Here is a 72,089-nt window from a genome sequence, read left to right on the forward strand (position 1 = left end):
GATTAAGTGACAATAATGAAAAGTTAATTTGGAGGTTCTTTGAGGAAAGCGAGTATGTCCAGATCGGACGCCTCCTATTCGACCACCTTGAAGAAGAAGTTCTAAAGGTCGCGCTAGTCATGGGTTAAGATCCTGTTGGGAGGCCCACAAGGAGAGTCACACTAAAGAAATCTGACGGCTCGTGTTTTGTCTAGGTCGGGTACATAGTTGGATAGTGTCAAGTCTTCATCCAGTGACTAATTCTCTTGCTTTTCGGACAAATTAGGGACATATCCAAGGGATCACGCTCCTTCGGAGTTTGAAAAGTCACACTTTTTCAAGATATGTGCCCCTAAAAACGCAAAAAATGTGCCCCTAATGCATGTGTCTAGTTGATTCATATATATAGGACCCAAGTCAACTTAAGAAATTCATTCCATTCAGTCTCTCGTGCACATCCAAATACATTAAGTCTAAAAAATGATATCAAAACACATTCTTTTCATCATTATAAAGGAGAATTGATGAGAAAGAATTATTCATCCTCTCAGCCGGGAGAGTGATTAAATAACCTTTTCAAACCATATCCTGTTAGATTAGAGAGAGAGCTCAGAGAGAAAGAGAGAGAATCCTTTCAGATCTGAAGGAGAGAGATCAGAGAGAGAAAGAATACTTTCTGATACAGGAGTACCTTTAGTATCCGAAACGACCAAACCAATCTGATCCAGACAGATTTGGGCGGTTTGGGGACCGTTCCAATGGTTATCCGGATTTGTTTGACGGATAACCGATCAAACAAATCCGGATAACCGATCCAAATATCTTTTTATATATTATATGTAAGCATATATGATTGGTCATGGATGGTGGAGATTCAATTGTTTATCATTTTTTTATCTTCCTCGAATGTTGATAAACTATGTCGTATTAACGCGTACATGTAGACTTAGGTTTGTGAGATAATACTAATTTTTAACACGTTCTAAGTATAATTGTAGTAGGTTTTAACGTAAAAAACTCAAAATTTTGTTCACCTTTGGTTCGATTACCCAACCGAACCGAACATTCATGCATAGTTTGGGTCCGTAACCGAACCATGAACGGATTGGTTCGGATTGAGATTGACAATAATCGTCTTTTGGATCGAACTATCGATAGGCTCAACATGTCGGTTATCCATCTGATGTGCACCCTACTCACTGATCGAAAAAAGAGAGACGAGAGAGTGAGAGGGAGAGTGAGAGGAAGAGTGAGAGCGACAAAGAGATAGAAAGAGAGAGAGAGAGGTTTTAGAAGTGGTCATTTTAAGAGAGAATTAAAGAATAATAATAGTAGTTTGAAGAAAAGAAAATTATTAATATAGTTAAGCAATTTTGTTTGGTGTTATACTTATTGGACATTGTGGCAATCTAGGATTTACTCAAATCTTAAAGAGTAATGGATCTCTACTTTTCTTATTTCCTATTTATCAACCATAGTGTTAGTGAAGAATTGCAATCCAAGATTGATTCTGAGATTTTGAAAAGTTAACTAATCTCCTATTAATTTAGGGAGAACGTGTTGTTTAACCCATTAATATCACCATAGTGGAAGTTTACAAGGCTAACTCAAATAATAATGGAATGGTAAGGGGTGAGTGTATAAGTGTAGGAAAACCTTATTTCTTGAACTAACTTTTGAAGTGAGAGAAACTCAAAACCAACCTACACTTTCCTTCATCAAAAAAAAAAAAAACCTACACTAATATCAGACCTCAATAAGAAGTCTCAAACCAATAACCATTCAGTTAAAATTCCTTTCCTATTGATATGGCATATGGAGTCTTAATGAAGTATAAAGGGGCATCCATCACGCGTTAGCGCATACCCTTTCAACCTGTAAGGGGGAAATTGCTAGGATAATCTTACATAGTAGTGGAAGGGACAAGGGATGAGTTTGTAAGTGTGGAAAAAGGGTTGAACTATGGAAAAAGGGTTAGCTACTTTGGAGTTGTAAAGTGTAAAGGGCCCAAAATCACCCACCACATTTTTAATGAAAAATACTTAAAAAATGTTATCATCTTTCCTATTGAAATTTCTTTTGAATTTTTTTTTTTTGGAAGATAAGGAGACTCATGTACCAGATACTTTATCAAACAAATTTCAATGTGCTACCAAATTTTGTTCTTTCCTTAATTTACAACAATCTTAATTTTGTCTTTATTAACACCTTTTTCAGTTGCTTTTTTTTTTTGTTGACAAACCTTTTTCTATACTAATAAATGTTCTCTGCTATTTCATTTGTGAGACTCCCAAGTGCCTGCTTTTAATTGCTTAAATTTTTTCCTTTGGAAGTGTAACTATGTCTGCTTATTCAACTACTAGATTTATTTCATCAAAAAAAAAAACTACTAGATTTGTTTGTCGGATTCAAACAGTAGATTTGTTTGTCGGATTCTAATTTGTTTGTCGGATTCTAATTGGACTTGTTGAGTATTGTGATGAACAATATCTCTTTTAGATTTAAATATAAGAAAGTAAAGTGGTGCATTAAAATAGGAAGAGACATAATTAAAACACTACCCAAGGTTGATAATTAACTTGGGTCTATAGGTCTCCATTGTCAGATATTATTATTGGTTCCCCTTGGTATGTTTAACCTAGACTCTAGTACTTTAGTTTGGGTGGTTGGAGATATTTCTATCACTATATAATCATTGATCATTTATATTGGAAAACTCTCTAGAATTTTAGGGCATTTGGGCAGTTGTGAATAGATGGCAATATTGTTGTTGGGAGTTGGGACGTATGCATGTATTATTTTTGGTTTATAGTTTTGCCCAAACAACCTCTCTAGTAATATCCCTTTAACAAAAAAAAAAAAGGTTAATTCTATTTTGGCCCCCTAAAGATGACCAACTGACCAAAATGGCCCCCTAAAGATGACCAGCTTCCAATAAAGCCCCCTTTTTCATCTTTCCGTCATTTTCACCGTTAGGGTTTGGTGCGCTGGCATTTTACTTCCCGCAATACCCTGCCCGTATCTACCCCCTTGGTCCACGCGCAGATTTATGTTTCCCAAACCTGTCCAAAATATTCTTTTTTTTATAAAGCATGTCACATCAATTCAGTGAATGACTATCACCATTAACACACTTCACCTTCCCACCATAAATACCCCCCAAAACAGAATCCATTCTTCATCTCCACCACTTCATTCTTCATCTCCATTGCTTCCTAACCGAAATTCATTCTTCATCTCCATGAAACCTGCTTTGGGACATTCTTCATCTCCACCACTTCACCGGTGTCAAATGTGTGACGACTTAGATCATACGGCCATTGATTGCCCTTGGATCTACAGTCCTTGCAAAAACCCCAAATGTATAGGGATTAGATTTTTGTCTTCAGCTAAGAACAAAGAAGGTAAATCAAGAAAGTATCTAAGTTGCCAATTTTTGTCATGCCCAGGGTTCCAGTGGCTTGATGAGGCCAAAGATTTACGCGAAGTTGATGCCACGAAGAAACCCCAACTTTGTAGCTCGGGAACTAAGGATTCATGTTTCCATTGCGGCCTTCATGATCATTTTGCTAAAGACTGTCCATGGGTGGATACGCCTTGCCCTAGGCCTAAATGCATAGGAAGGAGGAAGATCCGAACATCAATGACAGATCAAAATTACCAAAGAAAGTTCTTGTCTTGTGTTGTTTGCAACAAATTTAATTGGGTTTCAGATTTAGTGGACAATAAAGTAGGTAAAGAAAAGGGGAAGGCAGTCATTGAGGTTCCTTCTGATGAGTTTTGCAGTGAGTTTGTGAAGAAAAATGTTCTGTAAGGTTATTTTTCATTTAGGGGGGTAAAAACGAAATTAGGGGCCAATTTGGAAAATTAGGGGCCAATGTTTTGTAAGGTTATGTTTGTTTCCCTTTTAAATCAATTAAGTTTGTCAAGAAAAATGATTTGTGACGAATATCCAAAAACTAACATTAACATTCAAAGAACTAACAAAAAAGACAAACCATTTCAGAGACCTCCAAAAGTATCATAAACCATTCAAAGTTACGATCAAAATAGACCAATTGTTCAAAACTCCAAAAGTATCAAAACCAACCAATACACCAATAGTTTCTCCAAAAGAACTAACAAAAAAGACCACCAAACGTATCAAAACCAACCATTTCAGAGACCACCAAAAGTATCATAAACCATTTCAGAGACCACCAGCATCTCCCCCCCTGTTCGATTGATTAGATGACCCAGCACCACGATTTCGAAACTGTCGAGTAAATCTCGAGACATTCGGCCTTTCTGGTATTACTACACGGGGCCTAACCGGTGGAGCTTCACTTTGTTGATTGCTGGAGGATGATTGACTTTGTTGTTGTTGTCTTCCACCAGTTCCCCTTGTTGCTGCTGATGGTGCGGGTCCCCTGCATCCCCTTTTGTTGTGGCCGTGAGTATGGCAAGTGCTGCAAAAATAGCCACGACTCTTATTTCCCGCTTGCTCGGACTTATCCCTCCTTCTCTGTGTTCTAGGCCTGCCTGCTGCTCTAGATAGCCTTGGGGGTTTCACAACATACCTTGGCTACGAAAGGTCGAGAAAGGGTATAAGGAATTGGTATGCCAGATGAAAAAAACCAATGAAATTTTACAATATTACCTCCGCCCAAGTCGATTCATCTGGGATTGGTGTAACCCTGTGTTTATACGTCTCCCTGTATGCTTTGACAGTGTAGAAATAGCTACAGTACCTAAAAGGGGTCAAAATAGAAATAGGGGGTCAAAATAGAAAAAGAACAGTGGAATGGACTTACTTCGTGAAATTTTCTCTTCTTGGGGTAATTACAGCAACAGCGTGAACACAAGGCAATCCTGAAACCTGCCAGACGCGACATGTGCATGTTTGATCTTGCAAATTAAATTGCCAGCGAACTCCACTCCTTACACTCACATTCCAATGAATGTCGTCAGAAGGTTGAACCTCGTAGTATCGAACCCTTTTCTTAAGCTTCTCCAATGCACGTTCAATCTTAGGAACCAAACCATCATCAGACCATGCTTTTGCTTCGGACCTTCGCTTATGAAAGGAACCCATACACATCAGCCAATATTTCTCTATCATTTTGCACAAAGGTTTATCTCTCATCTTCAGAATCATACTATTAAAGCTTTCAGAAAAGTTGTTGGTTATGTAATCACACTTGGAAGTGTGGTCGAAGTGTGCTCGAGTCCACGTCGAGAGAGCCTCTCGTTCCAACCATCTTTTTGCCTCAGGACTAACACTTTGCAGCACAGACATCCATTTATTAAAGTCTGCTTCTGTGTATGACCTGGCTGCATTCCACACCAACTCCTCCAAATGTAGACCAGCATGTACTCGCTTGAAGTTCTTGTACATATGTCGGAAGCAGAACCGATGTCTTCCACTGCCAAACACAGTATCTACAGCATCTATCAAACCCTTCTGTCTATCAGACATAATCGTCAATGGTTGTTGATGCAATGTCAGTTTAGGACCCACGGCTGAAAGAAAGTTCAACCATGTCTCTTTGCACTCATTCCGACACACATAAATAGCAATGGGAAAAATCCCATTAGTAGCATCAAGGGCAAGGATAGAAAGACATACACCTCCATATTTTCCCTTCAGGAAACACCCATCTAATCCCAGTATAGGTCTACAACCTTTCAAAAAACCTTCAATGGAAGCTTTGAAACACACACACATACCTAATGGTCAAAATAGACAAAGGGGGTCAAAATAGACAAAGGGGGTCAAAATAGACAAAGGGGGTCAAAATAGAAAAAGGTTCCAAACTGGAAAGATTGAACATACCTGTGAATGTTTCGGTTGCATCATGCCTAGAGACTGTAGCTATACTACCTCGATTGGATAACAAGATTTGTCGAGCCATCTCAGGTGTTTTTCGGTAACCCTCTTCAAAATTCCCATGCACCTTCTCCATCATGAGGTTTCTAGCACTCCAAGCTGTTTTGTAACGAATGTTGACACCCTTATTAGTCTTCACCCATGCTTGAATGTTATCCGGTGTGAGGGCTGGGTTTTCAACAAACAGATCCATGAACACTCCCGAAACCCATTTCGCATTAGCCATCGGATTTTTATCTTCAGCATCAGCTTGACAGGTATGAACTAAGTTACTCTTACCCAACTTATAAGTGAATTTATCACTGAGTCTAGAAATGTAGACATTCCATTTGCATCCGTCAGCCTTGCACTTATACTTCAATCTCTGGTTCTCATTCCTAATTTGCTGATAGGCAAACCGATTAGCAATTGCATGAGTTCTAATTGCTGCTCTTGCTTGCCCAATTGTGGCCCATGTCTGTCTAATTTCAAGCACATTTCTATTTTGACCCACTTCCTCTTCATTATCTTCATCATCTTCAGAGGACGCATCCTCATTCTGATAAAAATCAGCAAACTCTTCAAATCTGGGGTCATACTGATCTATACCTCCTCCTTCATCTGAATAATAGTCACCTTCATCTTCATCTGAATCATCATTTGAGTGGTATCTATCTTCTGGGTTGACATCACCTCCTAAATCTAAACCACCTTCATTGTCAACTTGATGATCAACTGTGGCTTCTGTTACTACTGAAACTTGAGTACCAACTAACTCATCACTAACCCCAACCATTCTTCTCAGTATGTCTCTCCAATTATCTTCTTCAGATCCTGTCATGAATCTATCCCAGTCAAATGTGGACCAATCTATTCCAGTTTGGCCCCCTAATCCAGTTTGGCCCCCTATTCCAGTTTCGCCCCCTATTCCAGTTTCTCCTAGTTCGGCTGATACTCCCACAGACCCATGTTGGTCACTGACTCCTTCATCAACTACCATCTCAGATACCCCTTCATCCACTGCCACTGTTACTTCTCGATCAACTTCCATTTCTGAAACCCCTTTGTCAACTTCCATGGGATCAACATTACCCTCAACGTTTTCTTCCTGACTAGAGGGATGCATTTTCTTTCTTGAAACATGTCTTTTAGGTTGACGACTAACCCCTTTTGACCTGCGACGACAAGTAGCCTTTTGCTTTGTTCTTGGTGTCTTCTTCCAACACAGGTAAAAGTCAGGAGGGAATGGGGGAATTTCAGGGAAATCGGCATAAACAAAAAAGTGTAGAAAACCACCACCATAACTTGGTACACATGCCATAAAGCTGGTCTCCAGATCTGTATCATTCTTAACAAATCCTATATGCTTCTCCACTTGTATAATAGTCCACAAATCAAGAACAGTTCCTGCAGGGATCCCCATTTCATGGCAAATGTAGTCCAGAAATCTATCATATGTCATATGATCTTCAAGTGGATAACGAACGTCTTCGATTAGTAAGGTTTCTCCTCCAATATATTCTGAATGATGAACATCATTCCATTCCGTTTCTGGAACCCATTCACCACCATAATGCACCTGAACATCAACCATTGAAGGTGGATCGAACCGGATTTCATCATCATCCATGTTTGAACTACTACTCATGTTGGTAGGATTTAGGGCAAGGAGAGAGAGATTTTTGAAGAACAGAGCGAAGAAGAAAATGACAGAGAGAGAGAAATAGAGAGAGGGAGACGCGTTTTGTAAACTAAAGAAAGACGTGTTAGTTAAGGATTGACTGAGGGAGACGTTTCACGAAACCGCCGCTTCATATTCTGCTGGGTAGGTGTGGGCGTTTTAATGGTGAGTAGTCATTCACCCACTGAATCGATGGGAAAGGTCTGGGGAGGGTAAATCTTCGCGTGGACCAAGGGGGTAGATACGGGCAGGGGTATTGCGGGAAGTAAAATGCCAGCGCACCAAACCCTAACGGTGAAAATGACGGAAAGATGAAAAAGGGGGCCTTATTGGAAGCTGGTCATTTTTAGGGGGCCATTTTGGTCAGTTGGTCATCTTTAGGGGGCCAAAATAGAATTAACCCAAAAAAAAAACCTCTCTAGTAATATTCTCATCCTCTCTAGTAATAATAAGGGCATCTAGTTGGAGAAGGTTTCCTCTTACAACGTAGAGCCTTACACTCTTACTACTAGTTTTAGTGGGGAAGTAATGTGACAACTTGTATAACAACATATTTCATCAATTGTTTTAAGAAATTTTGAGTAACTTAAATAAAAAAAATATTTGTTGTGCAACCAATATACTGAGTAAGAGTCTAATAAAAACGGTAAGTGATTGTAACAGTAATTATCTAGAATCAACCCCTACCTTAAGTATTTCGTGTATAAGACGGACCTTTGTAGAAGAACAAGTTTCATTTCCAAAGCAACACATTGATTCACCCCCAAGGGAGCAAACGAGCATCACTTGCATCATTTCCTTCTAGGTAACGTAAGTGTTCTACCGTGACTCATTTTGTTTAGAGGGTTTCGCTCCCAAAAATTTCTTTTTCGACACCAAACGATGAAATTCTACAACATATTAGCAAATGTTTTTCGTTGTGTTTTCATCTAATATTCTATACACATTTGATTTTTATAGTTTAGATCTTATGTAATTGTGGTCATGTGCAAACCTTCGGGTCCATATGTATCAATCATTTTCCTTCGTTTTGGAAGCTCATAGGGAGACTTCCCGCCAAACTTCCTTGTACACCGCCATGATGACGTGTACAAGGGACAATTAAAAAAGATTGAAGAAGAAGACAAAATTAAGGAGAAGAAATCTATAGTTAGTTAGCTAAGAGAGGACAAAACGGGAATTCCCTCTAAATCCGTGGGTACTATGTGAATTGCCTTTAATTCGCAATTCAACGTAGAACTAGGGGTGTGAATTTTGTTCGAGGCCCGAAAATCCGATCCGGAACGCCCGAGTCCGACACAAAAACGTTAAGCCCGAATCCCGACATAGGTAGTGCCCGCTCAACCTGCTAAATTTTGGTGGACGGGCTTGGGCTCCTCTTGAAAAACCTTCACCCAAGTCATAAACCCGATTCACAAACTCCGACCATCTAACCCGACTTCGAGTCATCAGATTATGAGATTCTGACTCAGTTGTTGGATTAAAAAAGCCAGTTTTACGGTTCCTTATAAAAGCTTTACAGTGTTCATTTCTCTCTTTCAATTCTCTTTGCCGACAAAGAACGAGAGATATGGATCGAAAGGAAAAAGCAATGAAAGAGATGATAATATTGGGTACTACAACTTACAGTGACAACAATGGCTTTGTCTTCAGTAACAAAAATGGCTTTGTCTTGAACCCTAAATAATCTGGATTTCGTAAGTAAAATTGTGATTTTGGTAGGTAACAACTGCATAAGATATATTGCAAGAGATGAATCGAAGATCAACGAACAAGTCATATTTTCTAAAAGAAAAGTTCTTTTTGAAGTAGATCTAAAGAAGAATATATTCTTTCTTTCTTCATCTTCTATTTTCTGTAAATATTTTCTTTCATATAGATCTGTAGAAAGATTTCATGTAGATCTATAGAAGATGTAATCACTAACTCTTTTTTTTCTTATGATGTAGGTTAGATCTATAACTTTTTTCTTCTTATTTTGTCATATGTATTAGATCTGCACAATTTTAGTTTTAAAATCTATTTTGAAGATCAAGCTTGATTTGAATGTTGAATGTTTTGGATTAGGGATTTTAATCAGTAATCTTTGATTATTTTTTTCAAACTTCTTTTCTCATTTTTTGATGAGTGTATCTGAAGCCTGGCCCGCCCAAAACTCATTAAACCCTTCGCGTGCTAGTACCCATGGTGGACTCTGTGCATCAAATTCTAATTTCTACTCGGCATGAGGCCGCCCATTAAGTTAACTGGTTTGAGCCCGACCCGAACCCGAATCCGAATCGTGTTATAGCCACTGACTAGGTTTAAAACGAAAAACTTTGAAATTACAAAAAAACTGTCTCATTCTTCTTTATTTTTTATTATAGTCGTTAAGTTTGAATGACCAAGATTGAATCTCGAACTTCAGCTCAATGTACCCTAATTTCACCAACATTTCTTCCCCTATACTCTCGTTTCTTCATTCAAAAACTCTTTTTTCCTTCAAAAACAACCACCCTTCTAGTTTTTCTTCTTTCTCCAACATTTTAAGTCATCTTGTTGAGATTTTTTCCGCAAGGTAAGCTAAGGTTAATAGATAAACCATTCGATATTTATAATTGATTTTCATGCTATCTAAGCTCAAATTTTATGACATATTAGCTCTCAACATTTCATGATATTTTGGTAAAATTTCATGTCATTTCTTGTCTCTCCAACATTTCCATCCCATCTTAGCTCAAATATCATGCCATGTTAGCCCAAATTTCAGGATATTTTAGTCAGAACTTTTTGGGTTTGTTGTAACCTAGTTTTTCATAAGATTTGGTTTGAAAGATTTTATAATTTTACTTTATAAGTTAGATAACATACATGGAGGATGTGCGTCAAAAATCGATACTCGTGGAAGAGTCAGACGATGATTTAGAGGTAGTAGAGATATCGATTTTGGTGGAAATGGAAAAGATGTGGATAGTTCAAAGATTAGTTCATAAGATTTACTAGTGTCACTCCAAATTGGAACACAATAAGTTGATCACGATGAGTCGTACGAAAATATCAGAAAATATGGGGCTATAACACGAATTTCAATGTGGAAGCAAAGTAGTAAAAGAGATGCTAATGGAGTTTTTACATACATTGCTTTCGCTTGTGTCCGAGAAGGAAGAAGACCTTTCGATTCCCAAGTCCAATTCAGAAGCCGTCATGAACTTAATAAAAAAATATTCTCTTTAATTTCCATGAAAATGAATTTATGGGGACCGTAGATAACTTTGGACAATCGGAGAACAGCCAGACTAATATCAATAGTTTTTTAACTTTGAAACCATAAAACTCCACTTTTGACAATTTTTGTTTCAGTCGGGAGAAGATACTCCCCTTCCACGGTAGCTGAATATAGGGGTGGGCAGCGGTCGGTTACCGTCCGTTTAAGGTCAACCCGAAGCCGAACCAATGAATAACGGTTGGACTAAATCATCGGCCGAAGCCGAGCCGGTCAAATCGTTAACCGACTTCATTCGACCCGGTTCAGTTCGACTCGACTGAATTCGGTTAGTCAGTCCGGCCGAACTCACATAACCAAATAAAGCATGAGAAAAAAGTAAACTTAAGCAAGAAGAATGAAAGTTCAAATTCAATGCCACTCTTTAAACTATTAACGATTTGAACACCTAAAAGTCTATTTCTTAGTTTACGATCCATATTAAGTAATGGTAATTCATTTATAGTATTATATAATGTATATATAATTAGATATAGATCAATTATATATTTATATATACATATATGTATAGTTCGGACGGTTCGAAAACTCAAGCCGAAGTCAAACCAAACAATGATCGGTTGATCGTTTTTTCAGCCGATTCGAGCCAAATATTGTTCGATTCAACATAAAAATCATTCGGTTCTGTTTGACCGAGTTCGGTTTGGTCGGGTTGGCCGACCGATGCTCACTTCTAGCCGGAACTATATCATCAATAGTGATAGCGGCGAACTGTTGAAAGAAATGAGCGTCGTGTGCTTCCATCGATAAACAATACAAGAAGATATAACAGAATAAAGCAGATACAAAAGAGACTGAATCCAGTTGAAAAGAACTTTTTTCATATCAGAAATTCATATTTTGCTTTTTTTTTTTGAGAAATCGACTACGATCTACGTTAATCTTTACAAGGCATTGATACATCACGAAGATGTGATGAGCACAATGATGAGTTCGCTAGAACTCATTTATTTATCGTCAATGTACATTCGTTAGTCCTTAATTTTGGTGAAACTAATGAAGTTAATTAGTTCTTCAGGAATAACACATAAATGTGAAGAAGTCAACAATCGTGGAAATCGATGCATTATTTCGTACTCGAGAGATGAGTTTGGTGCAATTAAATATGTTGGGGGGTTGTTTAACAACGAAGGCGTTTTCAAGGGGTCATTTTACATGGCCTTAAAATGAAAAATAAGAAAATTCAAAGAAGCCACGTGAATACTTGCCTGTTTGCAAAAGTGGGATGTAGGAATTAAAGGTAAAGTAGGTTGTTTGGAAAGTGGGTCCTACCAAATCATGAAGTCTTTATCTTTTTTTTTTTTTTTTGTTGAAATAGATATTATATTAATTAGAAATAAGCGTTCTATTACAATACATCTAACATAGAAAATAAGGAACATGTTTCCAAACCTTCGATCTGTTTTTCTTTCTTGCCCATTTTGCCACTTTGTCCGCTGCTTGATTGAATTTCCTGCTTATGTAAGTGAATTTCACTATTTCTAGTCTCTTTTTTATATCTTTGATTTTCTTTATATGTGCAAGGGATTGCCACTGAATGTTGTTCTTTCCTTTCTGAAGGTAATTGATGATATTCAGGTTGTCACTTTCAATAATGATTCTTTTGTATTCTTGAGATTCTGCCCATTGTATTCCTTTGAGGATGGCAATAGCCTCACCCTCCTCAGCAATTCTACATCTTGCCGTGTAAGCTATTGTTTCCATCAGTTTAGATTCATGATCATGTATCATGATGCTGATCCCAGTGATACCCTGGGTGTTAATAAAAGACGCATCTACATTTATTTTTAAGAAGGATATTTCAGGGGGGGTCCATTTTTCCTGTTTTGGTTTGGATTTTGTTTCGTTCACTGAGTTGATTTGTGGGAAAGACCTGATCATGGATATCATCGTGTCGATTTTATTGATTTCATACTGAAAGCAGTGGTCGCATCTAATTTTCCAAATGTTCCACATTATAGTAGCATAATGGATTTTGTCAATAGTGTATTGATTCTGATCCTCCTTCTCCCAAGAGAATATCCAATCACGTGTGGATGGGATGTTTTCCGAAATGATGTTAAAATAAAACCATATATTTTTAGCAATGGGGCAGTGCAAGATAGCATGTTCTATAGATTCTATTTCATTGCAATTCGGGCATATTTTGTTGTTATCAATGTATTTTCCGATCCTCGCCCTGACCGGGAGAGCTTGGGTGCAGATTTTCCAAAGGAACATTTTGACCCTGGGAACTACCGAGAGTGACCAGAGAAAGTTCCAATTAGGGGACTGGGGTTGGGGAGAATTTCTACTCAGATTTAGGTGTTGGTACATCGACTTCACGCTAAATTTTCTACTCATATTAGATTTCTTCAAATATGGCCGTAATTCAAAATGGGGACGATTGGGATTAAAAACCCTAAATACTACCGCCACCTATAAAAAGACAGTAGCCGCATTCTTTTGAGGGGGAGAAAAACAGGAAGCCATTTGAGCCATTTGACAGTAGCGGAGTTGGAATATCAAAGGGGACAGCAACTATAATTGGACGAAGATCCACATCGAAGCATCATATGGGTGACATCTTTTTCTTTCTTTTTTATTCAACTACTTTGATTATTGTAATGGATTGCTAGACTCTTCACCTAGAGTGAAAGATGAAACCATGAATACAAATAAATAATATTTTATTATAATGATTCTCTTAAGTATGTGCTTTATTGTTTGAAAATATTAAACTCTGTTATTCTTCACATGATACATTCTTCATTATTTATTCTTCTGGTTTGATTTATCATATTTAGATTTTAATCTTTAATGGTTCATACTTATTAGTTGATAAATAATAGTTGAGTTGTTATTGTTTATTTTTAAAAGGGTTTAATTCTTAGGTGACTATATGCTTTAAAGAAAGATATATATTTTCCGATATTTGGATGCAAGCGGTATACCAATTATTGAGTTGTAGATAGAGAAATATTAATGGTTAAATATCTTTTTATGAGTGTTCGTGGTGGATTCTAAACTCTAGGATTTTTTTTTCTCATATTAGTCTCTCTTTCCTATTGAAATATTAGTCTCACTTTATTATTTTATTTTTTCATCAAAAACGAATCTCGAAGTTTCTTATTCACTAGTTTAGGATTAAAATATAGTTTCAACTTGTCTTCGTGGGATCGACCCGTACTTGCTAGGTCTACACTACATAGACCCGTGCACTTGCGGATTTTATTAGAAAGTACGGATTTATTTTAGCCTATTATTTAGGTTAGTTTAAATACGCATCACACAATAACTGCCTAATTTAAACTACAATGAATGAGGCCTAAAGCCCGACAACATGAAAGAGACCTAAAGCCCGACAACATGAAAGAGTCCTAAAGCCCGACAAATTTATTACAATATTTACTTTATATATTGCCTAAATTACATGGGATAAATCTTGATGGCAAACTGCTTCCATGGAGACTCGATCCCACGACCTCATGGGCTTAATAGGGGTCCAAGGATCTTATGGTGGACGAAACTCATATTTTGGTGGTTGATAGGGGTCCAAGGATCTTATGGTAATTACTAAAGGCAGCGGGAACTATTGTTGTTAGCGCCTTTTGACCTTAAAGGGGGCGCCGATGGCAGTAACATCGGGCGCTTTTAGAACAACTCAAAATAAGACCTTCTCTAACCTCATCCTATTTCTCTGATTCTACCTTCAATAGAGGGGGATCGATTTAGATCTAAAGAGATGGAGATTGAGATCTACAACGAGAACCATTGCAGATTGATGGTAACGAACCAAGATAGATTGATGATGTTCATTCAAAATTTGAAATCTACAGCAAGAACCATGATGGATTAATGGTGCTCACTCAAAAATTGAGATCTAAGCTTCTTCTTAGTCTCTCAAGAGTGGAAACTTCAATTAGGGTGAGGAACTTAAATAAGTTTTAGCAATTTTCATATGGTCGTTCATTAAAAGTTTTAGGAATCTCCAACTAAGGTTTAGGTTAATGAACTTTCATACTGTTTTAATCCCATTTTCAGAGCAATTTTGATTTAACAATTTTCAGAGATTGGCTTAGCAATTTTTAAGACAAATTTTCATTCTTTGTTTTGGGGAGAAGTTAAGTGTTAGAGAGAGAGATAAAACTGGAGAAGAGACAGAGCGTGTTTTTCCAAAGCGTGGGAAATCTGTTTTTGTTTTCCCGTGATGTTAGTGGGGAAAGTTGTAGACCTCTTCTCTAATGGTGTGTTTGGTTGCAGGATTCCTAAGAAGGATTCCTAAGAAGGATTCCTATCAAAAGTGGGATTTGGTAGGAATCATGAATCCTTAGCCTGTTTGGCTACCAAGAATCCTAGGACTCTTGAATCATAAGGATTCCTTATTCCAAAATTTGTATTGGACCAAAATCCCACCATACCCCCTAGGATTTGCTAGGATTTCGGATTAATAAATCTAAATTTCAAACTTAAAATCAAAGAAAAAATATTTCCATCTACAAAATAATTATTTTAAATTTCAAAAATATTTTTATTTTTCAAAGATTATATTTTTTTTTCAAAAATCATTTTTTTTCCGAAAATTATTTTTTCCCCAAAAATCATTTTTTTCTTCAAAAAACCGTTTTTTTTCCAAAATCTGATTTTTTTCGACAACTATTTTTCCCCCGAATCGATTCTTCCCCAAATAAGTTTTTATCGTATATCCATTTTTTTTTTCAGAAAACAGATTTTCCCTTCAAAACTGTTTTTCCTCCAAATCCGTTTTTTTTATCGAAAAATTATTTTTATCTCGAAAAATATTTTTCCGAAAACTGAAATTATATAAAAGCTTGTTTGCTTGATAGAGACCGTGTTTTCCCAAAAGAAAAAACGGTGCTCGAAAAAAAGGTTTCCGTAAAAAAAAAAGATTTTCGTGAAAAAATACTTAAATAGTAATAAATCATAGGATTCTTATCAGTTGCCAAACAAACCAAAAAGGCCTCCCCTCAATGATAATTTAGCAAGTAAAATGCTTCATGGGGAGGCCTTTTAACAAAATTGGGGAGGCCTTATAAAACTTCCCAACCAAAAAATATTAGGATTTTTGAGTTTAAGGTCCAAAAATAGGGGGGGTAATTAGTCATATATCCACTCCTAAATCAATAAATAAAATAAAACCAAAATAAATCGAAAATGTAAAATAAGTCCAAAAATTCACTATTTGGTGGGCCCCGTGCATCAATCCTTTAATTTTCTCTCAATTTTGCCCTTTCATAAATATTTTTTAACCATTGGTAAACCAAAGGTTTATAATGGTTGAGTTAATACAATTATTCTTTCTATAAATTTTATGAAAGAATATTTATGGTGGATATTTAATGTTAATCTTTATTTCCAAAACTTATATTTTTCTAAACTAACCTACCAAATCAATGGATATTTACCTAAAACTAGTTTCTCTCTCCCAAACACGAGTTTCTCTTTCTGTAACTATATGTTCTTTGAATCCAAGAAAATATATATTTTCAAAACTGATATTTGTCTAAATTAACCTACCAATTCAATGAATATTTACCTAAAACGAGATGCTCTCTCCCAAAAACGATTTTCTCTCTCTGTAACTCTATGTTTTTTGAACTTCAAGAAAGTGTGAATTTGTGATTTGTTTTTTATCTCTACCTCGATCCAATTAAACATCTACGAATTCTTTCCTGAGGTTAAAAAGCAAACTATTTTGCTAGCATCTTACTGATTATACTAGCATATTTTACATTCTACTAGCATCTGATGAATGAATTGGACAAAGTAGTTTAAAAAGCAAATACTATTTAGCTAGTATCTTATTGATTCTAATAGCAATTTTTACATTCTATTAGCATCGGTTGAATAAATTTGAATACAGTAGTTTAAAAAGCAAGAATATTTTGCTAGCATCTTATGAATTTGTTACAATAGGTTAACAAATACTTTTTAGTAATTTTATGAAAGAATATATATGGTGGATATTTAATGTTAATCTTTATTTTCAAAACTTATATTTTTCTAAAGTAACCTACCAAATCAATGGATATTTACCTAAAACTAGTTCTCTCTCTCCCAAACACGAGTTTCTCTTTCTGTAACTATATGTTCTTTGAATTCAAGAAAATATATTATTTCCAAAACTGATATTTGTCTAAATTAACCTACCAATTCAACCAATATTTACCTAAAATGAGATGCTCTCTCCCAAAAACGATTTTCTCTCTTTGTAACTATATGTTCTTTGAACTTCAAGAAAGTATGAATTTGTGATTTGCTTTTTATCTCTACCTCGATCCAATTAAACATCTACAAATTCTTTTGTAAGCTTAAAAAGCAAACTATTTTGCTAGCATCTTACTGATTCTACTAGCGTATTTTATATTCTTCTAGCATCTGATGAATGAATTTGATAAAGTAGTTTAAAAAGCAAATACTATTTAGCTAGCATCTTATTGATTCTAATAGCAACTTTTACATTCTATTAGCATCGGTTGAATAAATTTGAATACAGTAGTTTACAAAGCAAGAATATTTTGCTAGCATCTTATGAACTTGTTACAATAGGTTAACAAATACTTTTTAGTAATTAAAATATATTATGTGAAATTGTTTTTGTTACATTTTCAGTATTTTACTAGCATTTTCTTGATTCTGTTACCATCTGATATGAATTTGTTACAATAGGTTGATTCTAATAAAATTTTATGCTGGTAGAATCTTATCGAGTCTAACAACATTTTTAACATTTTATTTTAACGTTTGTTTTTTCTTACTCTTCACTACTGTAGATGATGAATGAAACCATCAATCGATTCTCTCTCTCTCCCACTCGATGCTTTCAACTTTTTCACTCGGTTTAATTTGGGCGTCGATGATGAATGAAATCAAAACCTAGTTCATATATTAGAAAGTGACGATGCTCTCTCTCTCTCTTCGGTTTGCTTTTGGCCAATTCTAATAGAAATATAAAAGAAAGTATTCTGCTAAACGGTAAAGGCAACTATTTTTTCGGAAGGAAAGTTTGTTTTTGAGGAAATCATTTAATGAATCTCTAAATATTATGGTATATATTATTTTAGGTTATTTTTTTTAACTTAGGATAGGTTAGGCAGTAAAAGAGAATGAGAGGATAGACATGTAATTTACTTTGAGTGGATTTATTTTCTATTTCAGATTATCTTTGGTCTCTAGACTCATTGATCATGCGATTTTGGACTTAAAACACATCCCCCGAAAATATTATTTAGATTCATGGATCCGTGGAATCATGAATCTCAAGGACTCATGAATCCGCCCAAACACACCATTAATATTTTTTTTAGTACGGGAAATCAACTTTCTCCCTAGTAGGCCTTGCCTAATGGAAAAAATCGATTTTTCTACGAAAATTAATTTTCTCAGCTGGTTGTTCCACGTAATAAACAAGCCTGTGATAAGGATATAAGTCATTTGAGGCATATCATTTTTGTACTCTCATAATAGTTTTTTTTTATCAAACACTTATTGTAACAAAAAACTGATCTTTAGAAAAAACAAAAAAGTATTTTTGTGTTTTTATATAATCTAAATAGTAATATTTAAATCATTCACTTTCAGAGTTTGAGGCGATGTCATGTTTACTCTTTTAAATTATTGTTTTAGAAGTGATTGGACACCAATATAGAATTGTTTTTGTTAGGATATTTTTTTTTATCAGAAAGGTTTTTGTTAGGATAGGAAATATGAACATTAATATAGAAGTGTAATATGAAATGAGTAATACCACGACTAAAATGAGTATCCAATATTACATAATGATGTAGGAGACTTGTTAAGCCAAAGCACTAGAGACTTGGAGCAATAGATGAAGTACATATAGAAAAACCTGTCGAACTTGGTGCGTTTCCTTTGAACTTTTGCAAATATTAAGATTCCCATTTATACCGTGAAGATGATGGTTAATGTATTTATTTTTTTTTTGGAAAAGATGATCGTTAATGTTGTTGGAAATATAGGGTAGATTAATGGAACTGTCGGGTAGAAAAGAACTTATTCACTGTGTCGTGGTATGGAGGCCACTGCCTTGAAAGTGATTTTGGAGTAACCGGGGTGCTAATTACTTGATTCCGATCACTCCCCAAGGATTGACCACAGCTTACTTCCTCTGTCTGCACTAACAGAGATAGTAATGGAGATAACAGAACTCGAAAACTTAAACAGTCAGAAAGAGGAAGATAGCAGAAATTGAGTTGTGTATATTCTCTCTTGATTTCGACCAGTATATATAGCCTCTGAGAAAATCCTAACCGCCTAGGAAACGTGGTAGAGAAGTTAAGGGAGTGGGAGATAAACTCGGAAACTAATTTGATTAACCCTACGAGATCAGTTAGAGATATACTCAAATACTGATTAGGTTAATTCCACCGACTTAGTCAAAATCCGAGTTTAAGTAAAACTACTCTTCGTGGCAAAAGTCTTTTCACTATAAGCTCCCGAGCACCCGAGCACACGGGCTCACGGCCGACGGCCCAAAGGCCCATAAGCCCATAAGCCCAAATAGTCCAAATTGGTTAAAAGCCCAAATGCCTCACATGTGTGCGCGCTCGTGTGGTAGCCTTCTCTACACCACCATGTGCTTTACAATGAGTTGTCAAGCAACTTATTATAAGACACCATTAGTTTCACTAGTTGAGAGATGTGGGACATTAATTGTTTAGAGAAAGAAAGCTTTGAATGCCATCTTCCTTCTAGAGTTGGAGCCTACCCATGTCTAACTAGAAGACAAATAGTCTTGACTAGTAGTGAGTGGGTGAGGCTCACTCTCAATTAATTATTAGATGGTAATGGGCCCAACCATGAATCACCCAAATGGGCCCAACCATTGTATAAACCCAACAATCCCCCACAAGATGGCTATCAAAGACTTCTGACTGCTAAGCTGGAAGTGGGACATGTACTTAAGTGTTCAATATCTTTCGATTTGAATTGACACATAGTAGAGTGAGGCAACAACCAAAAATAAAGCAACCAAGTGAAATTACTCTTGAACTTGGAAATTTCTGGCTGAGACCCCCACAACACATACGATACCCGGTGAGTTCTACTTCTCCGCGATTCGTTCATGTTCATTAAGTAGGCCCTAAATTTACCTTGGGACTGGTGAGGTTTTAAGAAGACTGCTGTCTGTCTTCTATAGAGGGCGGCCTTACACCCTCGGGCTTACGTAGGTGATCTCTTTGAGTCTACCTCATCGTAGGCTCTGACTCCTTACTCGGGTCTGAAATCATTAAGAACTTTGGGGAGTTCATCCTCATCATCATCAACATAAACACCATATAGTCCGTCTCAATAGGACCAACCATTACGGTAATGGATATATTAGCTATCGGTGTATTCATCATGTCTGTTTCATTAGAACCACCACAAAGGGCTATGAATACATTAAGAGCCTTAGGCTAATCCTTAGGTCAAACTCTGACCCCTCAATGGAGCTCTGCTAGTTTTACTCTAGCTGACTCCGCTCCACGTCACAAGAATGGAAAATCAGCACAGAGGCTTCAACCCCATTCCCTTAGACGTCTCGAGAACTAGTCTCCTCGTTAAGCCTTTAGTAAGTGGGTCTGCCAGATCTGTTCTGACCTCACATAATCAGAGGCTACTACACCATTTTTCAGCATATGCTTAACTGCAGCATGTCTTATCCTTATGTGTCTCTTCTTGCCATTGAACACATTATTCTTTGCAACTGCAATGGCAGCCTGTGAGTCACAATGAAGGGAAATTGGTGCAGTTTGCCTTCCCCATTGTGGTATGTCTCCCAAGAGACCCCTCAACCACTCTGCTTCCTGACTTGCCAGTTCAAGAGCGATAAACTCAGACTCCATTGTGGAACGTGCTATGCATGTCTGTTTGGAAGACTTCCATGATACATCACCTCCACCCAACACAAAAACATAACCACTAATTGAACTGACTTCATCATTGTCAGTGACCCAGTTAGCATCACAGTAGCCTTCCAGCACTGCTGAGAACTTTCCATAATGCAGGCCTAGATCAATTTTGCCTCTTAAATACTTAAGCAGGCGATGAAGTGCTCTCCAGTGTTCCTCACTAGGGTTATGTGTGTATCTACTGAGTCTATTTACTGCGAACGCAATGTCAGGTCTGGTATGATTCATCAGAAACATCACACTTCCTATGATCTTAGCATACTCAGATTGTGAGAAACCTGGTCCTTCATTCTCCACCAGAGTTGTGCTTGGGTCATAGGGGGTTCTCACAGGATTCACATCATAGGAGTTGAACTTTCTCAGTATCTGTTCAACATAATGAGGTTGACTTAGAGAGATGCCATCTCGGGTTCTCATGATTTTGACCCCTAGTATGACATCTGCCTCTCCTAAGTCCTTCATCTCAAACTTAGATGACAGAAAGGTTTTTACCTCATTCACATCATCTTCATTGGCACCAAAGATGAGCATGTCATCAACATACAGACATATGATGACATATCTAGATGTACACTGTTTAGAATATACACATGAGTCTGAGTTATTCACAGTGAAGTCATGGCTCAACATGGTATCATCGAATTTCTCATACCATTTCTTGGGTGCCTGTTTTAGACCATAGAGGGACTTCTTCAGTCTCCATACCTTGCTCTCCTAACCAGGGATTACGAATCCCTCTGGTTGAGACATATAAATCTCCTCATCTAGATCTCCATTCAGGAAGGACGTTTTAACATCCATTTGATGTATTACCAGGTCATGCATGGCAGCCAACGCGATAAGTGACCTAATTGTGGTGATTTTAGTCACTGGGAGTAGGTGTCAAAGTAGTCAAATCCCTCTCTCTGTGTAAAGCCTCTGATCACCAGTCTGGCTTTATACTTATCTATGGTCCCATCAGGCCTAATCTTTTTCTTAAAGATCAACTTACTGCTAATGGGTTTACACCCTTTAGGTAAGTCAGCCAGCTCCCACGTATTATTGAACAGGATGAGTCTAGCTCACTTTTTATGGCCTCTTTCCATAAGCTTGCATCTACTGAAGTTATGGCTTCATGATAAGTCTTTGGATCAGTCTCAATTAAGAAACTAGATACAAATTGATCGTTAAGCCACTCTACACCTTCAGATAGAAAAGCAGTAATGAAATCGGGACCAATAGTTTTCTCTATCCTACGTCTCTTACTTTTCCTAAGTTCTGTTCCATCTTCTACACTATCAGTGGTAGAGCTAGATGGGAGCATACTGTTAGGCACTTCTTCATGTGTGGGTAAGTTAGTGACGAATCATTCATGGGAATATTTTCAACAGGTAGTTTCAAAGGAAACTCATGTTCAAAGAATTCAGTATCTCTTGATTCTGTTATTGTTTCATCTTCCAATAACATGAATCTATATGCTGCACTATTTTGAGCATAACCAATAAATACAGAATCAGCTGTCTTTGGTCCGACACTGACTTTCCTAAAGTCAGGTATACCCACTTTGGCCAGACACCCCCACACTCTTAGAAATTTCAGATTAGGTGCATAACCTTTCCATAATTCGTAAGGTGTTTTGTCTAGCCCTATGTGAGGTACTCTGTTGAGTATATGGCAGGCAGATAAGATCGCCTCCCCCCACAGTTCATTGGGTAAGCCTGAGCTTAGAAGCATGGCGTTCATCATGTTTTTGAGTGTCCTATTTTTCCTCTCAGCAACACCATTCTGTTGTGGCGTATAAGGAGCACTAAATTCATGGATGATTCCATGTTTTTCACAGAAGGATTTAAGGGTGTTAGAGTTATGCTCTCCTCCTCTGTCAGACCTAAACCTATTTATTTTTCTGTCTAGTTGGTTTTTTATTTCAGCCTTATAATTCAGAATAGCTTCTTCAGCTTCATCCTTAAACCTCAGGAGGTAAACTTTCGACCTAGAGTAGTCATCTATGAAGGTAATGTAGTATCTCATACCTCCTCTGCTAGCTAGGTTTCTGAAGTCAGCTAAGTCTGAGTGTACTAGTTCTAAAAGTTATGTCGTTCTAATTGTGACATTCTTAAAGGACAGTTTCGCATGTTTAGCTTCTACACATATGGGACATCTGGTGTGATCATCAAGATCGTCTGCACTAATGATTCCATTCTCTTTAAGTTTCTTAATAGAAGCGTAATTAACGTGTTCTAATCTACCATGCCGTAAATTAGAAGACTCAACGATATAAGCAGAACTAGAAGTATTATTAATTTCTGAATTGACGTTCACTACAAAAAGCCCCCCACTCAGATATCCCTTCCCAACAAAGACCCCACTCTTAGAAATTACAATTTTATCAGACTCAAAAACTAATTTTAAACCAGCTTTGTTGAGAAGAGATCCCGAGATCAGATTCCTCCTTAGGGTGGGCACGTAGAGAACATCGTTCAGAGACAGATTCTTTCCAGAGGTGAGTTTCAGAAGAACCTTTCCTTTGCCCCATGATTCCAGCTTTTGCAGAGTTGCCCATGTAGACGCTGGATCCATCGTTCATCTCCTGGAAGGTCTGAAACATCTCTCTGTTTGCACACATATGCCTGGAAGCTCCTGTGTCTAGCACCCATTCATGTTTGCTTTCCACCAAACAAGTCTCGGCTACTGCAGCAATGATCTCTTCAGGTTCAGCAACATTCAGTACAACAACGTCTGAGCGTTGGTCCTTCCTCTAGTTGCACTGGTATGCCTTATGTCCTGATTTTCCACAGACATAGCAGAGACCTTTCGATTTCTGGATCTTCGAGTTGGACTTGACTCCTCCAGTCTTACTCTTTCCGGACTTCTTCTTCTTCTTATTAGGTTTTGACCTGTCTTTGTTTCCAGAGGGAACAGATTCAACCAAGTTAGTAGTAGAGGAATTCAAAGAGAGGTTAGCAAACTTATCCTTGAGGCGATTTGCCTCTTCAGTCCTCATGTGACTGATCAGCTCCTGAAGGGACATGTCCTTCTTCTTGTGCTTCAGATGGTTTCCGTAGTCACTCCATGATTGAGGAAACTTTTCCAGCAGAACATTGGCTTGAAGGATTTCACACATCTACATGCCTTCAGCAAGTATTTCAGCAACCAGGTTCTCATAGACATGAACCTGCTCCATGATTGAAGAGTCATCGTTGATTTGGAACTGTAACCACTTTCCCACGATGTACTTCTTCCTTCCAGAATCGTCAGCTTCATATTTCTTTTGAAGGGCATCCCAGATATCCTTAGCAGATTTGTAGTTGACAAACAAGTCGAATAACTTGTTGTCCATATGATTCAACAGATGTCCTCGAACGTTTTTTTTTGTTTGACAACATCACCAATCGAAGTAGACGACCTATCCTTAATAGGGGTAATATCGATGTCGATCGAAGAACCAGTGGATAAATCTTCGAACAGAATATAATCAACTTCGAGTTGTTCGAAGAAGATAAGCAGCTTCTGTGACCACCTCTTGTAGTTAGTTCCATCAAGAGGGATCATCTTTGACATATCAGGTAGGGTTTCGAGATTAACAGCAGCCATTGATCAGAAAATCACTTTCAAATTGGTTGAAACATGGGGTAGATCAATGGAACTGTCGGGTAGAAAAGAACTTATTCACTATGTCGTGGTATGGAGGCCACTGCCTTGAAAGTGATTTCGGAGTAACCGGGGTGCTAATTACTTGATTCCGATCGCTCCCCAAGGATTGACCACAACTTACTTCCTCTGTCTGCACTAACAGAGATAGTAATGGAGATAACAGAACTCGAAAACTTAAACAGTCAGAAAGAGAAAGATAGCCGAAATTGAGTTGTGTATATTCTCTCTTGATTTCGGCCAGTATATATAACCTCTGAGAAAACCCTATTCGCCTAGGAAACGTGGTAGAGAAGTTAAGGGAGTGGGAGATAAACTCGGAAACAAATTTGATTAACCCTACGAGATCAGTTAGAGATATACTCAAATGCTGATTAGGTTAATCCCACCGACTTAGTCAAAATCCGAATTTAAGTAAAACTACTCTTCGTGGCAAAAGAGTCTTTTCACTATAAGCTCCCAAGCTCCCGAGCACCCGAGCACCCAAGCACACGGGCTCACGGGCTCACGGGCCACGGCCCAAAGGCCTATAAGCCCAAATAGCCCAAATAGTCCTAATTGGTTAAAAGCCCAAATGCCTCACATGTGTGCGCGTGCGTGTGGGAGTCTTCTCTACACCACCATGTGCTTTACAATGAGTTGTCAAACAACTTATTATAAGATACCTTTAGTTTCACTAGTTGAGAGATGTGGGACATTAATTGTCTAGAGAAAGAAAGCTTTGAATGCCATCTTCCTTCTAGAGGTGGACCCCACCCATGTGCTAACTAGAAGACAAATAGTCTTGACTAGTAGTGAGTGGGTGAGGCTCACGCTCAATTAATTATTAGATGGCAATGGGCCCAACCATGGAATCACCCAAATGGGCCCAACCATTGTATAAACCCAACAAACGTATTAGTTTACTGGCAGCATGAATTTCAAAAGTGGAAGTTCTTGTAATTTAGACACTTCTATGAGTATTTATACAACACTAGTAATTGAAAATTTGAGAGTGAAGTGCGAAACTTTAACGGGTGCCCCTAGTACGTTAACATAAAGTTGAAAATGTACTTCACGTATCAATGAATAAAAATACAAAATTATTCAATAATATAGAAAACATTAAATTGTTGACGAAACCGAACTCGTTGTATGAAGTTTCTAAATGATCATTTCAATTATTTTCCATTTAAAGTTTCTTTGATACGCAAGTAATATAGCAACTAAGTAATTAGACTCTTAGATGATCAAAGAAAACATAAAGAATGTTAGAGATGATAATCGAAACATGCAGAACTAAGATTTCACGTCAAAGTAGGCTAACATAAATTTGAAATGTTGTAAATTAAATTTTATCTCGCGAATTAACGCTCTTAAGAAACCATCTCAAGACAACTTGCAGATTGGAATCATCTAATAATATATTTGTTTTCTTCTTTTAATCCCCAATGAGACTGTTAGAAAGTTACAATTTAGAAATTAATTCTTAACGTTATAAAAATTATTACAGAATTACTAATGCTGATATTTTTCTTATCTTGAATCATAAGAGTACAACTCTTTACTTTATCCCAAAGTTTGTGGCCATCTAACTCAAAACCAATTGGCAATGAGTGGAGAGGGCATATACTTTATATTCTTGGTTGCTAGTTACCCATTCTCCCATGTGGGACTGTTCTCACACGCCCCCCTCACGTATGGCGTTCTTTGAGCCTAACACGTGTGTTTTTTTTCTTTACGGGTGACGTGGAGCACGTGTGGCTTTTAAGCCTATCACGTGTGGGCCTAACTCTGATACCTTGTTAAGTTTGTGGCCATTTAACTCAAAACCAATTTGCAATGAGTGGAGAGGGCCTATACTTTATATTCTTGGTTGCTAGTTACCCATTCTCCCATGTGGGACTATTTTCACAATCAATGTTACTTCAAACAAGAATAGCTCAAACAGGAATGATTTGAAAATTCAGTAAATATTAAATTAAATTATTATGGTATAAAACTAAAAATCATATAAATACTTCGGTACAAAAAGTTTCATTTGACGCAATCTCACATAGGCTTTACATATCCTGCAAAACAATATACCTTGTAACCTTCAAATAATTGCGACCGAAGAGGGTTCTTTAAGGACAATTTATCAAAGACAAGTTTCAAGTCTCAGATCTCCCTATCCCTCTTTATTCCATTTCGAAAGAAAATTTTCTAACAATATATGCATGATATTGTTTAGGTGCATGAACCTGTAAAATAATTAACACTCATTAGGGTTTGTATACTAAAAACTTTTTTTCGTGAACTCTTGATATGAAAAGTCGGTTGTGGTCACTTTCACTTTTCACATGATCCTATCATCAATTCTTAACTTTGCCTCAGGTTTTTTTTTTTTGATGAATGATAATATATTAACTGAGTGCTTAGGAAGCACGAAAAAAGAACTACAAAAGCAATGGAGGATGGGAGACTTTACATATTAGAAACTATAGTCTCCCAAGAATTTAACAAAAAACCCACAGATAAATTCCCAAAGAACCTAGTCGGCAAGCCCTAGTTGAAAATGGTGGCCTTGATCGACATAATAACTCTATCAGTGGAGTGAGCAACATCACGGAAAAGACGATTATTCCTCTCTAACCATATACACCACCAAATGGCAAAGGGAGTAATCTGCTGAAGGAATCCTTTCATCGTATCTGACTTCTCAAACTTCCAAAACCTAAAGAAAGTATCCAAAGTGGATGGCATTGGAGACGGACAATTGATCACCGGGAGGAAGTATCTCCATATGGTTTCAGTAAAGCTGCAGGAGATGAGCAAGTGAGAGGCATTCTCTTCAGCCGATCTGCATAACAGGCACATGTTTGGGTATTGAAATCCCCTCCTTTGAAGCATGTCCATAGTGGGGGCTGAATTGAGGATACAAGCCCATAAAAGGAAGGAGACCTTAGTGGGTACCTATTCCATCCAAACTTTCTTCACCGGAAATTGGGTTGGACTATGTTCTTGATTGGAAGCAATGTCATACAAAGATTTTACACTAAAAATTCCATCCTTGGACGATTTCCATTTCCTATTATCCGACTCTTGATTGAGAGTTGGAGGTTCTCCAATGTACTCGAGAAAGCTAGCAATGTCTTCCAAAGTCGAGTCTCTAGATGTGCTCCTTAGTCCCAGGTTCCATGCCTTGAGACTACCAACACCTATAATACAATCCGCTAAACAACAATTCTTTTTATTTGAGTTTCTCCATAGAGCGGGGAACTTGTTCTTTAGAGTTTCATTATCTATCCATTGGTCCTCCCAAAATCTAACTGATTTTCCATTGTGAATTACAATTGACGTGTGAGCCGCCACCATATTCAAATTCTTTGAAATGCTCTTCCAACTACCTACACCGTGAGATAAACCAATTAGATTAGGAAACCAAACATGATCTAGTCCACCATATTTTGTTTGGATAACCTTTCTCCACATGCTATCCTTTTCCTCACCATATCTCCAAACCCACTTCCCTAATAAATCCGTGCTAATATTCTTAATCTTTCTAATACCCAAACCACCAAATTTTTTCTTTCTGCAAACTTTATCCCAACCAACCCAATACATCTTTTTCTTTGAGCTGCTATCTCCCCACAAGAACTTCTTAATGATTTTCTCCATCTTAAGAATTACTGAACAAGGTGGCAACAATATAGAGAGAAGGTAAGTGGATATATTATTAAGAGTGGATTTGATCAAAATCAACCTTCCACCCTTTGAGACAAATCTTTTTTTCCAAGGAGCCATTTTCTTTTCCATCTTTTCTAGAATGGTATCCCAAATGTTGATGTTCTTGATCTTGGAACCAAGAGGGATGCCCAAATAAGACAACGGCAGCGAACCAATACCGCAACCTAAAAGATTAGCACATTCAACAATATTACTCGTATCACCAATAGGGATCAAAGAACTTTTTGAAAGGTTAATCCTTAAACCTGTGATAGCTTCGAAATAGACCAAAATATCTTTTAATTTGCTTATTTGGATCTGATCCGCATCGAGAAATAAAATAGTATCATCCGCAAATTGAATGTGAGTGAATTTTGATAAAATTTTGAAGTAATTGTGATAAAACTTCTACGACAAGAATGAATATGTATGGAAGAAAGGGAGTCACCTTGACGAAGACCGCTTGAGCTTTTGAAGAAACCAGAAGCCTTTCCATTAACCAGTACCGAAAATCTTGGAGAAGATACACACCATTTTAACCATCTACGCCAGCGCCAACCAAACCCCATTTTAACCAACAACTTGTTGACAACATTCCAGTTGACGTGATCGAAAGCTTTCTCCATGTCGATTTTACAATTGAAGCCCGACATATTAGAGCGAATTCTTGAATCTATACATTCTCTGGCTATAAGAACATTATCAAGGATTTGACGACCTTCAACATAGGCACCTTGATTGAAAGAAACTAACTTCTACATGATTGGCTTTATTCTAGTTGCCAAAATCTTGGAAAATATCTTGTAGACACAACCAGTTAAGCTAATGGGCCTGAAATTCTTCAACTCTGTAGCACCAGCTATCTTAGGTATAAGTGCAATGAAGTTGCAATTTAATCTCCAATTTAGTTTTCCTTCTGAACAGAACTCGTGAACAACTTTCATAAAATCATCCTTTATGATTGACCAACATGATGATAGGAATTCCGTTGTCATTCCATCTGGGCCTGGAGATTTATTATTGCCACATATGGCCAACGCATGAAGTACTTCTCCTTCTGTAATTGGCTTTTTTAGATTTTCTTTATCAATGATCGAAATTGAACCAAAGTCCATGTTATCTATGTCGGGTCTCCAATCTTCTTCTTCACTGTACAATCTCTCATAAAAAGCCACTGTTTCAGCCCGAATTTCCTCTTTGCTAGTAATTTCCTCGTCGTCTCGAAGCAATTTTTGAATCTTGTTATTAGTATATCGAGTGTTTGCAACCTGATGATAGAATTTTGTATTCTTTTCTCCATCTTTGATCCATTTGGTTTTACTACGTTGCAACCACTTAGTTTCAATGTTAGAAGAATTCATTTCGTGTTCGGTTCTCGACGTAATTCTGTGTTGGAATTCATTCTCTTCTAAAGGGTTAGTTTCCTCTAATTTATCAAGATTCATAATCAGTTCTTCAACAGTTTTAAGTCTTGTTTCTTGTTCTTTGAAAGTTGATTTACTCCATTCTGATATTATGCCTTTAATAACTTGAAGTTTCTTAGCTAAAATATAACTAGGCCACCCCGTAACATCAATTCTTGACCACCAAAATGCCATCACTTCTTTGAAAGATGGATGCTCAATCCAATAATTTTCAAACCGAAAGGGAGGCTTACCTGTTACTGCAGTTCCAAATTCCAAGGTAATAGGGGCGTGATCGGAGCCTGTACGGATCAGAATTTGTTGATTCCCTTCGACTCTCTCGTGACACCAATCCTTAGAATACAAAAATCTGTCAAGTCTTGAAAGTAAAGGAGCACCTTGTCCATTAGTCCATGTGAATCTCCCACCAACTAAAGGGGGGTCTATCAGTTCCCATCTATCTAGAAAATTGTTCACTTGGACATATTAATGTGTCTTCTGCATCTCTTGTTTCCTTCGATTGGAGTTTTAATGGCATTTAAATCACAACCTATGCACCAAGGATAATCCCAGAGAGCTCTCACATTATCTAATTCATCCCATAAGAATCTCTTATTAGCTTCGTCTGCCGGACCGTAAACTGCTGTCAAAAGCCACTTTTGATCTCGACCTATTACGTTCCCTACAACGGATATAGAATAAGCGCCGAGCAAACTATCTTCAACTGAGATTGTACTTTCCTTCCACACCAATAATATACCCCCAGAACGACCCTCGGGTGGTAAATGAATCCAGCTACAGTTTGAGGAACCTCACAACTTATGAACCAAAGATTTGAAATGTCATGAGTTAGTGTCTGTTGAATCATCGCCACATCAATATTTTTTCCAACTATAATTCTTCTTAGTGCTGGGATTCTGCCTCTTGCTTTGATCCCCCACACATTCCAAGTGACGAACTTAAGATCCATTGATTACCCTCCAACACCTTTTTGATATTTCCTCTTTGACCCTGGTAGAACCCGATCCTCTTTGAAAGACCAAGCTAATTGCGCCGATTCCCTTTCTAATTTGCTGGTTGAAGTTGTAAGGGGGGGAGCATGAAGGATATATTGCCTCGGTCTGAAGAAATGGTATCCTTCCGAAGGAGTGTCCTTCGACCAAGGTTGCAATGCGTACAATTTGGCGAATAGGATCTTAATGACCTTACTCGGAAGATCATTAATCCGGTCCAATTAGGGGTCGTAATGCTTAGCTAGAAGCCAACTACGATCGTCGGATAACTTCGGTAATCCGCGGCTAACATAGACCGGATCCTACAAGGGTTACACATCAGAGTAATGATTTGAACGGAGAGAATCGACTAGAAGGATAATGGCAAATAAGTGGATTGGATTCATTATTGATAAGTCCATTAATTCGGAGAAGTCCGAAGAGATACAAACATGTCCGGGCCCGAAAGGGAGGCCCGGAAAGGCTTTAGGTGGGCCGGCCATGTGATGGCCGACCTAGGCAAGGGGTCGGCCATAACATGGCCGGTTAGGTCCTAAGTGGGCCGTCCAAGGAAGCCCATAAAGGGCTATGTTGGCCGGCCACTTCAAGTAACCCTAAAAGGGTGATTTTGGAAGTTGCCTTGTAATTAGGTTTTAGGAATCCTAGTTTGGGTCTAATACCTTTTCTAGGGATTTCTATATATACCTAATTATACAACCTAAAGAGAGAGGCAGAAAGTAGAGGCAACTCTCACAGAGAAACTGTCATCTGAAAGAGTTTCAGAATATACATCTCAGAGAGAGAGAGAGAAAAGGAGTTTTCTCAAATATCTAGTCAAGAAGAAGGAGTTCTTCATCTCAACCTTCAAGAAGGTTCTAGCGGACTGAAAGGAGGGAGTTCAAGTCATTACTCGGTGTCTCAAGTAGAGGAGCTACACTTGGAGCTCTTATCTTCCGAATACTGGTCGAGATTTAGTTCGTGAGAAAGCGATTAAGAGGTAATCTTCTTTCCAATCTAGTTCATTGGTATGTTCATGTATAGATCCTGGAAACTAGTGTTAAACATAGAGATGTTTGAGATTCCGCTACCAACACTAGACAATTAGGTGTATGAGATACCCTATGAAAACCCTTCAGAGCAATGATTGGTTGATTCCTTATGGTTACGCGCAACAAAAGAGTCGGAAATAGCCACATTGTTGTTGTTCTCTTCTGAGTTGAGTACAACTTCTTCTTCTTCTTCTTCTTCTTCTAGAACTTAATTAATATCATCATCGTTGAATTGTATCTTGGGCTCATCTAATAGCAGGTTATCTCTAGCTAACAAGGGATATGAGTTATTCTGAATTCCATCATCTATGTTAGGTGAGTCTGGGATCCTTTCATCTATGGGCTCGAGGGAAAGAAGCACTGGTTCATCGAGAAATTCCCTGTCCTTGGATGAGATTGAAATCGGAATATCTGACTTCTCATATCTGGAAACAATTTTATGAAGTAAATCATAAAACTCATTTTCTCTACCCATAAAACAGATGTTTAGAGATAGACACCCATTCATTAATGCCTCAACTTTTTGATGACAGGTAACATCCTTCTCGTAGGAGGCTCTATTTACTAAAATAGGATTAACGACAGCATCAACTGATATAATGTCTTGATCAGATTCAACAACAACTATGGACAGTGATTTTGATAAAGAAGCAATAACAAGGGATAAGGTTAGATCTGAATCTACCACTCCAAATGATGAAGTAGGTTGAGCCTTATCTCCTAGATTATTGGTCAATGCCACCTCTCCAGCATAGGCAGAAATAAATGGTAACTTGTTGTCATTCTGCTCCGACCCAACGCATAAAGCAAGATTAAAATTTGGTTCTGTAGTATACTGCATTTCTTTATATGAAGCTGAACCCTTAGAATTTTTATTCTTCTTCATCCATTTCTTCGTGACGGATTTTCTTCCAAATTGCCAAACGAGCTTAGGTCCATACTGCTTAAAAGCCTTTTTATGGCGTTGTTTACATAACAATCCATTAAAGATTTGTCAATTTGGGGGCACCTACTAGTCTTGGGCTTCCTAATAATTTGGCCCCCCATGATATCTTCCTGAGAAACACTTGGTCTATGGTGATGGCCCATAGAAATGGGATGACCCACTTGATTAACAAAACCCCTAGAGGATGTATGGTCATCCGCCAGGTGGCCTTTTTCTGAGAAAGTTTTGGATGGGATGTCACCATTGACTAAAAGTACTTCGTCATTAATGTCTTTTACAGCCAAAGAGTCAAATCGATTTTCAACCGGTATAAAAGTAGTAGGCTCCACTAACGAGGTTCCTGCTTCATTGTCTACGAAAAAGACCCCCTGTTGATCCCAAGAAAATGATTTCCTTTTATATGATTAACTCCCTGGTTTATTTCGTCTACCGCTGACATAATTTCTTTTCCGGGTCTACAAATGTATGCAGTGTCAGGGACGTCCTTATTTGTCGGTTTCGAGACGCTGTGGAAAGCTGCCGCTACAGTATCAGTCATTCCATTCTTTAGAAAATTGGTAGAGTGAACATCAACGCCTACTGTAACGACTGCATTCCCAGTGAGAGTTTCACCATGATTGACTGTGACACCTCTATTCTGGATATTCAAACTATCTTTGGAGACCTCCGGTCAGGTTCCCGGAGCTATCCTTCTCCGGAAGGTAAAGAGTTCGATAACCACCTTGAGGTCATGGCGGACTTCATACAGGTCCAAAGCCAGCGGTATAACATTACAAGGCCCTCTAACTAGAATGATTGCATATGACATTATACCAAAATTGATTGTTGCGTTATCAACTCCCAAGAATCCTCCACACAGATTTCCAATCTTCTTGAGCATTTCCAAATTCCAAAGATCATGAAGGAGACCTCTTACCTTTATCCAAATTCCTTTTGAGCAATCAATAATATCTTCTATGTTGTTACAAGTGGGTAGCCATGGTTTAAAAGATATAGTGACTCCATAAGCTCTAAAAGCAGGCTTCTTGATAATGAAATCTAGCTTTGATTGACTGTGGACCAAGAAAATACATTTGCTCCTAGAAAAAGATTTAAGATCAACTGTCCTTCTCCATTTAAGCTCCTTCCTGATAGCTATGGCCACCTTATCCCAACCGGGATTACCTGGAGTGACTTCACATACCACCCATGTGGAGTGTATAGATTTCCTTGCTCCATAGCCGAAGTTTGGTCTCCATTTAGGAGAAGATCCTCCTTCACCATGAATACCCCTTTGGCTACCAATAAATCTGCTAGTTTGACCCCATACCGGTGGATTAACTTTGGAGTTAGATTTCGCCAAAAGTGGGAAGTGAACATGCCAGCTATATTTTCCTTGATCAAAGAGAGGACCGCCATGGACTACAAGTTCAAGGACATCAGCAAAAAGTTTCCATCCTTGTCTGTTGTTCCTTGTCGGAAAACAAAATGGCTTGAATCTGGAGTTCTGATGTACCCTTGATGGTATGAATTTCGACCCTCGCATAAACTCACCCGAGTCATTTTTGAGCCTCTCTCAGTGCCACACAAATCCTTATCAGCAATCCTCTTAATGTTGTAGCCTTTCTCTCTCTTCGCTTCCGACCGGATAAATTGAATGATGTCGTAGGCGTGTTCAGAAGACAGCCAATCAACATGATTTAAATGATGCCCTCTTTCTGTAATCCTGACTCCAATGGCGGAATCATAGTGAGGGTCAAAAGTTTTGTTATCTATGAAAAATAACTTGTTTCTACAGACAGCCATGGAAAGAGAAAATAAACTTTGGAGAGAAAGAGAAAGAGAAAGGAGAAGATAGAAAGAGACTGAGAGAAAGAAAAAGAGAGAAATAAGAGGAAGAGAGATAATGAAAACCGGATGAAAACCCTGAATACTAAATTTCAAACAACAACATGATTTTGTTTAACAGAAACAAGATGAAAACCCTAGCGAATTGGTTGAACAAAAACATGAATGTTAACCTCTCTCTAGAATTCTTTAACAAAAACAACTCGAAAACCCTAAAAAGTTTATCTCAAACAACAACTAAGGACATTCAACAATCCTAAACCTCTAATCACTTGATGATTTGATAAAAGTATTGTCCGGGCCAACTACTATCGAGAGTACCCATAAAAAGTCTGCGCCATTGAGCTCACGCATTGACCAAATTTACAAATCAAGTAACAAATGGGCTTACCCCCTCACCTCTAGGCACTCGGAATAACCAGAGAATACTTGTGGTTGCACTTGCGCATATTGGATAAAGAGGTCAGACGTTTTAGCGGGAGGACCGTCCCCCATGATGTTGTCCAAGATCATCTCCTGCCAATATATCCGCCTAAAGAAGTGGTACCGTCATTCAAGGTGACAACTAACAGGGGGATAACACCTTATCCATTGAATATGAGTTACAATCATTCGAAATGATAGCTGACTGAACATTACTAATATCCAAAATGACAAGCTATAAGGACACAATAAAAAGACGAGCAGTCCACCACCCTTTGGTGTAACGGTTGGACACCCCTCTTAAGACCATGAGGTCGTGGGATCGAGTCTCGGTGGAAGCAGTTGCCCTCAAGATTTATCCTATGTAATTTAGGCTATGAATAATGTAATAATTTGTCGGATTTAGCCCTCTTCGAAGTCAGGCTTCAGATCTCTTTCATTCTCAGTTTAAATTAGGCGGTTATCGTGTAGACCGTAGTCGTATTCTCAAAAAAAAAAAAGACGAGCAATCAACATACAAGCCGTTGGATTCTTCACTGAACAACTGACAAATCCCTTACTTTCTATCTCATACATATGTTGAATGACTGCCCTACTTTCTCGGAGCATAAACATTTCATCTTCTATCTCATACAAGGGATCTCATTCTCCACAAAAAGAATGATGGTTTAAGAACGAGTGTCTTACTTTTTCTACTCATCCACGTTGATCCTCTCATACAACATACAATATGACGATTCATTTTTTAGGCATGCAATCCACTTCCTCTCTTCTACATATCTAAGGATGACCTTACCTTACGTAGTTAAGGACAAATAACTATTTTTCTCTTTTATACACACTCACTATTAAGAAGTGATAGGCAAACAACCATAATTTTTCTTTCCTGGTGTATGGTTGTCATTGTCTCTCTTTAGGCAAGGCAGGAATCGTTTGAGCAGTCATTCTAGTTATTTCTTTCTCTTGGTAAATCAATGAGTAAGACAAGCTTTTATCCTAAATCAAACCTAACCTGTAGAGATCAAGCTCCGACCATTCCACGAGTGGCGCTATACTCTGACCATTCCTCTTCGATGGTGATATCTCAGACATTGCTTTTGTATTTGTTATTTCTCATATAAGCTTACTGACATGATCGTCAGAGTCTCTTTGATCAACACCACCCTGGTATTTCACGTGTGTTTCATTTCTTGTGAGACAGGTTAAGGCCCAAGAACATTGTCAATACCCATAAAATAATTACGAGTAACAGTCTGACTTTCGGTTAATGACCCAATTCCTTCGACTTCTTTGACCGGCGATTTCAGTCCCTCACAAATATCGTAAAAATTCAGCTCAACAAAGTCGAACTCATCATCCCCCTCTCTCTCTCTCAGTTGTTGTCGAGTTTTCCAAGCTCCCAAATTTATTTTTTGAGGGTTAGAAGGAATTTCGCTTCAAAATAGGGGTAATATATTCATTAAAAAAATAGATAAATAAAAAATTGGACTTAAAGACTCAGTGCAAAACTCTAATTCAAGATTCTGTGCAAGACTCAGTCTTATAATGGTGTTGTGTCACTTAAGATTTTAAGACTGAGTCTTGCACTGGAGATGCTCTAAGCCTTGGAAGACTTAAAAATTTCAACACCATTATAGAAAAGCTAATAATAATAAACAACATTAATCCATCATGGTGGTGGGCAAGGAATCGTGTTGACAACACAACCGGGGGGATTGGTCCAGCCTTCCACTACACCACATCTTATATGGGTCATGGCATGGTTGAGAGGCTGAGATTTAGCTCCACTTTTAACACGAATCATTCTACATAAGGGCACACATCTCAATGGCATATACCATGAATATAAAAAAGAATGGCATATACCATGACATGGCACGACTTGTGACACAAGAACAACCTGTGTTGCACCAATTCGTCACACAATTGCCTACAAATGAATTTGAGATCAAATTTATGTCAATCATGTCTCACCATACTTTTGAACTATGATACTAAAATTTTCTTTGGTAACTAATTGCATGGCACCTTACTTTGCTCTTTGGTTTGTCTTTTGCTCAAATATGTGGGGGCTGGGGTTTTATAGCCCCAACAACAAGTATCACTACGAAACTTTGTCCATGTGAGACTAAAACTATGTGCAAAGCAAAGCTTTCTCTTTGTTTTAGCACTTAGTTTGGAACCCTTAGATCACGTGAATTGTTCTTCTAACCTTTCTTTGTGTTGGTTCATGCAAGACGTACCTGATGGTGATGGAGGTAAGGTGGCGGTAGCGGTGGCATGTGTCCTGGTGGTGGTGACAGACGTATGCGGTGGTGGTTGAGATATTGCGGTGGAATCATGATGGTGATGATTATTCTAGGAGTATCATTTTCGCAGGACCACAACCATCTCGTGTCCCTGGGTCGTGTCCAACCCATGTTAGATTTTGTCTCTAGGCACAACCCCCTGAAGTAACGCGCTTGGTGGGTTAGTTTGCACTTTAAGATTACTTCCGTGGGGATACAATTCGAAGTTTAAAATTTCAAGAAACTTATAGTGTGTTTGGTTGCAGGATTCCTAAGTAAGATTCTTATCAAAAGTGGAATTTGGTAGGAATCATGAATCCTTGGTCTGTTTGGCTACCAAGAATCCTAAGACTCTTGAATCCTAAGGATTCCTAATTCCAAAATTTGTATTGGACCAAAATCCCACCCTACCCCCTAGGATTTGTTAGGATTTTGGATTAATGAATCTAAATTTCAAACTTAAAATCAACAAAAAAATATTTCCTTCTACAAAATCATTATTTTTTTTCAAAAATCATATTTTTTCTAAAGACGTTTAAAATAATCAAATAATAATAAATCATAGGATTCTTAGTTGCCAAACAAGCCAAAAAATATTACTTGGATTCATGAATCCGTGGAATCATGAATCCCAATGACTCATGAATCCGCGGATTCATGATTCCGCCATCCAAACGCACCATTACTTTATTTTTATGAAGGATTCAATAGTTCTTAAGCTAGCTATATCCTAAGGTAGTATCAACGATCTCCACAAAAGGAGGTGAAATGATGTCTTGAGTAGTTACGAATCTAGGACACTTAGCATCTCCAATGCAACACTCAAATTGAAAAACTGAATGCCAGCTAGGATTTTTTGAGTTTTTTGTAAAAAAAACTCTCTCCAATGCAACAGTCATTTTGGATTTCAAAATGACTTGGCATCATTTAATGTTGAGATATCTCAAGAAGAAACTCAATATTTGAGATTTCTTTTGAGGATCTCAATTGACCAATCAATATTAAAAACAAATCTAACTAAGGAAATGACACCTAAGTTATTTTTAAGCTTTTAGAGTGTGGCAATGGAGATGTCTTTTGAATTCAGGATCTCAACATTGACATCTAGGAAAGAGAAACTCAATTGAGCCTTGACACATAGGACCATTCGAGTGTTTTTTTTTTTTTGGGTTTTGCATTAGAGATGGTCTTACGCAAAATGGATGGGTGGCCACAATAGGAGATGGTGTGAGGGGCAAAAGGTGATTTAATCAAAATGGGGGTCAAATTGGGATTAAACCAAAGCAGATAGCCAAGCAATGGAGGCGGAAAAGTAAGAAAAGCAAAACAGGATCATGACGGGAGAACAAGCAGCAGGGTCGAAGGTCGTCAGATTAGTCGCTTTCTTAGGTGCCGGAGGTACCCTAATTTTTTCCTCCCTTCTTTGTTTTCCAATTCACTCATCCTACCTTAATTTGTTAATTTCTCAGTGGTTTTTGTTTGTTTGATCTATAAACTTAATTTCTATTCTTTTTCTTATCACAGTCATCTGTACTACTGCCATTAATCTCTGGCGTGATTTTGAACGCAAGAAGTTAACCCAACAGACTGCAAAAGACATCACTGGGAATCATCAGCTGAGCAATATGGTAAAAAAAGCAATTGAATGAATTCTTATTAGGGTTTCAATATTTGAAGTTTATGCTGTAATTAGATTGCACTATAATAAGGGTTTTCTTTTGTCTCATATTTGTTACTGTTGTTGATCTTTTGTTAGTTCAACAAGATTCTTGTAGTTTAACTTGAAATGATTAGATAAGTACCAACTTGACTCTGAATTGCCTAATTTATCTTGAAATTGATCCATTATTTTTTGCAACCACGGTTGTTGGTTAGCAACAACTTGAGAGTCTGAATGGAATTCTTATTCAATTTTCCTAACTTTCCAAGCAGTTTGGGAGGGAATCGGCTCGGGATCAATAAGGGCTGATCCTCCAACCCCTTTCATCAAAGCCGAGATGTAGCCTAGTATTTACACTACAATGACACACACACACATACACGTCTATGTATATATTACACACAAACACGTACATATATGATATATGTTTTTATACAGAGGCCACAAGCTCTAATGATTCAAATTAAATTCCAAAAATTCAAAGTTTCAAACTCAGTAATTAAGTAACTTACAAGAGTGGTTTGGCCGCCTGATATTAATCATGTCTATATTTGAATCCTCAAATGGATACACCTTAGAGCAAGAGAACATATGGAAACTCATGTCCTAAAGTGCTAAAATTGAATCTATGCTTTGTAGAGTTCTTTTTCATTATTAACTCAAATTACTAAAAACAAAATGAATCGATACTGAATTGATGCTTGTTGCTCTACCAAAGATATTTGTGGGAGAACTTTGATGCATCGAACAATGTTTTTGCAGTCACATATTCATCATAATTTTTAAGTTTGCATGTAGAAAAAGTTGTTGTTCTATCAAATAGCTATAGAACGTTATTTGAGTTATATCTTCTTCTGTATTTATTTAAAACCTTTGAAATTTAGATGTATAAAGATGCATGTAAAATATCAGAATAAAAAGAGACTAGTCGGAACAAATAAAAAAACGGCACGGTTTAGTTAAATTACCTATTCACATACTGCAAACCCTTTCTCTTTACTGTCTTGCAGTGCATGTAACTTAAGTTCTTTGTAATTCTAAAGTATGACAGTTGATTGAAGCTCTGGTAATCTTGGAATATCTGATATCAATTCTTCTTCGTATTTGAAGTATCTTCTTAGTACTGTAATCTTCAATAATGATATTTGTTAGTCTCATAGTAGCTTGTTCTTTGTCTGGGTGAAGATTGTTTTGGTAATCATATTATATGTGAAACATCAAAACTGACCATTCGTTTTTTATCAGAACTTAGGTTATTACAAAGTTAGGAAAATGTAGATAGGGCGCAGGGCAGAAAACATTAACAATGGATACCCGTCAATTATAAATAGGTGTAGGATAGCATTGAGTGACTTCACATACAAAAAAACATCAACAAACATAAAAACCAGAAAAAAATATTCAAACTATACAGGTTATGCTAATTGCTGCTGCTCGTTATCTTGCCAACCCCAACTCATGTCTTTGAGAGAAGGTCTCAAATCCTGGTTATAGAATTTTTCGTATTCTAATGTATCTCCAGCCATTTTCTTCACCTGTACCACGTGAAGTGAAGGTGTAACCTCGAAGATCTCTGCATCTATGGCAAGTTGACCCTTTCTGCCTTCTTTGCATCCTTGCAACATTACTAACCCTTCTTTCTTCTTCATCTTAAAACTCTCCGTCTTTGCAAGTTTCTCCAACTTCGATACAATGGTGGATGCTGTCTGTGGTGTTGTAAACCTGGTAACTTCCTTTTTATCTTTCTCTCTTTCAAAAAGACCTGATAGATCGAATCCCCGAGATTGAGATATGATATCGAATGCATTCAGGGAAATAGGTTTGATGGAGCTTGCTGTCTCGGCTAATTTGTTCTCTGGACTTGACAAAAAGGCTACATGGATGTCTTCAAACCTGGCTTCTCTTTCTATCTGTTCCTGATCCAGTTTTTCAACGGGTTTCAGTCCTTTCAAAAACCATGGACTCTCCATGATTTTCTCAACCGAAATTCTTGAATTTGGATTTGTATCAAGAATCCTAAGAAGAAGCTTTCGTACCCCAAATGAGAACCATATTGGGCACTTAAAGTCCCCCTTTCGAATCTTTCGGTACATCTCCATGAGATTTCTGTGAGGGAAAGGTAGATAACCTGCAATGAGAACGTAGAGAATGATTCCGCATGACCATAAATCTGCCTTTGCCCCGTCGTAGCCTCTCTTGCTGATAACTTCTGGTGCAACATAGGCAGGGGTTCCGCACATTGTATGTAGAAGACCATCTTGCCTCTGTGATTCGCATAAGGCACTTAAACCAAAATCCGAAATCTTAAGATTCCCATTCTCATCGAGAAGGAGATTCTCTGGTTTGAGATCTCGGTGGTATACTCCTCGACTATGGCAGAAATCAATCGCACCGATAAGTTGTTGGAAATATTTTCTAGCGACATCTTCTTTCAGTTTCCCTTTAGCAACTTTATTGAAAAGCTCTCCACCTTTCACATATTCCATGACAAAATAGATCTTGGTCTTGGTAGCCATGACTTCATAGAGCTCAACGACATTGGGATGTCTGATTCGTCTCATCACTGATATCTCTCGTTTGATCTGATCAGTCATACCGATTCTTAAAACCTTCTCCTTATTGATCATCTTAATTGCGACATTTTGGCCAGTTTTCAGGTTTCGAGCATGGTAGACTTTCGCGAAGGTCCCTTGGCCGAGCAAACGAGTAAGTTCATACTTCTGCAGAACTATGGCTCCTTTCTTCTCCATTGATCCTCCTCCTTGTTTGAAGCAGACACAGGCAGAATAAACCCGCGTTATCTGACTGGTTCTGCAACATTTTCCTGACATCTTCTCATCGTCGACTTCATTTAATATGAGACAAAACCTAAGGAAGGAGGAGGATAGATTCAAAAGGAAAAAAATGAAGAATTTAAAGCTTGCCCGTATTGGCAGTTGTAATGTAGAGATAGTTTCTGAGATTAGATTTAAAGGTAGTTTTTTTCATGCCAAAGAATATCCATGGATTCCAACTAACAGAAAACCAAAGAAGTTCGGTAAATATAGAAATAAGTTGGTGATTATGTTGAAGAAATGTATCTGTTTATTTCAGCTATTTTTAGTTAAACATGAACTGAAATTCATTCCTGGCTCTTTGTTAGCTCCATGATCATGAAACGATAATGGCAAAGAAAAAACTAACACAAATTTCTTTGCAGAAGAAGATAGAGAGTTTGGAATGAACTCTGAATGTTGAAGAACTGTGAGCTTCCTATATTTATGGAGGGAAGATGAAGAAAGTTTCTTCATCTGTGTAGAAGAAATTTGTTTTGGATAATTATCCGGATAATGGAACAAACTATTATTTGTTTAATATATGAAATATTTACATGGATTTTTAGTTTTTTTTCTCTAGATCTTTACATTGTTTATGTGGCTCCACTGCATTGACTTAAATAACATCTTTTTTTAGCAGAGTAATGCTAGAGAACAAGAAAAACTAGGTAGATTTTGGATAGAAATCCTATGTGGCTAGCCATGATTCGAGGTTTAGTGGGTCAGAATCGTCGGAAGAACGAATCACAACAAACCACGTAAGATTCTATTCTTACCATTTAGTTTGTGCCAGTGAGTGTCTACACATGTGTAAACAAGGTGTAAGATTAACTTTTCTTTTACAGAAAAGTGGAAAGACAGATCAGTCTTTTATTTGACATTTCCTCTGCTTTGTGATATCATCTATCTATGAAATGGGTGTTGTAAAATCTAAAACGTGAGGGGATTGGCATGCACGTTGCTCCTTTCTAACTTCTTTTATCGTACCAGACTGTCACAATTTGTAGTTTGTTTATTGCTTCCAAAGTATTTGTTCCAAACTATGAGAAACTGTGTGGATAAGGTCATAAAGATGTTGAGAGTTTCAAAGTCATCCACCCCTAAAATCCTTCCGAGACCGAGATACTAAAAAAAAATCAACAAGGCTAGGCGAACCGCCTAAAGATTGAACCCGCCTGAGAGAGATGTTTCTCTCTCCTCACGAGTGAAGTCACGTCAGGTGGTTTGGACGGTTCACTCTTTAGGCGGTTCACTTAGAGTTTTTGAAAAAAAATCTGTCTGGACTGAACAGAGGAGTGATGGAGGAGAGTGACAAAGGCTGCCCAAGACAGAGAGAGAAGAGAGACAGAAAGAGAAGAGAGGTAGGTGATGGGCTAAAAAATCATAAAAAAATTGCACACTACTCTCATATTAGTTGTGAGATTAGTTCCATGGAGAAAAAACTATCTAGCAAGCAAGAATATGATGTATAGCTCCGTGTGGTGCTGTTTATAAGATATGATGCACCTTTTCTTAGGTATATGTTTTAAGCGTAAAGTTTTGAAGTTATGAAGTGCTGAAACAGACAAATAGTGCTCGGCCTTCCAGACCACAATCCAATAAAATTGAGGAGATCAATTTAATTTTGAGTCCTCAAAGAAGCATCTCCTAACACAACAAAGTTTATTTGATCCAAATAAATTTACAAACATGTAGACAAATATTTAATCCACGTAAAAGTTATGCAGTCTGTAAAGACCGAAGCTTGCGTGTAACCATCACATAATCAGATAGAATGTGTTCGACAATTCGAGTAAGGGTGACAAAACAGTCTTGAAACCCCATTAATGAATGTTTTAGTTTTGAAAAAGAAACTTTCAAAATTATTCACAATATACACTCTTAATTCCTTTTTACACCAACAAATGCTATACACCATATCATATAAGTCTGAACCGTGTTGTTCCAAATTTAATTATACTTACACATCAAGAGAAAGTACTATCCATGACGTTTTTTCTCTCTTATGGTCCAGCAGTTGATTCTCCTTCCAAGAACCAAGTTGAGTGGGGTAGCATGATTATGTAGAATTTTATCAATGATATTTGTATCGTCTTTGTAATGTAAATCCATTATATTTGCAAGAAGTGGATGTGAAAGGAGATAAAATCGAACAACAAAGAAAAATCAAAGGAAAGAGAGGATTGGACCCAAAGCAAAACTATTCCGAAGTTTTAAAGACGCATCTCAATTGTTTTATTGACACCCACCATATTCTAGAAAATAGTTAGAAGCGTCTTCTTCCAAAATAGACACTCTCCTTTTTGTCAAACTCAAAATCATTTCAAAAGTGGCTCAAGTCCACTGATTCCAAATTCTAGGCTCTCGAACTGATGTTGTGGTTAAACACTGCCGTAAGTATTGAATACAACTCAAGATGGAGGACTCCGAGTCCATCGATTTTAAAGTGCCTCTAAATAAACAGTAAAAGTCAAAAGAGGTCCAGGGCGCCAATAACACTATTAGGAAGTGCCTTCAGAATTCCCAAAAGTGAGCAGAGAAAATATTTAACATCCTATAGAATAAAACAAATAATTTTTGGGCTTAGGGTCCAAATATCTACCCTTAAACACACTTTTAATCCTCTCCAATCCTAAAATGGATTTATAAACCAGAATCTATTATATAAAACAGAAGGGAAAACGATGACTGGGACAAACATCCTTTTTTAATAAAGGATATTGTCTAGAAGCCCTTATCAAAATTTAAAATATAGTCCTTCGTAGAAATAAAGTTACCTATTTAAAAAAACAATTATCTTATCCTTCTTCGAAATAAAAACTCTAATGTAAGAAAAATAGAAACAAAATAAATTTCAAGGGTTAAAAAAAGAAATAAAAATCTCTCTCTCTCTCAATAAAATAATAACTAATTTAAGAGAAAATAAACAAAAAAATAATAACTAATAAAAATCTCTCTCTTTCAATAAAATAATAACTAATTAAAATTTCTCTCAAGTGTCCGTGCCCTAGGGCGCGGGATATACCTTAGTCTATATAATAAAACAGAAGGGAAAACGCTGACTGTGACAAACACCCTTTTTTAATAATCGATATTGTTTAGAAGTCCTTCTCAAAATTTAAAATATAGTCCTTCGTAGAGATAAAGTTACCTATTTAAAAAATAATAATCGTATCTTTCTTAGAAATAAAATAACCAATTTAAGAAAAAAAATTCAAGAGTTAAAAAAAGAAATTAAAATCTCTCTCTCTCAATAAAATAATAACTAATTTAAGGAAAAGGAAAAAAAAAATAATACAAAAAATGAGAGTATCTAGAATATAACAATAAAAATTTCGTCACATTTGATTGATACAATTGTCCGTGGCCTAGGGCACGGGATATACCCTAGTATTAAAAAAAATAGAAATCTAGTCCATTTGTATCCATCTCTAAAGAAAACATAAATCCCTAGATTTCATATTAAATCATAATACCTAAAGTAACATTCTATATAAACAAAAACTCCTTTTCCATCAAAATCCCCAAATATCAGGCTTCCATTTTTATCTCCGACCTTCTCTCTCCAATCACGATCCTATTAACAGAAACCATTATCTTCTTTATTCTTCAAAACGGAGACCATTACTTTTCTCTCTCTAAAACCGAAAACTCTACTCAATCTGGATTTGATGAAGTTCGAAATCTCCTTCCAATCTGTTACACTAGCTGAAACCTCCATCGGTTATTTCTATTTCCATCATCAAAGATTCAGTTTGTTTTATTTTTAAGATCAAATGTTGCTTCTGAGGTTAAAGTAACGAGTTTAATCTTTCTATTTAATGTTTTCATCATCATCTGTAAAGATATTTACGATTTTCATTATAATCAGTTTCATCTCTGTATCATCTTTTCAAATATTCATCATTATTCATGATTTTCTCTCTCTAAGATCTTCATAACCGATTTATAATGTTAATGTTAAATCATTGTTTACTAATTCATTATCTTCGATTATGTTACGTTTGTATCCATGTATTATTTTATTTTTCATTAGATTTAGGTTACAGATTTTGATGTTTAGAACATTTCTTGATATCAGATCCCGGTAACTGTACCATTTCTGAACTAGAGAAGATACCGCACGTCTTTTTTGTAACAGAATGTAAACAATGTGTAATTCAAAAGAAATTATGTGTAATTTATTGAACATGAAACATTTGAACCAAAGAAGATTTCGTACAATGTTATTGTAACAGAATGTAAACAATGTGTATTGTTCAAACCAAGGAATGAAACTTCGGTTTCGGTGGAAATTTTGGTCGGCCCAAAAGTGGAAACGTTTCGGTCACTGTGGAAATTTAACAAATCTACGAAAATTATATAAATGTGATGTAGTTGTGCATAACAAGACTTTCAACTATAACTAAGCATAAAAATCATGTAGTCTTGACTCTAACATGAAGTAAGGGGTAAACTTGCAAAAACGTTTACGGGTTTGTGACAAAATTCGTTAACTTGAGGGTTAATCTATAATAAAACAGTAATACTAGGGGGCTAACTTAAAAAAGATAACTTGAAGCTATTATGGTAGGGGGTAAATATTAGAAATTAAGGGAGACATCCCAAATGAGGGTTAAGGGCCCACCCTGTAAGTGTTAAAAGTACCTCCCTTGTGAGGTAAGGAGGTGCCCTTTACCCTAAAGAGGGGCGCCTTGATAAATCCCCATTAAACCTACAAAACCCTAATACAAAAAAAAATCGTCTTCTTCTTCTCTGATGTTTCCAGCCGACAAACCTTAGGGTTTTTTTATTTTCTCTCTCTAGATTTTGGAATCAAACCAAAACCACTTTAAGTTTCATGATTTTGTTGGGGGGTTTTAATGGGAAAGATGATAGTAATAAATTGGAGGAGAAATTTTAAAGAAATCAGAAGAAAGTTTGAAAAAATCGACTCCAAATTGAGAAGAAAAACTGCATAAAGTTAAGCTCAAGGTATGTTATTTCTTCATGTTGAGAAGTTTATGGAAAATGTCGAAATTTCTTGATGTTTCGACCGAAATCTTACAAGAAATCCATGTAAACGTGTTTTTGTGCACCTAATTCAGAAAACCGACATATTTCGGCCATTTCGACCGAAATATGTCGACTTTTCATTCCTTGGTTCAAACAATTATATGTACTTTATTGCGCTTTACACATTTGAACCAGTGAAGATTCTGTACAATTTTTTTTGTAACAGAAGGTAAATAGTGTGTAATGTTCCAAATATTATATGTAATTTATTGCACTTTACACATATTTTTTTCACATAACAGTAGCCTTGTCATTCAAACTAAAGTTCTGTTGTCTCCAACACATGATGAAATTTATTGAACAGTATATATACTTTATAACATTTTTTATTGTAGTTTTCATAAATGATACGTATTGTTGATAATTATTCACATTTTTGTTTTGTAGTTTAGCTGTTACTAATGGAAATTCTTACAGAATCATCCAACGTAGGGAAGAACATAAAACTAAAACATTTCGATTCGCCCTTCAACGGTAGAGTATAAACACATGACATGATTCCAAGTTTGTCAAGAATGGTTTAAAGCGTATAACTGCTGTTTGTTGAATAACTCAGATAGTTGAGAAGATATTGCAGTGTACCTGTGTAAAAAATATTAAGTTCTGGCATAAATAATGTGAAGCATTGGGTAAATTACGTTGTATACATGACTAATGATGGTTTCCTCGTCATAAATAACACATAATTTACGAAATTGTTTCATCATTTGTATTTGATGTGTGGTTATGTATGAGTAAAAACGATAACAAATGTTGCTGTAATGTTTGTAAATAGTACATAATTTATGAACATGTTTCATAGTTTGTAAGGGTTGTTTGGTTATGTATAAGTAAAAATGAAAACTAAATGAGACAAAGTGATATATATATGTTATGTATATGGTGGTTAATACGTGGGCAACTATTCTTTTTATATGGACAACTATTTTCGGGCCGGTGCGAGTCAATTATGCTTGACTTAGTTGACTTTGATTTAATAAGGGGACAACTCCATAAAGTCTTAAATACTAACAGCTACTAACATGTGGACCATTAACAAAATAATAGTTCAAAATTGAAAACCTCAGTTGTCGTCTTCTTCTTCATTCTTGTTAGTTTTATTCTTATTCTTGTACTACTACTAAAAGTAAACTATAGTTTCTACCACTTCCTTTTGTTTTTTTATCAAACCCTAGATGAATGAAGAAGATAAAACTCATCAATCTCCACTTCCCTTATTTTTTAGTAAACTATAGTTTCTACCACTTCTCTTTGTTTTTTAGTGAACTATAGTTTTTACTACTTCCCTTTATTTTTTATCAAACCCTACATTGATGAGGTAAAACTCTAACTTTTTTAATTTTATTTTGTATTTTCGTTTGGGTAGTTTGAAAGAATACAAAACGATTTCAAGACAAAAAATCGAAGTGAAGAAGAAATTCTCAGAATTTCGTGAGAAGTCTACGAAAATATGCTAGATTTTCGTGGCAAGTTTCCTTCTGTCTTGCCAATTTTCGTAGGAAATTTAAGAAATTGGCAAGTCAGTTTTTTTTTTTACAAAAACTTAGAAATTAAGATCTCTCGTGTTTTGTCGATTTTCCACGAAGCACGAGCAACTCTACTTGTTTGTAAAAAAAATATAAGGCTTTGAAATTTTTGATTTTTAGGTTTTAACGGGTTTTAGAGTTTTTAGATCTAATCTTTCTGGTTAGGAATATCCTTCAACATTTCCCTTCCCTTTGTTTGATATCATAATCTTCTCCAAAAAAATTCTCTCTCTAGAATTTTGGGTTGATGATGAAGATGAAGTAGTAGAAGAAGACCAAACTTACTTAGGCCATGTTTGGCACGCGGGAATCGCGTGGGAATGGAATGTGATTCCTGGGAATCACATTCCCGACTATTGTTTGGCTCGCGGGAATGCAGGGGGAATCCTATTCCAGGAGGAATGGGATTCCCCCGAAATGGGGTAATAGCAAACCCAGAGAGGGGGGTGGGTTTGTGATTCCCATTCCCGGGAATGATTTCATTTAATATTTTTGGACAAATTAATCCTTGATAAAATATTAGAATTCTCATAACATTTTTACTAAAAATATTTAAAATCTAGGGTTTCAACTACCACCATACCAACACACTCTCTCTCATTTCATAAAAAAAAAAACACACTCTCTCTCTCCCACCCCCTCTCTCGCTCAAACGTAACTCTCTCTCCATATCTCTAGTTTTTTTCTTCTCTCTTGCTCTTTGTTCGTTAAAAATCAATTTCATAACGTTTAAAAAAATTAGTCGAGACCTTATTTATTTTAAATAAATCTTTAAATACAACTTAAATTAGTGTATTACGTTATTATTTCATATCTATAAATTTGAATAGACAATACTATTTAAAATATATATAACAAAGTTGACCTATAATTTATGTAGTTTGAGTAAAATGATATAACAGGATTTTCGTAAAATTTACATTCCTATTCCTACACAAACCAAACAACAAGTTAGGAATCCATTGGGAATGGAATTCCTATTCCTGGTTGAACCAAACATTAAACCAAAATAATTTGATTCCCGGGAATCACATTACGGACATTCCATTCCCGCGCGCCAAACATGGCCTTAGGGTTTATGAGAAAAGAGGGAGGTGTTAAAATAATACATCTAATTCTAAGAGGATTTGAGTGAAAATAATAGTTGTCCATATAAGAAAAACAGTTGTCCACGTATTGGCCACCATGTATATTAATCCCCAAATCATGCTATATCCCAGAAAATATACTCTTTCCAAATCTGAAAGTTAAGTGAGAGAAAGTGATACATACGTTATGTATATTAACCCCCAAATCACGCTAAATTCATCTCAGAAAAATATACTCTTTCCAAATCTGAAATTTAAGTGAGCGAAAGTGATATATATATATTAACCCCCCTAAATTTATCTAAAAAAAATATACTCTTTCCGAATCTGAAAGTTAAGTGAGAGAAAGTGATATATACGTTTTGTATATTAACCCCCAGCTAAATTAATCCTAGAAAAATTCTTCGGGAAAAGGTTGTTTTGATTTGGTTTCCAAATCTAAAAGGATGAGAGAGAAAATCTGATTTGGAAAATATCCGTTATTCTTATTTAATACCCTAAATCATGCTTGAAACATGCCGTTTCAAAATCGGTCCGACCCCAATTAAAAAAGTAGCGGGAAATCTGAACGAGACATGGACGATATTTATTTTTATATAGTAAAGATTATTATGTCTCAAGTGCAAAAGGACCAAAAACTCATTTTTTGGAAAGATTGGACCCTAAACCATTTTTTAACATTATTTTGGGCCTTATATCCATGAACCCTAAAACAAACTCAAAAGTCAGACAATATCGGCAGAAATTGCGAGTAGGATGATGATAAGTTGATAACACATGGAGTAATTTTTTCTAATTGAGAAATGTTATGAAAAGTAGATGATAAGTGGTGGGAACCTTGCTCTCTGCTTTTCTGATTTTATTTATTTTTCTTTTGCATATCTATTATTTTATTGGAAGTCATAAAAAAAACTATTAATAAATCAGAAAAACATAAAAAATAAAAAACAAAGTACTTGGTGCTGAGGTGAGCATGCAAATGATGCTGAGTGCAGGACACGAATGTAGACACTCATATTTAAATTACCTTATATTTGATTTTGACTCGGTATACAATTTTATCCACATAGTTCCTTTTGGTTGATGGAGTGCTGGCGCTCCTATCACGTTTTGTTCTAATAAATAAACAATCCGTAATTCGTAAAGCCATTCCACCCGAATTTGTAAAAGTACAGCAAAGCTGATAGATTTACCGTAAAGATGTACCATCTCGGTGACCGAATCAAATAAGACGAGTAAAATGTTCATTTCGTATATATAAAATTACCATTTTATTCCTTGTCTTATTTGATTTGGCGACAGAAATGGTACATCTTTACACTACTTCTATAATGTTTCAAAGAATAATGGATTATTAAGTCAACCATATCAAGGTCAACATATCCCAAAGTTCAACACTAACATAATGCAACTTCAATACATTTTCCAACAGTTACTGGTGGGCCAGAAGTAGGGCCCTGGGCCCACAAGTGGGTTGAACTGCGCATGACGAGCTGAGTTAGTCGGCCTTCAGGACTAACTCTCTTTTTGTCGATAATCAGCCCATCGTGGCTGCCCAAGTCAACTAGTCCGCGGAAGTAAAATTGTTATGCTTCTTTGTAACCTTTTTCGTCACTGCACGAGGACATAGAGTGGTTATTTGACTAAGGTAGTGATTCTTAAAGTCATATTTGAGGTTTAGATTGAATCGAGTTTGTCGAACTCCTTCTGCATGGCTGATTTTGAGTTTATTTGAGTAAGATAATTTAGATTATGACGATGTTGTTTTAAGTGTATACTACTTGCTCGTCCTATTTTAAACAACGATAATTCCTTTCTGAAACTAATTTCAGAGATAGACCAATATAAAATTCTTTATGGAAAAAAGATCTTACTCTGTTTTTAAAATCCAAACAAGAATCGAAGTTTAAATAATAAAAATAAGAAAAGAGGTAGATAACAGAAAATAATTTGATTAGAACCGAGGCGAGGGATCTCTTTCGTTAAGACAATAATTCGCCCTGTTTAATGTACCAACAGTATGGACGATTTGTCTCCCAAGATACAACGGATTACCTGACTGTTTAACAAACAGTCACATTAGTCACATTTAGAGGGAACAGTGGTGAGAAGTGACTGTTTAACAAACAATCACATTTGGAGGGAACAATCACAACTCTTTTTAAAGAGCGGACGTACTGATCCGCAGGTTTAATCTGGTCCGTAGGATTGCCTTTGATAGAAAAATAAAAACAAAGGCTCATACGCTCCTAGTGACGATGCGCACGTGCTAAGTGCGTGCGGGCGCCTCTAAAGCGCCCACGCCATGCGTGCGCAAACCACGCAAAGCCTTAGACCATTGTTTCATTCATACTCTAGTATGATAGAACAAGTTGTTATAAACCCTTCACCTTCTTTTTAGTTACCCGATATGGGACTTTCCGTAAATATTTCATATATTTCCATATTTAAACCCAAACTTCGAAAATCAATATCTTATTCATACGGAATCGGTTTTGAGCAAACCAAAGCTTGAAATTCAAGCCCTTGACGAGACGAACGCAACGGTACGTTCTATGAGCTGTTTAGACAATCGAAACCTTGTCAAAAAGGAAAAAAAACGCTCATGCTGGAGTGTCGATTCTAACAGACGAGTCATATCTAGACAATGAGAAAACGACACTGTGCAATTCTTAAATTTGTACAATGAGAAAACGACATCTTAGATTTGTAGTTCTTTTACTCACATTTGTTGTATCTTCATATAAGACCATCTTGTTTAGTTCCTCTAAAGCTTTGTATCGTAAATTACTGAGTGCTTGAATGGATGCCTGCAACCCGAATAATTGCACCGACTCATTAAGCTGTGAAGATGCTAAATCTAAAACTTTAAAGTTCTTGTTAAGTTTGTGGTCGTCCAACTTAAAATTATTGTCAAGTTCTCAAGTTTTTTAAGAAATGGTAGTAGATTAGTTAGCGAACATCTTTCAGAAACAACATCAAGTTTGTGAGTTCGACAACCATTTTCTGTATTTCTATCGTTAATTTGTTATCTCTTAACAACGTTTATCTTAGTCTATATTCTTAGGGGCTAGTGATTCTGTGATTTGAATTCACTTCTCCGTTGTGGATTTTATGTTGTTTACTGTACAAACATTGCGAACTCTTTTATTTACTATTTTACATGTGGAAACAAGGACGGATTCAAGATTTCGACCTGAGGGGTGCGAAGTTATATATCCAATTAATAAATTTTATTGTTGCAAACACAGTAATTGACAAAATACTTATATTCATTAATTATATTAATACATAGAGGATTACAAACGCATTTGACCTCCACGAGACTGTGTCAATTCTACAAAGTTATTGCTTTTTGCTGAAAAAACAAAATCATTATACTTCAGCTTCATTAATCATATACAAAATTAATAGACATTCCAATAGGAATGCGAAATTTTGGTTCTTTCACTAATCACGAGACACTAGTTATAGAACATCAGAACCCTAAAACCTAATAGATCCTTAAAGGGTTTGTATACAAACTGATGATCCAAGAAATGGTCATCAGTTGATTGAGGTCAATGAGTCAAGAGAAGACCAAGAGCCCATGGGTCAACCTATGTCGAGTCAATAGGGAGGTTGAATCCAAAAGAGGTCTGCCAAACTCAATCCTACATTTTGGGGATCGGCTCGATTATCCTAAGCGCCTAAGCCTGCCCTGACTCAAATACAACCAGGTCTGTCCTGGGATACATGAGAAAAATTGGGGGTCCAAGCAAGGCCGATACCTTAATCCTGAAACATGGGAAGGTAAAAATGTGTGTCACGCTTACCAACTATTCAAAGATCAAGTCTGTGAGGATCTTAAGTATTTGTCTAACTTGGGCTTCAAGAGTCTACAAAGAGGAAACATCTGCTACATGATCAATCAACTTAGAAATATATCTATCAAGGATCCTAAAGTAGAGAAACTCCTAAATATCAAAGATGCGAGATAGCTCCAAAAAGAAACCCTAAATCTCTTAACTACGAAATAGTAGTTTCAATCCGACACGGTGGATCTCAACCGTCTCATCATCACCGTCTATCAATTGTCGGCCAAAGCAACCTATAAAAGGGCCTCAACTCGCCTTGAATAAGGTGCGAAGGTGGTGTTTGTTTTTATTGGGATAGAAGATGTTGATTGTTTATATTGCTTCTAGTAATGAGATTGGGGAATAAAGGGAAGATTCAACTACAAAAGGGTAAGTGAATTATGTAGATTGTTTATAGACATCAAGTGCGATTTTAGACAACAAAAATAAGAATTAGAACCAAACAAGAATTAGAACCGAAAATGCAGGAGTGATAATTGAAGATCTATAGATTTATTGACCGGGAACACAAAATGTTTCAAACTGAGAGAGATAGTTTTGCCAACACAAAAGATGAAGTGAGCTTTTCATAGATAGTTTTACTTTAATGTACAATTAGTTACACACTCAATGAGTAGTTATAATGTAACTGTTTATCTGCTATAACAGAATTTAACAGAAAATACACTATCACTACCCTAGTTTTCTGAATTGTATCCAATAATCTCAAATAGAGAGAACATCTCAAAAAATGTCGAAAAAAATAATAATAATATCGAGTTATGCACATTGCGGTAATTAATTGTTGTGTTGGCATCTATATTCCCCTGCTAAAAACATGATATGTCCTTAAGAGAAGGTCTCAAATCTTGGTTATAGAATTTCTCATATTCAAGTGTGTCTCCAGCCATTTTTTTCACTTGTACTACATGAAGTGAAGGTGTAACCTCGAAGATCTCTGCGTCTATGGCGAGTTGACCCTTTCTGCCTTCTTTGCTTCCTTGCAACATCACTAACCCGTCTTTTTTCTTCAATTTAAAACTCTCCATCTTTGCAAGCTTCTCCAATTTTGATACAATTGTAGATGCTGTTTGTGTTGTTGTAAATGTTGTTTCTTCCTTTTTATCACTCTCCTTCTCAAATAGACCTGACAGATTGAATCCTCGAGACTGAGATATGATGTCGAATGCATTCAGTGAAACGGGTCTCATGGTGTTTGTAGTGTCAGATAATATACTCTGAGGACTTGACATAAAGGCAACATGAACGTCTGCAGAATGGGGTATTACTTCTTGTTCAAGATCGAGCTTCTCAATTGGTTTTAGTCCTTTCATAAACCATGGGTTCACCATGATTTTCTCAATTGTGATTCTTGTATTTGGATTCGTGTTAAGAATCCCTAGGATAAGTTTTCTAACCCCTTGGGAGAACCATGCCGGGCATTTGAAGTCACCTCTTCTAATCTTTCGGTACATCTCTATGACATTCGAGTGAGGAAATGGTAGATAACCCGCAATAAGAATAAAAAGAATAACCCCACATGACCATATATCGGCCTTTGCTCCGTCGTAGCCTCTCTTACTTATCACTTCAGGAGCTATATAGGCAGGAGTTCCACACATAGTGTGGAGAAGACCATCTTGCCTATGAGATTCACATAAAGCACTTAACCCAAAATCTAAAACCTTAAGATTCCCATCCTCATCGACGAGTAAATTCTCTGGTTTAAGATCTCGGTGGTAAACTCCTCGGCTGTGGCAAAAGTCAACCGCACCGATAAGTTGTTGGAAATATTTCCGGGCAACATTTTCCTTAAGCTTTCCTTTAGCAATCTTAGCGAAAAGCTCTCCACCTTTGACATATTCCATGACAAAATAGATCTTAGTCTTGGTAGCCATGACTTCATAGAGCTCAACAACGTTCGGGTGTCTAATTCGTCTCATAACAGATATCTCTCGCTTAATCTGGTCGATTAAACCGATCCTAAGAATCTTCTCCTTGTTAATTATCTTAATTGCTACACTTTGGCCAGTTTTTAGGTTTCTTGCATGGTAGACTTTCGCGAAGCTCCCTTGGCCTAATAAACGAGTAAGTTCGTATTTTTGTAGAACTATGACTCCTTTTTTCTCCATTGATCCTCCTCCTTGTTCGAAACAGATAAAATAAACCCGGTTTATCCTACTTGTTATGCTAAGGAAGGAGGAGATGAGATTTAAAGGTAGTTTAGTCTCTACAAAAGACGATCGATCGATTTTAGGTAAAACGAAACCAAGATTTCTTACTAATGAAAAGAAGTTGTAAAAATATAGTATAAAGTTGGTAATTATGTTCAAGAATTGTAGCTGTATATTCCAGCAATTCTTAGTTAAACATGAAAAGATCATTCCTGGATTCTTGAAATCCTCATGATCATGAAACTAATATCCGAAAAAAAAACCTAAAGAAGTAACAAACAACCTTCTCTAGAAACAAATTAAAAGCTTGTAGTTGAATATGATTGAGAAAAGAGTTATGAACTTCGATACTTATAGCAAAAAAATTAAGATAATTTTCTTCTCTTATTATTCAAAAAATCGTTTTGGATAATTATCCGGCCAGATGGTTGAAATAGTAGTTGTTACTCGTTATATTATATAAAATTTCTACAAAGAGCTACTTATTATATTTATATAGTTGACATTTGTTATTTGCCATATATTTTTTTTTCGAGTAATTTGATGAGTCGGATCCAAGTCATGGATTTAAATGTTATTTAGGTTGGAAAGGTCAATTTAAATAAGAATAAATCTGAGGTTTAGTGTTTTTAAATGTTGTGATTCTTGCCATTTCAGTTTGCCACAAAGAAAAATAAATCATGATTGCATATTATTTTAGTTTCCGTCGTCCAAACTCCAAACAGACCATAAATTGTAATTATCCATACACATTATCACGGCGCATGCTTTGAACGCAATGTATTTATGATCTATGAAATTAAGCAAAGACTTCGTTATTCTGACAAAAAAATGAAACTATAAATACCAGGCGTGTTGGAGTATCTCAAGAAATGTGACGAGAAATGCGTCATGAAAGATATGATAGACCATAGTATATTAGTAATGTCTCCACATTATCAATTGCTTTACATCATAAGGTAAAACTACCAATTGTCTTTGGAAATTTTTGGTCTAAAGTCTAAAAAATAGACCCTAATACTAATACCACCATAAGTCCAATGTTGTTACTTAAATTTGAATGTGAATTATGCATCTAGGGGTCTAAATAACATGTTATTTTTTTCGCAAAAATCATGAGTAGTGTCCTCTTGAATTTTTATTTATTATACATTTCAATATTTTTATACATGTTTTGAAGAGAATCACACTGCTCAAAAACATTTGTTCGTCTTGAATGTAATGTTCTATATAGAAGTATCACTGTAGTTGTGTATTACCTTGCTAAGTATATATACGTGCAACCTAACTCCAACACAAAATAGTTCTCGGGACCGGAATGTTTGTCAACATGTTTTAGTTTTGACGGACCGAGACCTTTGTAGGTGATCTCTTTAATGTATGAATTAATGTTTCCTTTATAAACAAAATAACTAATTTTTTGATGTCTTTAATTTATAATTAAGTGTTTTGTCAGTATTTACTCATTTTTTGTTGTCAAACGACACCACATCGTGCAGTTCAACGAATAAAGGAATATGAAACACTCCAAATTTTATTTATTAATACAGACTGACTCATAACTAGAAGATTATCCTATTAAATCCTGGTTCATATCTTTCGTGGAAATTAGGGTTTGATGAAAACTTGATAACACATTATATTTGATTGGATGATAAGTGGTGGGAGCCTAGCAATCCACTTCTTTTTCAAGTAAGAACTAATCTTTTATAAAAGAAACAACACTTTTTTAGTTTATATTCTTTGTTTTCCTCTCCCAATTTGTATAAGATCTGGAATGTTAATTTAAAAAGGAAATACGTATTTGATAGGGACGACTAGCTGGGGCTGAGTTGCCATGTACATGACGTGAGTGGAGTGCACGTATTGCCACGCGCTTATGGATTGAATGTTAAGTGGTAAGTTATGAGACATATTATTAGTTTTGGTTATGACTTTTATATGTTTATCCAAATAGTTTGAAATTTGGTCCAGCGTGCTAAGAAAAATCATATATTTCTCTTCTTCTATCAAGCATAAATTAAAAAAAAAATTTGTCAGTCCCACAAATGGAAGCGGAAAAGTCAACATTAAACAGAAAATGTTCGTGATCAGTGAAATAATGCATACCCTAACTTACTAGACTTATGTCCTAGCTTACTAAGATGTAGAAGTCGAGGATGTTTTTTCGTGTGTCCTTGCGAAAATGAAAAAACTTAAGTTTTTCCTGTAGATAATGATTCATAGCTGCTGATGTCAGAATTTGCCAAAACAATGAATCCGCAATGTTGGATTTCGTCGTGATTGATCAATCTGCTCCTTTGAATCTCATTCATGCTCTTGAAAAAATGGAGAGAAAACCTACAATGAGTTTGGAAACCTCTCCAACGCTTAAGACAGTTAGATTGTCGTTGCAGATAAAAGATTGAGTAGTGATTGAACGTTTTGGAACATACCTTCTTCGAGGTGATTTGATGCCCTTTTATAGGCTGCTTCGAACCGACTGTCTTTAAACGACGATATTAGGGCGGTGGAGGTTCACCGTGTTCAGGGTAGGTCCTGGCCAAGGCGACCCAGGCGGCCGCCTAGGCCCCAAATTATATAACATTTATATATAGATAATATTTGGCTTAATTCTGTTTTGGCCCCCAATTTGTCACTAACTGGCCGTTTTGACCCCCACAAGTGTCTCGCAGTTCGTTTTGACCCCCAAATGTGTCTTATAGTTCGTTTTGACCCCCAAATTTTGCCAAAGTTACCCATTTTGCTCTTATGATGTTCTTGTAGGCCAACATGCTCTGGTCCGTGCCAAGTGCATCTTGGCCTTGACCGGAGCAGCTCTAGACCATAGGGGCTAGGACGCGTGCCAAGTGTGTCTCAGACGCGTCTGCCCTGGTGTTCAGCGTCTTTGCCAAGGATTTCCCTAATGCATCTGGGACGTCCGAGACGCAGTCAAATTTCCCGTGCGCGTCCTTACGCGCACGGACATAATCCGAGTCGCGCACGTCTCGGTCTCCAAGTCCGAGAAGGACTCTGGCTTTCGCCCGAGAAGCGTAGGGCCGACCCAGACGCGTCCAAGCCGGTCAAAACACCATCATCTTCAAAAAAAATTGTTGTTCCACCTACTCAAAATTGATGATTCAAGCATCCCAAATCCAGATTTAAAAACTTTTATAAATAATTTTAATTCCTCAAATCTTCTTTTTGAAACTATTTTCAAAAATCAAAACTTTAATGTCAAATCTGTTGAAAACTCTTTTCAAATTATGATTTGAAATCAATTTGATTATTGATTAAACTTGAATGTTATTCAAAACAAACAAATTTATGCCCGAAACTAATTCAAACAAATATATCTAAACAAGTCTGAATTTAATCCGTTTAGCTAAAATTAGCTCATGCATGATGCTCTGATACCATTGTTGAGTTTTGTTGGCACCTAATGTTCTAAGCAGAATCTCAGACGTCTAAATATTTCTAACACTAGTTTCCAGGATTACATGCAAAAACTAAAGATGAACTAGAATGGGATATATGATTACCTGAATCACTTTTCCTCGAACTAAATCTGATGCCTTTGTACCTTTGTACAATATGCCAAAGTTTGTATAGTTACATGCATAATACTGTTTAAATTTAGAGATTACTTTTTAAGATAAACTTTTAGATGAATAACTATGTTATCTCCATGTTTGGATCATGAGGGCAATTTTTTTTTTTGATGAAATATACTAGCATTAACAACAAACTATTCTTACAAAAGAGCCTAATTTAAAGCAGAAACAAAAGAAGGTGCAACACTCCAAATTCTTTTATAAATATTATTTCTACCCCATTTAGCTAGAGCGTCTTCTTTGGCGTTGCATTCCCTGTAATCATGGGGGCAATTGATAGATTGATATGTTGTGTTTGATTGATGGGAAAAGAATAAGTCAAACAGAAAAGAAATATACAATTTGAAGAATGAAGATCTTTTTAGGAAATAAGGAACCAAATATACACTTAAAGTCAAAGTTGTGAGTTAGAAAAAAAAATAGAGTTATGACATTTATTTGAAAATAGGGGAACTAAATTTGAATTTATGAAAAATAGGGAGTCAAAAAGGAAGCTGGTCACAAAGTAGGGGCTAAAAAAGAAATAACTCAAAAAAATAAGAGTTAATTCCTATATGGCCCCCTACTTTGTGACCAGCTAGCTTCCTTCATCGAGAGGGAAGTGAGGTGGAATTTAGGTTTTTGTTTTTAATTTTAGTTTAAAAATATTTTAATGGGAGGGATAGTTATGGCATTTCCCTGAAAATAGGGGACCATATTTGAATTTATAGAAATTTGGGGGCCATAAAGGAAGGTGGTCACAAAGTAGGGGGCCATATAGGAAATAACTCAAAAAACAAAAAGCCTACAAATGGAGTTGTTGGGTTAGAAGGCCGCGCCTTTGGGGAATAAAGAAAAATCTACGGTGAATAAAGACTTAAGGAACACATTTATTTTCAGTCCAAAATTTAGTTCTTTTGATTTCTGCCCCTAAATCTTCATGTCTTTCTCTCATCTTCTCTCTCCTGCTCGTCCTCTTTATCTCTCTCTTTTTTATTCTTTCTCTCTCTCACTATTCCTATCTCAATGAAACAATGAAAAACCATTATAGAAATGCCATAAGAAACAATGAATAACTCAAACATAGGGTTTCACCTAAGAGATTCATACTCTATTCGTAACTCTGATTTAGAGGCCATAATTGTTCCTTCAAGATCAAAATATACATTAACATCGAAAATTAGTTTCTAGAGAGAGAGAGAGTGAGAGAGAGAGGGAGACCTTGGTTGTTTGTCGACCTAAAGATGTACCAGCAAAGGAAGCAACAGAATCACAGACTTTATCCCATTCTGATACTCTTAAGCTATTTTCAACAACCGATGATATTTGAGAGATTTCATTTAAATTTGATTGGATAGGTTTTAGAAATGATGTAATTTCGAATTTCAATCGATTAGAACGATTATGAATACATGAGGTCATAATCGTTCTATGTAATCTAGGAACCTTAGGTTTCTTGCTATTAGTAAGAACTTCATATCTAGGTCGATTCCTAAATCACTTTCAGAAATCCCTAATCTTCAAACCCTAGATTTGAGTTATTTATTGTTTCTTATCCCTAATCTTCAAACCAAGATATAGGAATAGTGAGAGAGAAAAAGTGAGAGAGAAAGAATAAAAAAGAGAGAGATAGAGAGGACGACAAGGAGAGAGAGAAGATGAGAGAAGCAGATGAAGATTTAGGGGCAGAAATCAAAAGAACTAATTTTTGAACTGAAAATGAATATGTTCCTTAAGTCTTTATTGCCCAGAGATTTTTCTTTATTCCCCAAAGTCGCGGCAAAAATAAAATAAAACCATGCAGCCTAGGTCAACCTACTAATAGATCTGCACACAGTCAACCCAGATTTACCAAGTAAAAGAGAGTGCATGACAAGAATGGGAGGCGGTTTCAAAACTTCTCTAAGATCAAATAATAATATATTAATTGAAAAAAGTTTTTCCTTTTTCTAAAATCGTCATTTTCTATTGTGTTTGGACCAAACTTTTTTCTATTAAGATGTTCCAAAAAGTATTTGACACAGTAAATAAAAAACATTATGATGAAATAGACAATGCTTTGTTTAGCTACGATAAAAAAAATTACTTTTACAATAGAAAAGTGTCCTCAGACAAAAAAAAAAAAATCTGACTTCACCGTGGCAAAATAGGCACGAGTCAAATCCAAATCCTAATACAACTAACTCATTTGACAGCAATTAAAAATAAGAAACAAACTTGCTTGTGATACCTATTGTAAGTTCTGATCATACCTTTGTTAGGAAAAATAACCTAATTAACTTGTTCAGGAATATGAAGATAAACGATGCGAAAGTAAAAGTAGAGACACCAAGATTATTTAACGTGGCAAAAAACCCCTCCAAACTAGAAGGTAAAAAACCACGGGACCTAGTCCAGAAATCTTCCACTATAATTAAATAATGGTTTACACAATTCTTCAAGATGTGTAGAAACACTCTTGGACAACTCTTCACCAAACCTATGGTGGATTAACTGAACAAAGAAATAAAATCTCTTACTCCTTAGGATTTGAACAAATCCTAGATTACTAAAGGTTGAAGAAGATAACCACAAACTAAATTGCTTCACAAGATTAATAATCTTCTTTTCTTCAAACCAATATTTTGCTCTTTCAATCTCTCTTGAAAGAACCACTTCAGAAATCTTTCTTTCTCTGACTTCTCTTTGTTCTGGAAGTTGTTGTGTATAATCTATTCCCTTTCATTCCCTTTTATAATGATAAATAGGGAGGTTTACCAAAAGAAATAGGGATTCCTTTTTAGGCTTGAAAAAAATAGAAACTTCTATTTTTTTCCCCAAACAAGGAATAAGGGAAATCCTATTCCAATTTGGAGTCCTTTTATTATAAGGAGGGACCCCAACAAACTCCCCCTCCCGACTTATGAAGAGGGACCTACCATCCCCAAACCTGCAACACTGCTACATAGCTCATGTTTGCCTTTGGGTAACGGTTTTGTCATCATATCTGAACCATTGTCGTCAGTATGGATTTTCTCGATCTTCAACACCTTGTCTTCAAGAACATCTTGGATCCATTGGTATCTCACATTTATATGCTTGGACTTTGAATGGAAACTAGAATTCTTACTGAGGTGGATGGCACTTTGACTGTCGCAATGAATAACATAATTATCTTGTTTCATACCAAGTTCTTCTAACAGCCTCTTCACCCATAACATCTCCTTGCAACATTCTGTAATGGCAATATATTCAGCCTCTGTAGTAGATAAAGCTACACACTTTTGTAATTTAGATTGCCATGACACTGCTCCCCCTGAAAATGTAAATAAGTAGCCTGATGTGGACCTTTTAGAGTCTACATCTCCTGCCATGTCTGTATCTGTGTAACCGACTAATACTGGCTTATCATTACCAAAACATATACGAGCTTTAGACGTACCTCTAAGATACTTCAGAATCCACTTCACTGCTAACCAATGCTCTTTGTCTGGATTAGCAAGAAATCTGCTTACTACTCCAACTGCAAATGCAATGTCCGGTCTTGTACACACCATTGCATACATCAAGCTTCCTACAGCTGAAGCATAAGGAATTTTCTCCATTTCTTCTTTCTCACTTCCAGTTGATGGACACTGATCACGAGTCAACTTGAAGTGACTGGCTAATGGACAGCTCACTGGTTTTGTCTTGTCCATATTGAACCTTTCTAGAACCTTCTCAATGTATCTTTCTTGTGATAGCCAAAGTTTTCCAGCTTTCCTATCACGAGAGATATGCATGCCAAGAATTTGTTTTGCTGGTCCCAAGTCTTTCATATCGAAATACTTGTTTAATTCCTTCTTTAACCTGCTAATTTTATTAGCATCCTGACCAATAATCAACATATCATCAACATAAAGCAGAAGTATAATCAAATCTCCATCAGGAAATTTATGAACGAAAACACAATGATCTGAAGCCGTCCTGTGATACCCTTGATCCTTCATGAATGATTCAAACTTTTTGTACCACTGTCTTGGTGCTTGTTTCAGCCCATATAAACTCTTCTCTAACTTACAAACTAAGTGTTCCTTACCTTTAACTTCAAACCCTGTTGGTTGTTCCATATACACATTTTCCTCCAAGTCACCATGAAGGAAAGCGGTCTTGACATCTAGTTGTTCAATTTCTAGGTTCATACTTGCAACCAATCCCAATACTAACCGTATCGAGGACATCTTCACCACCGGAGAGAAAATCTCATCAAAATCAATACCCTTCTTCTGCCCAAATCCTTTCACCACTAGGCGTGCCTTATACCGTGGTTGTGAATTTCTTTCTTCGGTTTTGATTTTGAAAACCCACTTATTTTTAAGAATTTTCTTATTTTTAGGTTTTTCAACCAACTTAAAAGTGTTGTTCTTATGCAATGATTCAATCTCATCTTGCATAGCTTTCAACCACTCCTTCTTGTGTTCATCATCTATAGCTTCTTCATAACACTGTGGTTCTCCACTATCTGTAACCATCACATACTCGTGTGGAGGATACTTGGTAGATGGTGCTCTCTCTCTAGTCGATCTTCTCAATTCAACTGGGGGTTCATGTTGAACTTCCATTTCTTGCTCAACATCATCACCCATAGGAACATCTTCATGAGCTTCATCTTCATGATTTTGTTCTTCACCTGCATTATCATGCATAACCTTAGAAGAGATATGTGGATCTAGATCAATGAGATCATTAATATGATTCTTATGCTTCTCAACTTTCCCGAAGTCCTCAATAGTTTGGTTTTCAAGAAAGACCACATCTCTACTTCTAATAATCTTCTTATCCACTGGATCCCATAACCTGTATCCGAATTTCTCATCTGCATACCCTAAAAAGATGCATTGCTTGGCTTTATCATCAAGCTTTGCTCTTTGATCTTTAGGTATATGCACAAAAGCCCTGCAACCAAACACCCTTAAGTGTTCATAACTGACTTCTTTCCCAACCCACACTCTCTCAGCTACATCTCCATCTAATGGTGCTGAAGGTGATAAATTAATCAGATAACATGCAGTACGCGTTGCTTCACCCCAGAAGCTTTTAGGCAGCTTTGCTTCTGAGAGCATACATCTGATCCTCTCCACAATAATGCGGTTCATGCGTTCTGCTACACCATTTTGTTGTGGAGTTTTGGGAACTGTTTGTTCATGTCGAATACCATGGGTTTTGCAATACTCTTCAAACGACCCGATGTATTCTCCTCCATTGTCAGTGCGAATGCACTTCAATGATTTTCCTGTCTCCCGTTCTACCATGTTGTGGAAATTCTTGGAAACTGCAAGTACCTGATCTTTGGTCTTTATGGCATATGCCCAAACTTTCCTGGAAGCATCATCTATAAAAGTAACAAAATACAAAGCACCACCAAGTGTTTTGACCTTTAAAGGTCCACAAACGTCAGAATAAACAAGCTCCAAAACACTAGATTTTCTTTCAGATGCATTCCTTTGAAAAGAAACTCTATGTTGCTTTCCTACTAAACAATGAGAACAAGTGTTTAAATTTATACCTTTTACGTTCGGTAAGTCTTGTCGTTTAGCAAGGATTTGAAGTCCTTTCTCGCTCATGTGCCCGAGTCTTCTATGCCAAAGATCAGTGGAAGAATCTTTTTCAACTGCATTCAATTCTCCTTTACACAGTTTTACTTGAGTTCTGTATAAAGTACAACACTTCTCCCCTCTTGCTATCACCATCGACCCTTTTGTGAGCTTTCACTTTCCATCACCGAAGTGATTGTGGTACCCTTCATCATCTAATACTCCGGTAGAGATTAGGTTATATCGAAGATCTGGTATATGCCTCACATTCTTAAGAATCAATGTACTCCCTGTGCTCGTCTCGATTTTCACTTCTCCAATTCCTACGATTTTTGAGAAACCTAAGTTTCCCATCCTGACTTTGCCAAGGTCACCAGTTCTGTAAGAGTTAAAGAAATCCTTACATGGAATAGCATGATACGAAGCACCTGAGTCAACCAACCATGTTGTTTCTGGTTCTGACTCAGTCATACTTAAGCAAGTGTCTCCACAACCTGAGAGTAAGATAATGTCATCACCTGAGGCAACTGCCGCAACATTATCTTGTTTTTCATCATCCTTTTTATTTCCCTTCTTTGGTTTCCTGCAATCACTCTTGTAATGACCCATTTTTCCACAACCAAAACATCTAACTTCTTTCTTTGGTTTTGATCTCCCCCTTGACTTATCACGGTTATGAGGTTTTCTACTTTTACCTCTCCCCCGTCTTTCTGTAACAAGTGCCTCTGAATGAGACTCGTTTGACGATGATTTCCTTCTTGTTTCTTCATTCAACAAACTACCTGTTACGTGATTCATATGCATTATGCCATCAGGAGCAGAATTGCTAAGAGACACCACCAATGTCTCCCAACTATCTGGTAAAGAATTTAGAAGAAGTAAGGCCTGCAACTCATCATCCAAAACTAACTTCATTGCAGAAAGCTGGTTTACTAGACTTTTCATCTCATTCAAGTGTTGAGCAATTGAGGTTCCTTCTTTATATTGTAATTTTCCTAGCTTTCTGAACAAGTAAGCCTTTTTGGCAGCTGTCTTCTGATCATACAATTCTTCTAATTTCCTCCATAGACTATAAGCGGAAGTCTCCGTCGATACATGATGAAAAACACTGGGTTCTACCCATTGTCGAATAAATCCAACAACCTTACGATCTAATACCTTCCAGTCTTCTTCATCTATCTTCATCGGTTTTGTACCGTGATTTTCAATGGGTGCAGCTAGGTCTTTGCAGTATAACAAATCTTCCATTTTTGCTTTCCACATCAAGTAGTTTTCTCCATCTAAACTAATCATGCGATTAGTATTCACTTCCATATTTCTGAACAATAAATCCAACCTTAGCTCTGGTACCACTTGTTAGGAAAAATAACCTAATTAACTTGTTCAGGAATATGAAGATAAACGATGCGAAAGTAAAAGTAGAGACACCAAGATTATTTAACGTGGCAAAAAACCCCTCCAAACTAGAAGGTAAAAAACCACGGGACCTAGTCCAGAAATCTTCCACTATAATTAAATAATGGTTTACACAGTTCTTCAAGATGTGTAGAAACACTCTTGGACAACTCTTCACCAAACCTATGGTGGATAAACTGAACAAAGAAACAAAGAAATAAAATCTCTTACTCCTTAGGATTTGAACAAATCCTAGATTACTAAAGGTTGAAGAAGATAACCACAAACTAAATTGCTTCACAAGATTAATAATCTTCTTTTCTTCAAACCAATATTCTGCTCTTTCAATCTCTCTTGAAAGAACCACTTCAGAAATCTCTCTTTCTCTGACTTCTCTTTGTTCTGGAAGTTGTTGTGTATAATCTGTAAGAGGGCAGTTTCTAAATTCAGAAACAAGATGGCTGTGGCGGTAAAGATGGTTGTAGGCGGTTTTGTGTACAAAGGCGGTTTCAATTGGTTTCAATTTAAGAGGCAGTTTCCAATTTTGATTTCAATTGAGTCGGCTTATATTATTATAAATAGGGGGTTTTAGTGCCAATGAAAACACCAACAACCAACACAAGCAACAACAACTCTTCTTTAGAGAGCTAGAGAGAGAGCAAGAGTGAGAGAAATTTTTTGTTCATAGTTTTGAGCGGTGTTAAATTTCTCGGTCGTCGAAGATCTAGTATAGAAGGTTAATTTCTATGCGGTACCATCTTGGGACGAACTTGCGGGTTGTGTTAGTCGTCTTCATCTATCCTTCAATAAAGATTTCTTGTTCGCCCGAGGACGTAGGCTTTAAAGCCGAACCTCGTTAAATTCTGTTCGCATATTTGATTTTGACTTAGCTTTTCGATTAATCTTCATAATCGGATCAATTTCTAGGATAGGTTCGATAGCTTCCGCGACTTTTAGTTATAACAATTGGTATCAGAGCCTTGTTGAGATTGAACGAAGAGAAGATGGGATCGAGAAGTGGTACGGTCAAATCAGGGAAATATGAGATAGAGAAGTTCAATGGGAAAAATGATTTTTCTTATTGGCGGATGCAGATGAAGAATCTGTTAATCTCGCAAAAATTACACAAGACGTTGACGGGAAAGAAACCAGGAGATATGTCAGATGAGGATTGGGAAGAGTTAGACCTCGAAGCACGGGCTACCATTATGTTGTGTCTTGAGAGGGACGTGGCGTTCCTAGTAGACGAAGAAACAACGGTGGCGGGTGTGTGGTTAAAGCTAGAAAGCAGTTTCATGACGAAAACTTTAACGAATCGGGTCTACTTAAAATCCAAATTATTCACATGTAGAATGGAAGAGGGTTCTTCTATTCAGGAATATGTGAATAGGTTTGACAGGATTATCTCAGATTTGAAGGATATTGATGTTAAGGTTGAGGATGAAGACCAAACCCTCATATTGTTACTTTCATTGCCTAAATCCTATGAGAACCTTGTTCAAACTTTGATGCTTGTTGGTGATAGTCTAAGCATGGAAGAGACGAGAAATTCGCTATTAGCGGATGACCTTCGTAAGGTTGCTACTAGCAGTATGGCGTCGGGTGGAGTAGACAAAGAACAAGCACAAGGGTTGTTTGTAACGAGGGGGGGGGAGTAATGAAAGGGGAAAGGGAAAGGGCGGGAAATCTAGATCCAAATCTAGAGGCTCTTTCAAGAAAACATGCTTTAGTTGTGGTGAGCTTTGCCACTTTAAAGCGGCTTGTCCAAAGAGAAAGTTGAAGCAAAAGAACGAAGGCTACAAGGAGAAACAAGAGATGCAAGAGGCGGGATATGTGTCAGAAGAGGCGGACGAATGTTTCTCGGTGACAGAGGTGTCTGAGAAAATCTTCGATAAGTGGATGCTTGATTCAGGGGCGTCACACCATATGTGTTCAAATAGGGAGTGGTTTACTACCTATAGGAGTATAGATGGTGGTACAGTTATACTGGGTGATGATAGTATATGTAAAACTGTGAGACTCGGAACAATACGGATCAAGATGCACGATGGAGTGGTGAGATCATTGACGGACGTAAGACACATACCCGATTTGCGGAAAAATCTAATTTCCCTTGGTGTGTTGGAGCGGAACGGCTGTAAGATAATTATAGAGAATGGCTCCATAAAAGTCGTTTAGGGTTCTTTGGTGGTAATGAGAGGTACTCGTTACGGTAATTTATACAAACTTTTGGGGACAACAATTACTGGAGATGTAGCAGTAGGAATCAGTGGAAGGGATCCAACGGCTAGTACGAGGCTTTGGCATATGCGCCTTGGGCATATGTCAGAAAAGGGTCTATCTCTGATGTGCGGGAAAGGCTTGTTGAAGGACATGAAGAAGCCTTGCATGGAGTTTTGTGAGCATTGTGTGTTCAGGAAGGCACACAGGGTGACGTTCTCTACAAGCAAGCACAGGAGCAAAGAGGTGTTAGACTACGTACACACCGATGTCTGGGGACCGGCAAAGTTACCTTCCAAGGGTGGTTCCAGGTATTTTGTTACATTCGTTGATGATCATTCGAGATTTGTCTGGCTTTATTTTCTGAAGCATAAGAATGAGGTATTCAACACATTCCTGGTGTGGAAAGCAATGGTTGAGAACAAAACTGGTCGAAAGCTGAAGACGTTAAGGTCGGATAATGGGACCGAGTACACGGATGTGGCATTCAAGGAGTTTTGTAATCAGGAAGGCATTGTGAGGCACTGGACAGTAGTAAACACACCTCAACAGAATGGAGTCGCAGAGAGATTGAACCGTACACTACTTGAGAAGGCTAGATGTATGCGCTCCAATTCGGGATTAGGCGTAGAATGGTGGGCAGAATCTGTTGCTACAGCTTGTTATATTGTGAACAGGTCTCCACATTCTTCTTTAGATGGCGGCATACCTTACGAGGTGTGGTCAGGTGAACATGAAGATTACGGGAGACTTAAGGTTTTCGGTTGTACGACCTATTACCATGTTGAAGGTAACAAACTTGACAATAGAGCAAAGAAGGCAATTTTCTTAGGATATGCTACAGGAGTCAAGGGTTATCGGTTATGGTGTACGGAAGACAAGAAGTTTGTAATCAGCAGAGATGTAGTGTTTGATGAGTCATCTATTGTAGCTATGGCGAAAGCTACGGTGCCTAGTTGTGGTGATGTTGGGTCTACTAAAGCTCAAGTAGTGGAAGTAGAAATCGAAGACCAACGGGTTTCTAGGAATCATGATCAGGTGGAGCATCAGGATAATACTCAGGATGAGGAAATTGATGAACCCGATCATGAGGAGGTTCAAGGGGAAGGTACACAAGTTTTACAACAACAACAGCAGGATGTTTCGGTACACACTAGTCCGAAACGGTTATATAAGCCGGTACAGAGGTTAGGGTCAGACAAACCTCTTAGGCATTACGGGCAGACAAATGTGGTTGAATATGCACTCTCGGTGGAAGACGACGAGCCGGTCACCTTCAAACAAGCTATTACCGCGGCGGAAAGAGAGAGTTGGTTGGTTGCTATGCAAGAAGAGATGGAGTCTCTTCACAAGAACCAGACATGGGAGGTTGTCCCATTGCCCGAAGGTAAGTCTGTTATTGGTTGTAAATGGGTGTACAAGAAGAAAGAGGATTCTTCCGAAATCAAGGGTACAAGGTATAAGGCAAGACTAGTGGCCAAGGGTTATGCACAGAAAGAAGGGGTCGACTACAATGAGATTTTCTCACCGGTCGTGAAACATACTTCTATTCGGGTGCTATTGAGTATTGTTGCTCACAGGGATCTTGAGCTGGAACAACTCGATGTTAAAACCGCCTTCTTGCAAGGAGATTTGGAAGAAGAAATTTATATGGCTCAACCTGAGGGATACAAGGTTGAGGGTAAAGAAAATCAAGTATGTCGTTTGAGGAAGTCTCTTTACGGATTGAAACAATCCCCTCGCCAATGGTACAAACGATTTGATTTTTTCATGCTAAAGCATGGTTTTCGCAGAAGTGACTATGATTGTTGTGTATACATCAAGAAGCTTCGCGAAGGTGACTTTATTTATCTACTTTTGTATGTGGATGACATGCTTATTGCTTCTCGAAGCATGGTGGAGATAGATAAGTTGAAATCTCAACTCAGTCAAGAGTTTGAGATGAAAGACATGGGCGCTGCAAAGAAGATACTGGGAATGGAGATTAAGAGAGAGCGGTCAAGTAAGAAACTGTACTTGAATCAGAAAGGTTACATCGAACGAGTAGTTTCTCGGTTCGGGATGCAGAATGCGAAGGCGGTGTCAACACCTTTGGCACCACACTTCAGGCTCTCGGGAAAACAATCTCCCACTACTACGGTGGAGAAGGATCATATGGATCGTATACCGTATGCTAGTGCAGTTGGCAGTTTGATGTACGCTATGGTGTGTACTCGTCCGGACATTTCACAGGCGGTCAGTGTGGTTAGTAGGTTTATGGCAAACCCGGGGAAGACACATTGGGAAGCTGTGAAGTGGGTCTTGAGATACTTGAAGGGTACTGTTGATACGGGTTTGTGCTTTGGTGGAGACACATGTCAGGTAAGCGGTTATGTTGACTCGGATTATGCTGGCGATCTAGATAGAAGAAGATCTACTACTGGTTATGTATTTAGGGTACATGGTGCTCCAGTTAGTTGGCGATCAATGTTACAATCTACAGTTGCGTTATCTACTACGGAGGCCGAGTATATGGCTATGGCCGAGGGTGTGAAGGAAGCATTGTGGTTTTGGGGTCTTCTGGATGATCTAGGGGTTAAGCAGGAGTGCGTAGATTTATGGTGTGATAGTCAAAGTGCGATCCACTTGGCGAAGAATCAGGTTCATCATGCTCGCACTAAGCATATCGATGTCAGGTATCACTTTGTACGAGATGTCATAGAGGAAGGTGATGTTTCTCTCATGAAGGTACACACAGATGAGAATCCCGCGGACATGTTGACTAAAGTGGTGACGTGTAGCAAGTTTCAGCATTGCCTGAAATTGCTACAAATCGGCTCGTGTTAAGTTGCCCGAAAGGGCGTAATGGCGACAAGGTAATCTCTATGTGAAGGGTTGGTAGAACTACGGTAGGCTTGATCCTGTAAAAGGGTACGTAGGCAACCATGGTCATATGGTGCAGTCGGATGAAGTTACAAGAAGCAGATATATCTTACAAGGAATATCCTGGTATTCGTCCAAAATTTGAAGAGTATCAAATTGTGTACGAGGTGGAGAATTGTAAGAGGGCAGTTTCTAAATTCAGAAACAAGATGGCTGTGGCGGTAAAGATGGTTGTAGGCGGTTTTGTGTACAAAGGCGGTTTCAATTGGTTTCAATTTAAGAGGCAGTTTCCAATTTTGATTTCAATTGAGTCGGCTTATATTATTATAAATAGGGGGTTTTAGTGCCAATGAAAACACCAACAACCAACACAAGCAACAACAACTCTTCTTTAGAGAGCTAGAGAGAGAGCAAGAGTGAGAGAAATTTTTCATAGTTTTTGAGCGGTGTTAAATTTCTCGGTCGTCGAAGATCTAGTATAGAAGGTTAATTTCTATGCGGTACCATCTTGGGACGAACTTGCGGGTTGTGTTAGTCGTCTTCATCTATCCTTCAATAAAGATTTCTTGTTCGCCCGAGGACGTAGGCTTTAAAGCCGAACCTCGTTAATTTCTAGGATAGGTTCGATAGCTTCCGCGACTTTTAGTTATAACATAATCTCTTCCCTTTCATTCCCTTTTATAATGATAAATAGGGAGGTTTACCAAAAGAAATAGGAATTTCTTTTTAGACTTGAAAAAATAGAAACTTCTATTTTTTCCCCAAACAAGAAATAAGAGAAATCTATTCCAACTGTAGTCCTTTTATTATAAGGAGGGACCCCAACAACCTTGACTAGGATCATGCCAAATTGATACCTTTCAGTCTAAAATATCATGCTTGACAAAAATCACATGTCCTAAGAGTGAAAAAGAAGGCCAAAATGGCGTATCCGTCAGAAAATCAATTTGACGTTTCCACTTGGTGGATGGACCAAAGAATCAGGGCACCAGCCAAACAAATAGCTTATCCTGCAATTGAAAACATTGTCATTATGTCTTAAATATGAACAAAATAATTAGAAAGAGTTCACACATGTGAGAAAAGTCCAATTATATAGTAAAAATTATACTTTAATGTTATGGGGCACTGTGGCTGCTCATAAATTATCATTCCTTAAGCTTGAAGTCACGAGGTGCCCTCAGCAGGAGAGATTAATCTCCACATCTTGCATGCAAGGATGAAGTGCCTTCATGCTTGCTTTAATACTCATATATCTTACACCTTCTTACCTTATGTGTCATCTCTATAGACACTTATTTTGGGTATGAAGACTCCCGATCTCTGTAACTTTTTTTTTTTTTGAAGCCAAGGGAACCATTTCCATTAATAAGTGATAAAATCACATTGTTTACATGGATGATACAT

The 72,089-nt window shown here is 37.1% G+C and overlaps 2 protein-coding genes and 2 long non-coding RNA genes across 4 annotated transcripts; 1 reads left to right on the forward strand and 3 right to left on the reverse strand.

Moving 5' to 3' along the window:
* Positions 1 to 26,255: 26,255 nt before the first annotated feature.
* LOC147549225 (uncharacterized) lies at positions 26,256 to 34,897 on the reverse strand. The gene is made up of 2 exons (XR_015237962.1): positions 34,615 to 34,897; positions 26,256 to 26,533 (listed from the first exon to the last, which is right to left on the reverse strand). It is a non-coding gene; the product is annotated as an uncharacterized LOC147549225 (long non-coding RNA).
* Positions 34,898 to 38,174: 3,277 nt separating this feature from the next.
* On the forward strand, positions 38,175 to 41,965 carry LOC147549226 (uncharacterized). The gene is made up of 3 exons (XR_015237961.1): positions 38,175 to 38,324; positions 38,451 to 38,554; positions 41,786 to 41,965. It is a non-coding gene; the product is annotated as an uncharacterized LOC147549226 (long non-coding RNA).
* On the reverse strand, positions 39,795 to 41,791 carry LOC147549227 (CBL-interacting protein kinase 5-like). The gene has a single exon (XM_086670184.1). The coding sequence runs from the start codon at positions 41,415 to 41,417 to the stop codon at positions 40,002 to 40,004; it is 1,416 nt and encodes a 471-aa protein (XP_086526310.1). The 5' UTR covers positions 41,418 to 41,791; the 3' UTR covers positions 39,795 to 40,001.
* An 11,498-nt stretch (positions 41,966 to 53,463) lies between the features above and the next one.
* Positions 53,464 to 55,400, reverse strand: LOC147549228 (CBL-interacting protein kinase 5-like). Its single transcript, XM_086667927.1, has one exon. It carries the CDS (start codon positions 55,289 to 55,291, stop codon positions 53,738 to 53,740), a length of 1,554 nt encoding a protein of 517 aa, XP_086524053.1. The 5' UTR covers positions 55,292 to 55,400; the 3' UTR covers positions 53,464 to 53,737.
* Positions 55,401 to 72,089: the final 16,689 nt, after the last annotated feature.

The sequence above is a fragment of the Eschscholzia californica genome, unplaced genomic scaffold (assembly GCF_041429995.1).
Source record: "Eschscholzia californica isolate CP2 unplaced genomic scaffold, dmEscCali1.0.p SCAF_3, whole genome shotgun sequence".
Lineage (NCBI taxonomy): Eukaryota > Viridiplantae > Streptophyta > Magnoliopsida > Ranunculales > Papaveraceae > Eschscholzia > Eschscholzia californica.

Bases quoted from the DNA above. Each gene is read 5' to 3' on its own strand.
- LOC147549227 (XM_086670184.1), bottom strand. From the start codon at position 41,417: ATGTCAGGAAAATGTTGCAGAACCAGTCAGATAACGCGGGTTTATTCT.
- LOC147549228 (XM_086667927.1), bottom strand. From the start codon at position 55,291: ATGATCTTTTCATGTTTAACTAAGAATTGCTGGAATATACAGCTACAA.